This window comes from Chenopodium quinoa, unplaced genomic scaffold, assembly GCF_001683475.1.
Source record: "Chenopodium quinoa cultivar QQ74 unplaced genomic scaffold, ASM168347v1, whole genome shotgun sequence".
Classification (NCBI taxonomy): Eukaryota; Viridiplantae; Streptophyta; class Magnoliopsida; order Caryophyllales; family Amaranthaceae; genus Chenopodium; species Chenopodium quinoa.
Genome location: NW_018742204.1, coordinates 12,245,013 through 12,298,521, shown reverse-complemented (window position 1 = coordinate 12,298,521; position 53,509 = coordinate 12,245,013). Strand labels below are relative to the sequence as shown.

At 38.2% G+C, this 53,509-nt stretch overlaps 7 protein-coding genes across 7 annotated transcripts; 3 read left to right on the top strand and 4 right to left on the bottom strand.

Moving 5' to 3' along the window:
* Nucleotides 1–3,125: 3,125 nt before the first annotated feature.
* Nucleotides 3,126–3,887, top strand: LOC110727763. The gene has a single exon (XM_021907371.1). It carries the CDS (start codon nucleotides 3,126–3,128, stop codon nucleotides 3,885–3,887), a length of 762 nt encoding a protein of 253 aa, XP_021763063.1.
* A 6,209-nt stretch (nucleotides 3,888–10,096) lies between these two features.
* On the bottom strand, nucleotides 10,097–23,439 carry LOC110718686 (nicotinamide adenine dinucleotide transporter 1, chloroplastic-like). Its single transcript, XM_021897575.1, has 9 exons — nucleotides 22,823–23,439; nucleotides 22,567–22,665; nucleotides 20,573–20,679; nucleotides 14,778–14,826; nucleotides 14,564–14,676; nucleotides 12,529–12,623; nucleotides 11,166–11,254; nucleotides 10,985–11,079; nucleotides 10,097–10,898 (listed from the first exon to the last, which is right to left on the bottom strand). The coding sequence occupies exons 1-9, from the start codon at nucleotides 22,902–22,904 to the stop codon at nucleotides 10,512–10,514; spliced, it is 1,116 nt and encodes a 371-aa protein (XP_021753267.1). The 5' UTR covers nucleotides 22,905–23,439; the 3' UTR covers nucleotides 10,097–10,511.
* A 6,089-nt stretch (nucleotides 23,440–29,528) lies between these two features.
* LOC110727596 lies at nucleotides 29,529–30,734 on the bottom strand. The gene has a single exon (XM_021907204.1). It carries the CDS (start codon nucleotides 30,732–30,734, stop codon nucleotides 29,529–29,531), a length of 1,206 nt encoding a protein of 401 aa, XP_021762896.1.
* Nucleotides 30,735–31,826: 1,092 nt separating this feature from the next.
* On the bottom strand, nucleotides 31,827–33,755 carry LOC110727411. The gene has a single exon (XM_021907001.1). It carries the CDS (start codon nucleotides 33,753–33,755, stop codon nucleotides 31,827–31,829), a length of 1,929 nt encoding a protein of 642 aa, XP_021762693.1.
* A 3,544-nt stretch (nucleotides 33,756–37,299) lies between these two features.
* LOC110718676 (putative F-box protein At1g65770) lies at nucleotides 37,300–38,799 on the bottom strand. Its single transcript, XM_021897563.1, has one exon. It carries the CDS (start codon nucleotides 38,695–38,697, stop codon nucleotides 37,540–37,542), a length of 1,158 nt encoding a protein of 385 aa, XP_021753255.1. The 5' UTR covers nucleotides 38,698–38,799; the 3' UTR covers nucleotides 37,300–37,539.
* A 1,245-nt stretch (nucleotides 38,800–40,044) lies between these two features.
* On the top strand, nucleotides 40,045–41,184 carry LOC110727328 (putative F-box protein At1g65770). Its single transcript, XM_021906922.1, has one exon. The coding sequence runs from the start codon at nucleotides 40,045–40,047 to the stop codon at nucleotides 41,182–41,184; it is 1,140 nt and encodes a 379-aa protein (XP_021762614.1).
* Nucleotides 40,137–46,709, top strand: LOC110718667. The gene is made up of 2 exons (XM_021897552.1): nucleotides 40,137–40,211; nucleotides 44,962–46,709. Exon 2 carries the CDS (start codon nucleotides 45,078–45,080, stop codon nucleotides 46,032–46,034), a length of 957 nt encoding a protein of 318 aa, XP_021753244.1. The 5' UTR covers nucleotides 40,137–40,211; nucleotides 44,962–45,077; the 3' UTR covers nucleotides 46,035–46,709.
* The last annotated feature ends 6,800 nt before the right edge of the window (nucleotides 46,710–53,509 follow it).

Below are 53,509 nucleotides of genomic sequence, written 5' to 3'. Positions count from 1 at the left end.
TTGGTCACTCAAACTTCCCACATTTATTTTTGGATGAAATTAAATTATTGTCCTCAAAATTTTAAAACAGTAGTTAAAGTTATACGATTAATAATAAATGGGTATCACACAAAGTTAGCCAAACAAAACATAGAAAGTTAATTCATGGGAAATTCAATTTCTTATATACCAAACACAATTTTAGAATTTCATAGGCAATAAAATTTCTCATACGTTGTAACTACCTATAGCCATTTAATTCTCCAATGCAGCCAAACGAGGCCTTAGCTTAGACATATCAAAGAGGTTCATTTCATATGAGTTGAGTGGAAAATTACAATAGTTGGTATTGATACGTTAAAAAAATAATAAAAAAAAAAAGTAACAATCACAATTATTGAAATTTTAGTGAATGAAACATACTCATTAAATGAAAGATGAGAAATGAGAGAGAGCAAAACATCTAAAAAAAAAAAAAGAAATCTCAATGGTCATTAATATTTTTAATTTCTCAATGGTAAACACTAAAATATCGAATTATCTTTAATAATCTATAATTTGTAGAACTAATATAGTGCTAACATTAGTTAAGCATTTTAAGGAAATACTCCCTCTGTCCCTTATGGCCAATTTGAAGTATCAAAATAATAGTCTCATTTGCTTTTTTTTCAAGTATTATTAATATTAGTTTTTTTACCCAAATTCCCTCCAATTTGCAACTATATTTGTGCAACTTTAACTTTTCCATGTAAATTTTGTTTTTCAATATACTTTTATTACTTTTTCTCTCTACTTTTTTTGCATACCTAATGTTAATTTAACTTTCCAATGTACTTTAACTACACCCTTCGTCCCTTCATTAAAAGTCTATTTCTATTATTTATTACTCACATAATAAAGAGAAATAGACTTCTAATAAACGGACAGAGTAAGTAGTTATTACTTATGTTTATTAATTCCCGTGAAAATTGTCCATCAAGGCCTATTATTAAGGGACGGATAGAGTATTAACTTTGATTACTGTTTTAAAAGGGAGAAAAAAGTGATGCCTAAAATACCCCTATTTAAAAAAAAAAAAAAAAAAAAAAAAAAAAAAAAACCACAACTCACTTCTTCCCCCTTCCCCTAACCCAGCCCCTGCTTACCCACGACCCCGATGTCGCCGTCACCCCCACCGGTCATTTCTTCTCTCTCTTTTCACAGCGCCAGTGTCTCTATCACCACCTTGACCACCACCCTTCCGCCTAGTTGAAACCACCACCCAATTCCCCTGCTCCCGGCCAAAATCCTAACAAACCCATCAGCTGAAACCGATGCAAAAACCATAACAATACTCGAAATTTTTATATCCATTAAAAAGAGATTTGAGCTCAACATAGTTGGAATTTGAATTTATGTGCAAGATTCGAAGGTCATCGGAGGAAGTAGCGAGATAATCGGGTTTGGAGCAACCGAGTTGAACGACGATGCAATTTTTGGAGTGTTCAAGGAGGAAGACAATTGCGAGATGGTTTCGAGTAAGGGGTTGTGGGTTTCGGGTTAGCCAGTTTTAGTCAGTAGGGGGTTGAACGGAAAATGGAGTGGAAAGGGAGGGGAATGGGGAGAGGAAGGTGGCTAGGGGAGGGAGATTAGGTGGTTGGGTCGCGCGACAGAGGAAGGGGATTGGGTGGTTAAGATCGGCGGACGGCACCGATGAGGGTTGTTTTAAGGGATTTCATAGGAGAGGAAAGGAGATCAGTGGTTCATAAGGAGGAGAGACGCCACAAGGGGATGGAGAAGGAGAGTCGGCGACGGAGGAGCTGAGGGTGGCCTGGGCACGGCCGGGTGCGGGAGGCAAGGTGGTTGGGGCTGGGGGAGTGGCTGGGGCTATTGGTGGTTTTTTTTTTTTAAAAAATATTTTAAATAATTTAATTATTAAAAAAAAAATTGATTCTCATAATCTCACCTTTTACCGGTTCGCTGTTAATAATCCCACTTTTGGATTATTATTTAATAATCCCACCTAGGAAATCTTCTTCTATTGGCTCCTTTTGACCGATAAATTGAACATTAGGAGGGATATTATGAAAGGGAGACACCTTTTGGCCTCGGGATCAAGAATTGGGATTGGGGATGGTAAATCCACCTCTCTTTGGTTCCACCATTGGGTCGGGGATAAGCCCTTATATCTTTATTTGGATAATGATGTTCCCCCTTCAAAAGCTTATTGGTTTGTTTGTGATATAATTAGAAATGGTGATTGGTTTTTGGATGGTATTAAGCATGTCATTCCTGAGTTCATTGTTGAGTTAATCTTAGCTACGCCCCTCTCTAAGCGGGGTAATATGGAAGATTATATCACTTGGACCCTTTCAAGCGATGGTGCTTTTAATATCAAATCTGCTTATCATCATTTAATTAAGAATAGTGTTTCCGTGTCTTCTTTCTGTCAGTCTTGGAATGGAATTTGGAAAATAGGTGCTCCTTCAAAGTATAAAATGCTCTTGTGGAATTGTATGCATACCATTCTTCCTGTGGCCCAAAAAATTTCAGTTTTCCTCCCCTTCGTGAGTCCCATGTGTGCTAGATGTGATATGTATGAAGAGTCTCATATTCATCTTTTTAGAGATTGTATTTCTTATCATATTCTTTGGAATGATATTTGCTCTAAAATACATTTGCCTAACAATTTCAATTTTTAGAAATTTATGAATCTTGAATGGGTGGATTGGTTGAATTACAATCTGAATTTTGATGGAAAATGGTCTTTGCTATTGCCTTTTGGCATTTGTGGAGAAATAGGAACATCACTGTTTTTGAGAAGAAAATGTATCATGCTCATGCTATCTTTGCTCGGTTTTTCAATGATTACCATTGTACTAACATGATTATGCAGTGATAGATATTATATTTATGATAATATTTGTAGCAGATTAGGATATATTAAATGTATATTTTGTATGCTTATCGTAACGAGGATTCCTAATGTAATTAGGCCTAGCGTTGTAAACTCTATATATTTTGATCAATGGTACACACTCCAGATTGAGGAGTTTTCCCGAAATCTAACATGGTATCACAGCTTAGGTTTCAATCCTAGGAATTTTTTTTTTTCACCGCTTCCGTACTTTCTTCTTCTTTAGCAGCAACAACACCGCTCTACTTCCATGGCCAAATACGTGGAAACCCCGCCACCTCCTCCACCTCCGGCCAATGAATTTCACCCTGCCCTTACAGTTAACAACATTAAGAATGCTATTCCCCTAATTCTCAATTATGAGAATGTGCAGTACTCTAATTGGGTTGAATTATTTGAAAATCATGCTTGTGCTTACAATGTTCTTGATCACATCGACTTAAAGACGCCTCGACCTTCTGATATTTCGGACCCCTTATGGACAAGACTTGATGCCATTGTCAAACAATGGATTTATGGGACTATTTCCGTCGATCTTTTAACAACGATCTTATCACTGAAGGCCACAACACAGCAAATATGGGATCGCATCAAGGAAATCTTTCAAGACAATAAAAGCACAAGAGCGGTGTACCTTGAAAATCAATTCAATGCTATTCATGTTGAAAGTTTTCCCAATGTTACTGCTTATTGCCAACAATTGAAAAGCATCTCCGATCAACTTGCGAATGTAGATCAACCAGTTTCAGATCAGAAACTTGTCCTTCGATTGGTGGCCGGATTGTCAAAATCCGATTACGATACAGTGGCAACCATGATTGCGCAAACCGACCCACTACCGTCTTTTAATAATGCCTGTTCTCGTCTCCTCCTTGAAAAGACACGCCGGAACACCGAGTCTACTCCGGCGCCATCATCGTTTGTTGCACAACAACAGGTTTCGAGTTCTTCTGATTCGGCTCAGCAACAACAACAATCAACCACCGCCGGCAAGGGTGGCGGCGGCGCATGACGGGGACGTAGCAGCGGGGGAAAGGGCCGAGGCAAAGGCCGAGGCCGCGGTGGTCAGGGCCGTGGCAACTCCCCTGGCCAGCAGCAGCAGGGGACGAGTTCTCAGCCGTCTCAACAAAATTGGCAGCCACAACAGCAGGCCAATTCACATGGGCAACAGTGGGCCTCTCAACCTTCTTGGCCCAGTCCTCCTTATTGGCCACAAGGGTGGGCCATCCCACCAGCCCCTTTTCCAACTAATGGGCAGTACCAACCAAGGCCTATTTATGGCCGTGGGTCACCTCAGCAAGCTTATACAGCAGGGCCTCCCTCTTACGGGCCTCCTATGACTCCCACGGAGTTTGGCAGTGCGTACTCCTCGATGAACTTCACACCACCGGACAACGGTTGGTATATGGACTCCGGTGCGACATCTCACATGACCAACAATGCCGGTACACTTCTTCCCCTTTTTAATTTAAGCACTAATAATCATATTTTAGTAGGTAATGGTCATCGCATTCCAATTACTGGTTATGGTCACACAACCCTCCCTAATAATTCCCTAACCTTAAAAAATGTTCTACTTGCACCTCAAATTATTAAGAACCTTATTTCAGTGCGAAAATTTACTTTTGATAATTCGGTGTCTATAGAATTTGACCCTAATGGTTTTTCTGTGAAGGATCTTCGAACGGGGAGGGTAATAATGAGATGCAATAGCACCGGGGAGCTTTATCCAGTCACCTCAAGTCCACCAAGCACATGTCTAGCCACTACTCTCACAGCAGTCACCCCGTGGCATGATCGTTTAGGACATCCCGGGGCTTCTTCTTTAAGTTTTCTTAGGAGCAACAATTTCATCTCTTGTAATAAGGAGCATGACTCCACTTTTTGCAATTCATGTCAATTAGGGAAACATGTTAGGCTACCCTTTTATGATTCAAATAATAATACCTTTTCTACTTTTGACATTATTCATGCCGATTTATGGACATCTCCCATTCGGAGCATTAATGGACATAAATATTATTTAGTTCTTCTTGATGATTTCACTCATTATGTGTGGGCCATACCTTTAGCTCATAAATCTCAAGCCTACCAATCCTTTCTTCATTTTAGACAATATGTGCAAACTCAATTTGAACGTCCTGTTAAATCCTTCCAAAACGATCACGGTCGCGAATTTGACAACGACCCATTCAAAAAAATTTGCCTAGACAATGGTATGGTTTTTAGATTCTCTTGTCCACACACATCTTCTCAAAATGGGAAGGCCGAACGTATGATTCGGACCATAAATAATGTCAACCGCACTCTTTTATTCCATGCCTCATTGCCCCCTTCCTACTGGTCACACGCTCTAGAGACGGCCACTTATCTTCTTAATATTTTGCCCACTAAATCTCTAAAGCATATGACTCCGGATCAGGCTTTGTTTCATAAAAACCCATCCTATGACCACTTACGGGTTTTTGGATGCCTTTGTTTCCCTAATCTTTCTGCTACAGCTCCTCATAAGCTTGCTCCTAGATCTACTCCTTGTGTTTTTTTGGGATATCCCTCTAATCATCGTGGTTATAAATGTCTTGACATTAAAACTCGTAAAGTAATAATTTCTCGCCACGTTACCTTTGATGAGTCCACGTTCCCTTTTAAAAACTTGGAGTATTACACACTTAAAGACTATGAGTTTTTGGGCTTTGATGACACGTCTCCACTACTCACACACCACTACCTGCAACATTACTCTTCACAAACTCATAACCAAGCTGGCCCAAATGCAGGTAGCCCAGTTCGTGTACCCATCCCACAAAACTCCCCTACCCGCACCCCACCTAGGCCCCAGCTGACTTGCGGCCCACATAATCTCTCACCAGCCCACCTGCACACTCCTGGCAGCACCTCTACCAACCCGACCCAACCCTCCACACCTGCCAGCAACCCAATTTCGCCAGCCCAACCTTATACACCACCACCTTTGCGTGGAATTCAACCTCTACAGCCCACACGGCCACTGCCACCTTCCCCTAGAGTTACCCGTAGCCAACGAGGAATTTTTAAGCCCAACCCAAAGTATTGTAACCTCACAGTTCCATCTTTGGGTCCACCTCTTCAAAAATCACCCCTTCCAAAGTCTTATAAACAAGCTTTAAATGACCATAATTGGAATGCGGCGATGAATGATGAGTACAGTGCTTTAATTAAAACTGGGACATGGGAATTGGTGCCTAGGCCTACGGGGGTGAATATTGTTAATTGTATGTGGCTATTTAAGCATAAATACAAGTCTAATGGTGACCTTGAGAGGCACAAAACTCGTCTTGTATGTGATGGCAGGTCGCAGGAAGTTGGTGTGGATTGTGATGAGACTTTCAGTCCGGTAGTTAAACCGGCCACGATTCGTACTGTTCTCAGTTTAGCTTTGGCTAAAAAGTGGTCGATACATCAACTAGATGTCAAAAATGCCTTTTTACATGGTGATTTGCAGGAAACTGTTTATATGCATCAACCTCCGGGCTTTGTCGATCGGAGGGCTCCTACTCATGTTTGTCGGCTCCACAGGGCTCTCTATGGTTTGAAACAAGCTCCCAGAGCTTGGTACCAACGCTTTGCAAATTTTCTTGTCAAATTGGGTTTTGTCATTTCCAAGAGTGACAACTCTCTGTTTACTTTCCGGCAGGGTGATGATATGGCATATTTGCTCTTATATGTTGATGATATTATTTTAGCTACCTCATCTGACAGGTTGCGTACAGGAATTATTTCTCAGTTGCAAACTGAGTTTCCTATGTCTGACTTGGGTCCTTTGAGTTATTTTTTGGGTATTGCGGTGACCCGCAAACCCTCTTATATGCTACTTTCGCAGGAAAAGTATGCACAGGAGATTTTAGAGCATGCAGGTATGGCCTCTTGTAAGCCTGCAGCTACTCCAGTTGACACTAAGTCCAAACTTAGTGCAGATGCAGGGCCACCTTTTCGGGATCCTACATTGTATCGCAGTTTAGCAGGTGCTCTTCAGTATCTCACTTTCACCAGGCCAGATATTTCTTATGCGGTACAACAGGTGTGTCTATTTATGCATGATCCCCGGGAACCTCATTATGAGGCTTTGAAACGCATTCTGCGTTATGTTCAGGGTACCATTGATCACGACTTACATTTATATTCTACTGCTTCCCATCGATTGATTACTTACACTGACGCTGACTGGGGAGGTTGTCCCGATACCCGGCGTTCTACCTCGGGCTATTGTTGTTTCCTTGGGGACAACCTCGTGTCCTGGTCATCTAAGCGTCAGCATACTTTGTCTAAGTCGAGTGCAGAAGCAAAATATCGAGGCGTCGCAAATGTTGTCTCTGAGGCATGTTGGCTTCGTAATTTATTACTTGAGTTACATTGTCCTCTACGGCAGGCTACTATTGTTTATTGTGATAATGTCAGTGCTATCTACCTTTCTGGCAACCCAGTACAACACCAACGCACCAAACATGTGGAGATGAATATTCATTTTGTTCGAGAAAAGGTTGCTTTGGGGGAAGTACGGGTTCTGCATGTTCCTACTAGATATCACTTCGCGGACATTTTCACTAAAGGCCTCCCACGAGATTTATTTCTGGAATTTAGGTCCAGTCTTAGCGTACGTCCTCCTCCCGCTACGACTGCGGGGGTGTGATAGATATTATATTTAGGATAATATTTGTCGCAGATTAGGATATATTAAATGTATATTTTGTATGCTTATCGTAACGAGGATTCCTAATGTAATTAGGCCTAGCGTTGTAAACTCTATATATTTTGATCAATGGTACACACTCCAGATTGAGGAGTTTTCCCGAAATCTAACATGCAGGATAAAGAGAAACGAATTGTTATATCCTCTAGCTCTGAGACTAATCTTCATGAAGCTGATGCTGAGAGCTTCCCTGCTGGCAATGCTGATCCTGCTGCTACTATTATTGCTGCTAATGATGTCTCTGCTACTGCTTGCTCTAAGGGCAGTACTTTGGATAAAGGAAAGGGAGTAGTTAGCTTCTCTTTAGCTAATTCTTCTGTTACTATCTCTACTTCTTCTACTGCTAAAAAGAGTTTTGCTGCTTGTGTTTGCTCTTTGGTTGGAACTAATCCTTCTGGTGGTTCTATTCCTAGAGCTCCTTTTCTCACCCTCAGATCTGGTCCTCCCTCGAGTGCTGAAGCTCTGCTTTGGATTCCCCCTCCTCCTAGCTACAAAAGAATCCACACTGATGGATCTTGGAGAAGAATTAATGTGGCTGCGGGTGGGTGTGTTATTCGAAATGAGGATGGTTCTTGGTATCTTGGTTTTTCAACCAAATACAACGCTCTCACTGCTCTTGCAGCTGAGCTTTATGTTGTGAAGGATGCGCTTGCTATGGCTGAAACTTTCAAAGTTAAAAAGGTGGAGCTCTACACTGACTGTCTCTCTATCAAAGTCATGCTTGATACAATGAATTTTAATGCTCACCATCAGTTGGCTGCCACCATTAATGATATAGCCATAAGCATTAATAATCTTGAAGATGTGGAGGTGGTGCACATCAGAAGGGATCTTAATATCATAGCCCATAAGCTTGCTGAATTTGGGAATGATATGAGCATAGGACATAAAACTTACTTCTCTGTCCTTGAAAGCGTCAAGGATCTGTATGAAAGGGAGTTGGGGCCTCTTGCTGCTGCGGCTGTTATCAAAGTTCTCCAACCTCTTCTTTTTTTCATGTCATCTCATCTACGTTCTAGGTTGGAGTATCTTATGTAATAGGATTATTTTCTTTCAGTTTGCTTTTTCAATCTCTAGTTTCAGTTTGCTGTTGTGCTTTGTTTGGGCTACCTACATCTATTTTCTTTGTAATATTTCTGATGTAAGGATATCCTTTTATTAATATATTTCCCCTTCTTATGTTAAAAAAAGATAAATTGAACATTAGGTAAATTCTTTCTTTTTTTTTAATTTTAGTGACACATGTCACTAAATAATTGGTCAGAAAGAAAAAGTAAAAAAAAAATCCTTGCCAACCCTTAACGACTACCTTAACCCCCCCCCCCCCCAAACCTCTAGCAGCCCCTCTTCCCCATCCACATCGTCGGAACCCTATCCCCATCGCCAGAACCCGCATCCCCACCACCGAAACGCCAAAACCCTGAATTAAGGAAAAAAAAGTAAAAATCTTCAAGAGCGGAAGAGATGGCTTGGGTAGGAGTTTCGGCGGTTATAGGGGCTTATCGGCGGTTTTTGGCGATGAGAGGACGTTTTTGGCGTTTTTCAAGGTGGTGGTTATATATGGTGGTTTCAGGGTTGGGAATTGGATTAGGGGTGATTTCGGGGGTGCCTTTTAATCGGCTAGTTGGGGGGGGGGGGGTCTGGCCATTTTCGGGGTTTTAGGGTGGTGGCCAGTCGGATTTTGGTGGGACTAGGGTGAGGGTTTGGGTTTCACGGTGGGTAGGGGTGGCTGGTGGTTATTTTTCTTTTCCTTTTTTAGTTTTAATTTTTTTTGTACTAATTTTTTCAACTAATTACAAAATAACACGAGGCATATTAACTTCTCAAATTCGGTTACCAACAAGTTAGAGACAGAAGAAGATCCACTATAAAGGTTGGATTATTAAATCATAATTCAAAGCCGGGATTGTTAACATCGAAATGGACAAAAGTGGGATTATTAAAATCAATTGTCTTAAAAAATACAAGAAACAAATCATGGTTAATATATGATTAAATTGATCAACTAATGTCACCATTGAATTGATAACGGTAATACATGAGTACCAGATATAATAGAAATTTTTACTATTTACCAAAGAGAAAATTTAAAAACATTTGAGCACCATTGAGAATTACTCAAATAAAAAAAATTAAAATAAAAAAGATTTTTTTTTTAAAAAAAAAGTAAGTTTAATTTTAGTGAAACGGGGGAAGTATTTTAAATACTAGTAACAAGAATATTCTAAACAAAAAATGAATGTAGGAAGATTATTAGTGAACAAAGGGAGCACATAAATCAGCAAAGAATAAGAAATTCGCAATTTCTAGCATAACATTCAAAACAATTGTTAATAAAATTTTGCAGCATTCACAACAAAGAAAGAATGTAAACATGTACAATTTGAAATGTTGCATAAACAATTTTATGCAATTAGCCGCAAATGCACAACTGTACAAGCACAATAAACAGATATACATGAATCTTGAAAAAGAGGGGAAAAGGAAACAAGTAATAGAGAGAGCAGAAGAAACAGTGCCGATGGCACGCGAACACTTAAAAGTTTAAGCCGAGCAATATGTTACAATGGTTCTCTATGTTAGAGATATTAGGGGAATCCATGTTCCCAATATCTCTTACACTATGATTTCGTCATCATCAATACTCAGGCCTCAGGGAACTTGCCTGGATTCCGTGACCTATGCGTCAGTCAGAACCAAGTACAAGAATAAACTCAATCAGGGTTTCCCTGCCAGCAGAATAACAGAAGTCACCCAAGAGAATATTCTCATCACCAAATTGGAAATTAATTGCTTTCATTGTTCCTCAACTTCACTATTAACTGTTTTACTTTCTGTACGCACTAAAGTTTTCAATTAATGAAAACTGTTTCTTTCCTGCATTACAGACTTGCAACTATCAATCTATCACTATCTCGCCGTCAACTGGTCCTTACTCACAGGGATTGACGGTGCTCTACTATCAGGTTGGTCCTGTGTGTGCTCAGAACCAGAGCCATTCTCTTCTTCACCCTTCACACTACATTGAGGCTTGCTATGATCATCAATAATAGATTGGCTTATTGGGGTCTTTGTTGCAGGATTTACTAGCTGCGTCAAAAACCTAAGAATCATCTCATAACTTGTAAATGTAATGACAGCATTTGGGACTGTTCTCATTAGGTTAGTTGCACATCCACGGTAAAATCCAGCCAGACCTTCAGCTAGGAAAACCTTACGGACACAATCAACAACCCCAGAGTAATGAACTTCACGATTACGAACTTGCCCTTGCTCCTGAAGCCTAGATCGGACAACCTGATAAAGCTAAAAAAATTAAGGCAAAAGCCAAAAAGTAATTTGCTAAAGTGCAAAAAATGTAAGGACTGCGATCAGAAACAAACCTCATGGGGATAAGTCAACATCGAAGCTACTATCTTTGACGATGAAGAAGCTATTGCAACATCCCCTGTACTAAGCTTGTCAACAGTTGTGTTTTCTGCAAATCAAACAGTGCCAAGTTGAGCAGAACAGTGAGCACTTTAATAAAAGGAATATGGTAAGGATGAGAAGTTTTTGTAATACCCCTGGTCGCCAAATAGAACTTGATTCTTTCATATGCAGGAAACTGAATGGCGACATGACTTATCCCTGCCAATGAAGGCAAAAGCCCACTGTTCAAACCAATTACTCATCAGTATCAAGAGGTAAAAATAACAAAATTTCCAAATATTTCAGTGTCGATCAATTATAAAAACAGTACAATAAAAAACTTGTTCTACAATTCACCAAATTAACCAACTTCCAAAAACAAATTTCACACATTTCACCAGTTTCAATTGATACAGCACTGAACATTTTTAGCTGATGGAACAAAGCTCATAGAACAAATTGAACTAAATTAATCAGAAATACATAGGCCATCCTAACCAGATACCAGACAAAGATAACTGTAAAGGCAATATCATCATCCCCAATATATGAACAGAAAAAACAATGCTTAAACTTAGCTACCCTCCATCCATACATAATGATCCCATTTCATAAGTTTACGCATCAACAATATTCAATGCTTTAACTAATATCCTATTTAAGCTGGGACGACCAGATGGCTGCACCTAATCTCTGCGATAACAGAGAAGATGTTTATAATAACCTTATGACCCAAAATGCAATAAACGTTACTTCAATAAATAAAGTAACTTTATAATCCAAAATGAAACAACCGTTTACTCCAGATAAATAAGAGTAAAGCAATCAGTCATGTTGATGCAGTCCAATGTAGCATTAGTACAGGCACATGCTACAAAAACCAAAGAACACTGACTTTTTAATTGTTTTGCAAATGGACAAAAAACCAATACAAAGGTCAATAGACTATTATTCTTTATAATGAAAAAAAATGAATTGTGTTAACAGCTAAAAGAGGACAAGCTACAGATGAACAAAATCTCTTTGAAACTCCTCAACTGAGGAACACTTAAAAGCACCAAACTCCTTAGCCCAAAGTGACACTAAAGAAGTGACTTTGTCCCACCACAAGTCAGAGGACAAAGAAAGTCAAGAAAAGATCTGGGAGTTTCGCTCCAACCACACACCTCATAAATATCATGAAAGCTTTGTGAGTTTGTGCCTATGAATTCTACTGGTTACGTGATTCATATTTCAGTTTAAACTTTACATGTTATACTGCCACTGAAACAAGTTTTTTGCAATTTTATAGTGAAGCCAGCATGTGGAAAAGAAGATTAGTGGGTAGGAAGTAGTAGATAGGTAAAAGAATTTGTTGTGAAAACATGCATGAAAAGAAAAAAGCCAATCATGATAATCACTCTCCACATAAAACTGAGGACTGTTTTGAGACACGAAAGATGGAATGTAAAAATTATTTGAGATGAGACATAAGAAACTAAGTAGAATATTGCTTCAATTATTCTATATATTTTACCTGTACAACCCTCGAATTCCTTCTTCACGCGTAATCCTTGATAAGGCAGAAAGTATGCTTTTATATGGAATTACATCTTTCCTCATTCCCTGCGTCTGAAATTCACGAAGCTTAATGATCAATCATAAATTCATAATAGGTCCCACCAAAATGAATATATTAATCGGAGTTTTCTGAAAGACTGAAACAATAAATGTATCAGTACTTGATCACATGTAGATTGCAAGCTTTAAAACAAGTGGCAAACAATTACCCATTGAACTCAATAAACTTATAAATTAGTATTTACCCTATGTCAAAGAATCTAGTTTTAATTTTCAATCATCAACGGGAGGAAAAAAATAAAATAAATTAAAACCCAAACTTGATAACTAATGATTTGTTCACTCAAACGTAGATTTTATTTGACAAATTCTACTTTGAAAAAGCTCTTTCTGACCACCCAACAAAAATTGTTACAGAAATGCTATCATCATTCAAGAAAAACAACAATCTTTTGAACAATAATTCAAAAATAAAAATCAAACAGGCATAGTTGGAATACATTCACATAATCATAGGAATATCTGCGTTCATAGTTGGAACTTGGAAGACATTCACATAACCCAAATCACGTCTTCTTACACAGTGTTAAATTTTTTAAAGAAGATAGAAATTATAAATGATATAAAAGGGCCCTACTTAGTTCAAAATAGATGAAGCATGAATGTTTACTCACATGATACAAATCTCAAGTCTGTATACACAGAATGAGTATTTACCTAGTTATTAAATGTTTACACTTACTATGCATTATATTCACAATACTTCTTAATGAGATCTCAAAATCTAATAAATACCCACTTTGACATGATAGATTTTCACACCCAACACCAATCACTACCAGCACTGGTCTAGAGCACAGCACATACAATAAATTCTTCCCACAAATATTTTCAATCTAACATAACATTAATACTATGAAGCTATTTGTTGAATACATAGTACTCCCTCCGTCCTACACTGATAGACTAAATTTCTATTTTGGAATGTCCCAAAATAATAGGTCACTTTTTATGTCTAGTAAAGTACAAGTATGGACTATCCTGTATTACTCCAACTTTCTCTTTTCGATTTAATATGTAGTATCATGATAAGATGAGTTATCAACAATTGTACAAATCAGCAAGAATGATTAGGATTTCGAGTGAATACCTTAAGAATGATCTCTAACCAAATGTGGCCAACTAAAGTGGGATTGAGGGAGTATATTTTAAATAGGTTAAAATTACTTTTCATCTAAGCATATGCCACTATCCAAAACATACTTAGCATTATATTGGGAATATGTAATTCCCCTCCCTCATATTCCCAAATAATGCAACTCTCTTACAAAATCTGGCACCACCTGTTTTTTGAGAGAAAGGAGCAATTGTCGTAAAATATGCAATAATTGCTCCTCTTCGCAACCATAACGCCGACATCAAACTAACTTCGGCACTTAATATTTTTGAAATTTTTACTCCTTCCACCCCGTAATGTTTGCTAGGTGTTTCCATTTGGTTGGTTCTAAAAGGCTAATATCCACATTAATTGATTGTCCACATGTAAATTTATAATTAATGCAAGTTTGAAGGTATTTTGGTATCAAGGAAGAATAGTTTACTCTGTAATTTCCGAACTAATGCAACCAAAATTGATATCAAGGAAGAATAGTTTACTTATGTGAGAATACTTTCGTCTGCTTCAAATTTTAAAAGCATGTTTACATGATCTTGTACGTTTTACGAATTTATTAAAAAAATAATTGTTGTCCCAAGGGACAGGTTTGTAAGGAATTTCAGCCAATACAAATCAATATCAGCATTTTTAGATTGCCAAACCAATATCGAAATTGTAAGGAATCATCATGTTTCAGCTTTCACCTAATACGATCAAAGGTCAAAAGTTAAGCAACAAAATTTCCATACAGAAGTCAATGGGGGCGACCATGTGCTTAGTGCACTGACCAAGTTCAGAACACATAGCATTCAATAAGACCAAACATCATACTTACTTGGAGTCGGGTCTTCACTACCCACAGGGGATTAGCTGCGACAGCTGTAGCAGCTCCAGCACCAGCAGCAGCAACCATATTTCTACCAATTGTAAGCTGACCATTACCATGCTCTATGTAAATGGAAACAATTTCAGTCATAAGAAACCATAAACAACATAAAGTGAGTACAAATACTTGTAATTAATTCTATAAGAAGTGTCAATGCACCAACCATCTGTTTGGAGTAAACCTTTAAGGTGCTCATAAACAGCAAAGTATACCTACATATGAAATGAACAAATATGTCATTCAAAAAAAATTGAGGTGTGTATATAGAGCATGTATCTCCACATAGAGCCACGAAAAAATAGAAATGGAGGCATTAACACGGACAGTGCATATATATGCCAGAATAAAAAAATAAAAAAATTTAAAAATAAAAAATAAAAAATAAAATTGGATGCAATAAACATACTCTTTAGATATTAGATAGAGAACTTTAACTAATATAGCATGAAATCTGATTAATTACCAGTTTTATCAAGCAAATTACATAAAGGCCAATAACTTACGTATAGATAACTGTTGCGAAGGAAAGAGCAAAATAAAAATCAGTTTAATGTACAACGATACTGATCTCATATATAAGGAAAAGAGACTTGAGATCCAAATAAAACAAAAAAATAATAATCACAACTTAAACTAAGAAATATTGCTAATTGTAACATGCAAGTTAACTTTTTAAAAAAATGTTAGGCTACTAAATTACTGTCAATGAACCAATTTCAACAGATTTTAGTACATAACATCCATTTAGAATCCTCATGCCCTGATTTTATTTGGAAACTCAGGGTAGTATGATGTGATGCTATGACAATGTCCATAGATTTTACCATCACAGAAAGCAACAAAGCTCTTAACATCAATCCATGGACATTCCTTCAAACAAAATTTCAACTCGTATCACTTAATTGTGGTGCTAACTCCATCAATGACCTGATGAAGTACCACATGTGCTATAAGGGTGGAAATTGAGTTCAGAGAATTAAACAATAAAGTTAATGCAATAGCATTTTTTCCAAAAGACTGTCTTTGAAATCCACAAGTGACATCCATACTTTATGCCATAGGATTGCGGGTTATTAAAAGAGTTGGAGCCGTGTGAGAAGCACACAAATGGCATGATGGGAGGAGTAACACATTCTTTCTCCATTTTCTCGAGTTTTAATATATGAACTGATAACCAAGGAAAATATAGCAGTTTTAAAAAGGAAAAGGTAATCCCAGCCCCATGTTGACTGAAGGTCCGACAAGGAACGTAGCAAAGGTGATTAGAACTTAAAAAAAAGACGTGAAAAGAAAGTGAGCAGAACATAGGAAAACGGAGGGAGTGCAATAGAACAGCCACCGTCTCCCTCATTCTATAAAATAATCTTTAAAAAAAAATTGAAGAATAAGATGAAAAAGAATAAATAACGGAAATCACGTATGTGCCATTAATGTCTAGATATATTGACACATTGCAAAGCCAATCAACTGAGCTACATAAAACAAAAGCTCTCATATTGTCCTTTTCCCCAAAATTTACGGTTAGCGAGAATGGTATTGTTAGTGCAATTATCACTCACTTACAACCATGCCCAGAAGAGATATGCACGTGAGTGCACAAAACACACCTAAAGCCTAAAACACGATACACACATTAAGAATGAACTTCAAAATATGCTAATAACTTCCAAAAATGTACCAGATTATTTCTGTGAATGCATAACTGCAGATGAGGGGACAAACAATATGCATATATCTCCTCAAGTACATGAATTGGGGCACCCATGCTTGTTTAGGAATCAACTTTGATCCCTTATTGCCTAACTCGCTAATCCACCCAACCCAAATAAATTAAGCTTGGCATCATTGTGGTTTTCTATTTTTTGGTTTTTTGTTTTTCAAAATCATATGATATATGTCATATAATAAATCAAAAATTAGTCAAACGTATTAAGATCATGATAATTTTGAAAATTGACAACAGAAAATTAAAAACACCTTTTTTTTGTTTCCTGTTTTTAGTTTTTTGATTGTGAAAAAAAAAAAAAAAAAAAACGATGCCAAACAAACCCTAAGCAATTTGGTGCATGGTACTAGTGCATTTTGATTGTTAACTTTTCTCATTATACATCGATAAAAACAAGTTTGTCAAATTTAAATAAAACAAAATATGATAAACATTTTATGAGCTTTTATGACTAAATAAAATATGTAAGAGATATGGAGGGAGCATCTTTCATTAAGCATTTCCACAACAATATGGGAAATGAGGTTTTTGCATCCAACAATCAACAATTACCATTAAATACAGCTTGCTCTTAGATTTAATTTTTTATCCAAAGAATTGTTCTATAAAATGGATAGAAAAACCGACGTCATGTACAATGTAATTGATTCTACTAACAAGTTGGATGTTAAAAAAATCGTACCAAGTATTTTTCATTTCAAACACTTGACCAAATAGGAATGTAGATATTTGGAGGCACTGTATAAAAACGCTCAAAAGCACAAAAACTCCGCAACCCCGAGCCTAGAGATAAAGAGACATTGAAACAGGGTTACTATAGGCCAATGACAACCGTGTAAAACTTTGTCACATCGCTTGACATGAGCCACAGTGATTGAGAGTAGTACCAAGATGGGTGACATCATGGGAAATCCTCATGTTGGTTCATGTAGCCTACCTCACTTATGGAATTAAGGCATTCAAACAGAAGACATAGAAGAGCACAAAGGCATTTCGAAGTTCCATAGAAGTGCCTTAGTGCACTTCGGTGTCCCTCGTTGAAGTGAGGTGCGTATAATAAACAATTTTTAAAAAAATTGTGGAAAAGATGTAGTGCGACATAGAGGTGTGCCTTGATGCATCTTAGCTACGGTTCATCAAAATCACTACGACTAGACCACAAAAGGTCGTGACCCCAAATGCCCTCAAATGCCTAGGCGCGCTTTTTCATACATTGTTTGGAGAAAAATTGGAGTCATGGATATTGAGGATAAGATAAAGGAGAATTGATTATGATGATTTGGGTATGTGAGACATCGATCGGAAGATGCACCAATAAGGAAAATGACGGGTTAAGGAGATGGAGATCTTAAGCGTAGTCGGAAAATACCAAAGATGACTTGGGTGAAAGGACTGATGTAGCAATAGATAAAAGTGAATGGAGGACGATATTTATTGTTTTAACACTAGATGACCAATAAAAGTCTTATATGGAAATTTTAAATCTTAAGATCCATATCATTCAATATAGCTAGGGCAAATCAACTCCATAAAATACCTATGGATTTGATTCTTCTTCTTCTTTGTTTAAAATAATAATTGGATTTGATCCAACTTTCATTTCAAAAAGCTCAAAGATAATTATCTTTAAAATCTTGAATTTGAAACAATCACCTAATTGTTCACTAAGTAATTTTTTATATAGAGAACTTTTTAAATTGTTCTCAAAGAAGACTAAAAAAAGACGATAACATCAATTTTGCTGAATTTCCCCCATTTAGGTAACTATCATAATCCCCACTGCCTTAGCCCACAAAGAAGTTACATAAGCTTTTTTACTAATATCTTGCAAATTAGAGCTTCTCACCATGAAAAGTCAAGTGAATGTAACGCTGCTTAGGATTTACTTTATATACTTGAATTACCAATTACCAATTAATATATATATATATATATATATATATATATATCTTCCCTCTGGATTATACCTCATAGATTAAAGATAAGTTTGGGGCCTTGTGATATAATCCATTCCCACAATTCTGTTTGCCATTTCAATAAGCTACAATTTCAACTTCAATTCTAATAAAACCACCTAATCAGTATTCTTCAAAACCCATCCAAATTTGTCTCCGTTATTTATTAATCCCCTTTCCTACAATTCTTGGTATTTCTAAGGTCGTGTCCAAATTACATTATCTGCTAAGAAATTTAACAAATGGAGATGGTGCTTTAAAAATTAACATAGTTACATTTTGGGTAATAAATAGCTAACAACCGGAAAAAATGAGTCATAAAGAAATTCTATAGGTCCCATATCTACAAGAAGACAAAGATAACATTTCCACATATATTCACTTTATTTTGTCTTACAATACTTACTGACATCACTTTAAGTTGATCTTAAGAGCCCGTCAAAAAAAAAAAAAAAAAAAAAAAAAAAAAAATCTGAAGAGTAGTCCATATTCCAGAAACAAGCAGGACTTCATCGCTGCTATCTGTTTTATGATCGATTATAAGAGCATCATAGAACCCTAAGAAAACCTAGCTACACATGCAAATTTCTTTACACATACATATAAAAATGTACATAAAATGATAAAGCCCTACTTTCCGGTTTCTCCCACTAAAAAAGGTCCTGTTCTCCACCTGACTTTACTAGACTGGAATCAATTTTGACAGATAATAACTGACTGTTACTGATCCCAACTTATTTTTACTAATTGAAAATAATTATAACTGATTCACTAATACACTTTGTTATAGAAAGTTACTGACCAAAACTGATTTTTACTAAACTTCCACTGAATATATTACTTCCTCCATTTTTTTCTAGTTGGGCCGTACTTTACCCTTATTATCCTACATTTACCCCCACCTAATTTTGAGAGGATAGGAGTACTGTTGTATTTTTCCTTCTTTTTTATCAAATCTCCTTACTATGTGTGTCAAACAAGTGCTACAACTAATAAAGAACGGAAGAAGTTTTTTATAAGAAGAGAAAAAGCCTAAAGAGATCCTATGCCGCAGCAAGCAATTGGCATATATTGGTAAATTATAAATCTTCTGGTGCGAAAAGGCAAATGGAGTATTCAGATATATAATATTGAAGTCCACTAACAGGAAAAAGATACAGAGAATCGGTGCGCAACAAACGTTGTTCAAGATATTCATTATTTTCTATTGCAAATGAATTACCAAAATGTATGATTTGCTTGATGAAGTTAACTAAACTTTACGCATATATTCAGATCAAAACAAAATTATTTTCAATTTATAAATTAATTTTTTTTTTTTATAACTAAGCAGAAAACAGTAGTACAAAAACAGAAGTCAAATTTCCCTCAAAACAGCAAAAAACAACTTACATATTAGCACAATTCCACAGAATTTCCCCACTAAATTTAAAGTCCTCCCCTGCCTTAGCCCACAAAGAAGGTAAATAAATTGTTCTATCCTACAACAAAGCATTAGTTGAAGTGGTGCATTCTGTTCTAATCACAAAGCGAACTTGCAGTATATACAGAAAATAGGCTCCTCCAAATATCAATTGCCATTTCACAACGAAGACAGACATGTGAGCAGGGCTCACTATTAGCATGACTCGAAATGCATACATCCTGCGAAATAGCCATTCCTGGTCTTCTCAAAAGGCATTAGATCATATCATTGATGTTGACCAAGGTCCATATTAAGAGGAACACTAGCCTTACAAACAACCTATAAAACTAGGAAAGGGGGTGCCTAGGAATAGACAAACCAAAAACTATTGCAAGTAAAACATAATAGTTGATCCCTGATTACATTTTCTGCCCAACAACTCCCGAGTTACCAACTAAGAAGTCCAATTTCCATGAAGTTTAATTTGTAAACTGCTAAGACACCGGTAAGTAATCACAACCACATCTTACACAAATGCAACCAAGAACTCACTTCAATGTTCAGACTGCCCATGTACAAAATTCACAAGAAAGGAAAGAAATGATTACTATGGGATGCCAAAAAAAATGAAAGAAAGAAAAAGAAAAGAAAAGGAGACAACTTTCTAATTCACATGTTAAATTATATCACTGAATCAAGTGACCAAACAATAAAGAAATTAAAAATTAACCAGCTTCAATAAAAGAACAAAAAAAACACTTTTTTCACAAGAACCTCAGGAACATTGTCTAGAGAGTGGGAAGTGAACAAAAGTATACAGACAATTAAAATTGTTTCATTCAAAATCCTAAGTCAACTAAACTTAAGCATACCGCCCAATTTGGAAGTAAAGCAAAAATTGTTGGAGAAAGCCCACGGTACATGCCACGAAACCCTTCCTTTTTAACAATGTCTTGAAGGCTTGTAATGATAATGCTACCTGCTTCACATATAATTTGACTTTATTAGAATAAAAAATCAAAAGTGAAGGGAAAAACAGTAATACACCAGCAGCATACTAAAAACAAAAACAAATAAGAGTGAACAAGAGTTGATCTTTTCACAGCAGGTGATCTGGTTCAGGTTCACAGAGATATAGTCAGAAGTAGGAATCATTTGTGTGATTTGACCCTCCAACTCATACCAGAAATTTACATTTACTAAATGAAGCCCATGCAGCCATGTTTATAAGAAGAATAAAATGACTTTAGCCCAACGAATCATGTTAGGGTACCAGCTGTATAAAATATTTAAAACATGTTTGATTTAAATCCCTTCGCTCTTTCAATAAAACAAAAATGAATTGCATTGTCAAAATAAGCTCATTTCACCAGCAAATGAATGTTAACGGATCGAAATCACAGTTCATGAGAACCAGATCAAGTGTTTAACTCAGAATCTCAGCAGATATTGGCAGAACCTAGAGGTCAAAGCTCCTGAAAGAAGCACTTAGATTTTCAATTATGTTGCTGTAACCAGAAAAAGGCAAAATTTTGCAGCATAATTAGTTGATTAATCTAGGTCATGGAGATTCTGTGTAGACAATCGAGCAAAAAACCATCGCCAAAAAGCAATTGAATAGCTGCTGGATGAATTATCAGGGTGTTCACTATTCTCCACTCTAAGATGGATTTGAAGACGGGTTATCATCAAATTCAAACAAGGGCAGGGGATGAAGTCAAGACAATCATCTTTACACATAAGGGTATCATGAGTTTGTGGTCGTGCCGATACCTTCCAAGAATCCAAGATGATAAATAGGACTTGATCAACTGAATCCTAAAAGATGCCACAATCATCAATTGCAATAATTACCAGTCGGATTGTTTGTGCTATCAGTTAAAAACTGTTCTGCTATCTAGAACAACAAAATAGCTGAAACCCAAAAACATCATTCTTCCAAACCCCCAAAGTCACTTCACCATCTCTACCTTCTATGACATCAATCAATAATGAATTACTTTTTTAACTTTTGCATTACTTGCAAAGCAATTTAGTGTCCAGTCATCTCAATGCTCTCTCATATATCTTTATGTTGGTGATACTACTCAAATAAAAAATAAAAAATTCTCAAAAAAATATCAAGCAATTTTAAATTTGAATTATGGCATCGTATAATAGTTAAGCATCCACCGTATCCATGACATCCTTCTTCCAAAATAATTTATCATACAAAAAGCATTTAGGAAAAAAAAAAAAAGCTCTAATGAATTTATGATATTGAGCACATCAATCAGATTCAATTAGCATAACATTCATAGCTAGCCAATAACTTCTCAATCATTTTAATATAACAGAAAAAAAAAATTCCACAATTAAGTAACTTGAGTTCTTCAACTAGGCTCACATATGACTTATATCCTCCCATGCTCAAAACTTTTGAATTTTAAGTTAAACATGACTCAAAAAATAAATAAAAATTTTCCATTGTATCCATGATGTACCCATGACGTCCTTCTTTCAAATCAATTTCTCAAACAACAAGCTTTTATAAAACAATGGTCTCATGAATTAACATCACCAAGGAAAAATACCATTCAAACCCTCCACCCTATCATGCTTGAAATAACCAATTTGATTAGAATCAAAATCGACAGATGAGCAAGACGGAAAATACAAACTATCCAAACTCGTCCATTTGATCCTTCTTTAAAATCAATTTTTCATACAACATACCTTAAAAAAATTGAAAACACAAAATTTTGATCTTATGAACTTGACCACTTAACAACATTGCGTCATTGCCCTTACTCAATTTTTAGCAATTACATTTACATAAACCACATTTAACAAAAATAAAAAGAATCAAACAAGTAAATTCAATCACCTTTGTAAGCAGAAGTAGAAGAAGTGACAGGACGGCCATGAACTTGCAATCTTGTCTTAATTACATCCAATGGACACACAAATGTTGCAGCAATTCCACCTACACTTTCACAACTACTCATATCAACCTTTACACCATCAAAATTTCATTAAAAAACATCAATTTAACACCAATAAAATACAAAAACCTAATCAATCAATTCAATTAACATGCAAAAAATGTAAAATTAAAAAATGGAGGAATTAAAATAAAGAACCTGCAGCGGCACCAGCGGCGGCGTCACAAAAAATGTTCTTGCTGCCACCACCACTCTCCGACGACGGTCCACCGCCAGTCATATCAAACAACCAAATTCAACAAATTTAACAAAAAAAATGAAATGGGTATTGGAAAAAAGTATTATTTATATAGCAAGAATCAAAGAATACTTGAAAAAAGAAGAGAGAGAAAGAGGCATTTGGCGGGGTTAAGACGGTGCAAAGTGGAGAAAAAAATATTAAATTTGTATTTAATTTTTGGAAGAATAAGGGAAATTGATTAGGAAATGAGAGATTTGGGGAATCAGGGGTGAAAAATAATGTGAGAATTCCAAATTATCTGGGTTTTCTTCCTTTTTTCTGTTGAATCAAATCCCAAGAATGCTTACGTTTTTTCTGTTTCAATGAATTAAAGAATGGGGTTGAAGGGTTGAATTTGTTGAAATGTTCAGTGTGTTTTTCGTGTTTCCTGGGTTAACGTTAAAATAATGTGATGATGAAGAAGAATTAATGACAGATTAATTATTTAAACTTAGGCTTATAAATTGCATTAAATTATAATCACGATTATTTCATTACATAGGATAAGATTGAGGATTGAGTTGAGCAATATAATAGGGATAGAATCAAAGAAGGGAGTTTGATTGTACAATGACTTTATAACTTTTTGTAGCATGTAAAAATGGAAATGTACTTTATTGTACTTTGACACTTTGTGCAGTACTTAGTGATATATACTACGGAGTAGTATTTAAAGTTGGAAATGGGATAAAATTGACATACTTGTACTGTAATGACTAATGAAGCATTGAGAATTCTTCAAATTATAATCTTGAGTTATTGACCCTTACTTTACTTCAATACAATGCAGAACTTATACGAATGCATTTGTGTTATGGTTGTTGTAAAGATCATTATTGCTTGTGTGTTTTTTTTTTTTTGAAGGATGATAACATCATAGTTAATGCAGGCCTTAAACATTTCATACTCCCACTGTCGAACTAGAACACACAAGTGACACAACCACCGTTACAATTTAACACCTCCTACTTAGATACATAGTACATTAGTACTTCATATTAGACTTCAAAACTTAGTATTGACAAGAATACAAGATATATGTAATTATCTTGGTGATCCCGAAAATTCTAAAGTATTTCAAAAACTAGGTCACCCAATTGCACTCTAAATTGAGCAACATTACAAGATACATGACATCAGAATACAATAGACAAGTCCCTACACGAAAATAGGATGCATACTTTGAATGACGTTGTACAAAAGTGGTAGGAATTTCAAAACTAGTAACTTTAACTAGCTAAACTGCCCGTATCTTGTTGTGAACATAGCATTATCACGGGAAAGATGTCAAGATGAAATAGCAAAGGGCCAATTCATATCTGGGGAGAACAAACCGAAATACACGACCAATAAATCGTTTGATCGCCTCTCCTAAATTGTGAGATTCCGGCTTAGGATCCAAAGTATCAATAAAGTATATGCAATTACCTTGGCAATCCGGGAAATCCTTAACACTAACCGAAACACAGACCTCTTTTCCTAGCACAAAAACTCGATCCTCTAACGATTTCACAACAATCTTCATCCAACTTATACACCTTCATATCCACGATACGACGACGATCATTAACCCCCGGCTCCGAATACAATGCTGGTTGCCCTCCTGCTACCACCTCCTCCTCCATGTAATGATCAACAATATAAAACTGCCCTTCAAAGACAACTAAATTTTTGAATTGTCCATTTCCATATAGCGGAGGTGAATATTGAATAAGATTCCTGTTTATGCTAATTTTTGTTAAGTAGGATTGAATATCAAAATCTAGGCTACGGATCAACTAAGCAAAATCAAAAGTAAAACAAGACGAGAAAGGGAATAAATGACACGAGGAATTGGTGATGCGGAAAACCCAATGAAGGTAAAAACCGCGGGTAGAATGAGGATCTACCAAACTTTCACTATGCAAAAGATAATAATCAGGGATTACAATAAGGATCGTAGTATGTATATTGCTAGATGGAATTGCCCTTTGCTCACGGTTTCTTTGCCTCTTATATAGACGATTGCTAGGTTAATTTCCAGTCGTTGCAAGGAGATAGAATCGTGCCCATGATTTTCGGACTTTAGTTGCTGAAAATGTTCTTCTTCTGTTTTGAATTCGAACAGACTGATCTGGCTAAGCTTGGACTAAGCCTTCACTTATCTCTTCCTAGAAAATAGGGAGTTGTTACTTGAGTTCGTCTTCCGTCAATGCTGATGATGCGTCGTCGAGCTTGCGCCTTCGTCAAGAGGATTCTTCGTCATTGACTTCATTTGACTATCGTTGACCAACCTGTAGATTTATACCCATAACAATTTGCCCCTCTAATTGCTAAAACGTGGATAACCATACACTTTTGGCAATTACTTTAAAAAATAAAAATGCAAAATAAAACTAAAAATAAACAAAAATTAAAAAAACTAATAACCGTAGAAAATTCAAATTATTTGGGGGGGCGTTTTCGTCCTTTATTACGCACGTTCTTCAGGGGAGTTACTCCACTTCTCCCATTCTCTTACTCTAACCGTCACTTCATCCTTTAATTACTGCAACACGCTTCGCGCTTCCCCAAACTTCTACTCCATTCTACTCTTCTCTCTTCGCTTTCTCTTTCTCTTGTGAAATTTTTCCGGCGGTTTGGTGACAGTGTGCAGCGGCGATTTTGAAATTCCGACATCCTCAATTACCAGGTAATTCACTTAATTTCTCTTTGAATTAATCAATTTAAGCACGATGTCAAACAAAATTCCCAAAATTAGAACTAGGTTTTCTATTCGAGTTGTTGAAAAAAGAGGAACGATTGTTTCACAGCAAAAATCAAAGTCTCAGTCTAAGTCGCTGATGGCTCCGAACATGACGAGTGATTTCGTCAAGATGGCGGGCTTCCCTGGCACTACTTTTGCCTACATTCCGGGGCCTGGCCAAACGGTGGAGGATTGTCCCGAAGATTTCGTTGTTTTCTTTAGATATCTTTTTGCGGAGACAACGATTAAATTTCCTTTCCCGCTCTTGGTTCATTCTTTCTTTGAAGTTTTGGGCATCAGTCCTGGACAGCTGATGCCTTCTGGTTGGAGGATATTGTCGGTAATAGTGGAGTTGACCAAAGATTGGGAGGATCCCTTTACTTTGGAAGATTTGGCGGTAGGATATGAGATTAAGATGGCTGAAAGTGGTTTCGTCAGTTTATGCAAAAAAGGAAGTCGGTTGGTTTTGAATACTGATGTTAATGACAGGGGTTAGAAGAAGTGGTTTCTCTTTGTTAAGAGGGTGTCGTTGGGTAATGACGGACTGTGGTTGACGGCAGGATGGCCGATGAAGGGTAAGTATTTTCATGGTATTCTTGTTCCTCTAGCTTAATTTTGGCTAAATGGTTTGATCTTTTCTCTAATTATGCATAACTGGACTTGGGCTTTCTTGAGTCATCGGAGACCTCTTCGTCAAAGGTAAAAGAATTCCTTGCCATCAGTCCTTCAGCAAGAACGTTTGTGAGAAAGAAGAAGTCGACGGGCGATCAAGCGGGGCAAGGGCAGAGTACTCCAGTGAGCACATCAAAACAAGCAGAAGACTCCGAAGAGACAATGTCAACTCGTAAGTTTTTATTTATTGTAGTGAGATTTTCGTTGCTTCGTCATTATGTCGTTGATTTGGGGTTTACCATGTCTAATGCTTTGTCAAAGTTGGCTTCTCAAGGCGTTCGTCGAGGTCGGAGCTTAACTCAGCAAAAAGACGATTTGCAAATGAGGAGGAAGTGTGGCTTGAACCCCCAAGAGAAACGACCGTCGGAGGTGGCGGAGAAAGCGGAGCCCGTTCAGACTCCGGCGACTCAGAGGACCGTCGACGAGTTCGGCACTATTACCTTATCTCCGTCCCCTCCGCGCAAGCAGCAGAAGGTTGACGACGAACCAACTGTCCCTGACATCTTGGCGTGTTTCCCTGGAGATTTCTTAGACCTTTGAAAGGACGACCGTCGCTCTCTCTTTCCTGGCTTGAACCAGCTGTTATTTCCAGGATCGAGGGAACACCTGGCTGGTACCACTGCCATGGATTTGGCTTCTGAGGCGGCTACGGCTCATTTATACGTAAGTTTTTACTAAGTACGATTTTTGCCTATTGGGGTTAAATTTTTGGGTTTATGATTTGTATCGTGTTTGATCAGTGTCTGCAAAATTCCTTGGTGTTGAGGGAGAGGGTGATCGACCTGGCTAAGGAGATGAAGAGGTTGGACAGTGCAGCCAAGAATAGTGAAGCTCAACGCAAGACTGCGGTTAATGTTTTCCATCTAACTAAGAAGGACTTGGATGAAGCGTCGAGGAAGGTGGACGACCTTGAAAAACAACTGAAGGCTCAATTAGAGGACATGGATAAAGAGCGTCAAAAGTTTCAGGACCAGCTAAAGGAGCAGGCTAAGCAGTTGGAAGATAAAGTTGGGGTAATTGCGACTAAGGACGAAGCTTTAACAAAAGTGCAAGAGGAGCTAGCGTCGGCGCAAAAGGAGTTGGACGACGCGCTTGATGACTATGCTGAATTGGATATTAAGGTGAAGACGAAGCTAATGAAGCAGTTCCTGGATGGAAAGGTTTCGGAGTGGCGTCCTCAGGAGGTGATTGATCGTTTTCTGGCCAACGACGGAACCCTCGACGAGTTGGAAGAGGATGTTGCGGTGGTGTCGACTGCGGATTCAGGTCCTGGCCCCTCTGTCACAATTGCTTCATCTGTTGCTGCAGCTGATGTCCAACTTCCCGTCACTGGAGATCAGCCTATCGACGACCAACCTGCGTTTGCTGTCGACCAATCTGTCGGGGGTGCCGAGGAGTTGCAGGTCGAGGTCGTTGATGACAATGCCCGCGCTGATGAGATCGTCAAGGAGGTCGTTGATGGGCTCTCCGCTGACGGAACTAATGCTTAAAGGTCGTCGTCTGTGATGGTTCAAACTTTTGCTTTGTATGCTTTTAAACAATCATTTGCTTTTGCTTTGTATTTTGGTTTGATGACTTGTGCTTTTGTACTTTTGTTCCACTTGAGGGCAAGTGGTTCTTTGACAGTTCGCTTTGTTTTATATGCTAAGTATTCCTTTGCTTTTCGTCATTTGCTTAAGTTGCGATCTGTAGACGTAAGGCAAAACACAATATAAAGTTTATAAAAAATTTGTTTGTTAAAGATGATATGACATGTCAAAAAGGATTTGTAATTTCAAAAAACTCCAACTCTTATTAAATTTAGGATAATATGTTAAACAAGGGAAGATGCTTAAATACAAAAATATGTTGTAGCTACACAGTATGCTTCGTCGAAGACTTTGTGATTTTAGGCCTATCGTTGCATTGTTTGCCAATGCCCCTTGTGTCCCAGCGTCGACGCTGAACCCTGAAGACTGGTTCATGGTTCAGGTGTCGGGTGTTTGGCGTCAGACGCTAAGGTCAGGTTTGCCCCGGGCTTCGTCGTGCTTCGATTGTCGCTTGAATGACAGCTTTACTCACCTTTTTAAAGGATGTCAGTGTAGATGACGTCTGTCGTCGTTTGCCTTTTGCTGTTGGGTTAAGGCTAGATTTTTCTTTTCCTTTAGTCATATGCCTCGTCGATCGATGTACTGCAAAACTAACATGGTTAAAGTACCGTTGGCCGTTGGCACGGCCAACGACCCTCCGATGCTTAAGTCAGTACACTTAGTCGTAAATGGAAACTTTAAACAAATGAAAAAAGCTGAGAGTTTTATTAGAACATTACCGTTTTGTCGACGAACGCTTTTGATTCTGAGATGAGTTGCCTTCCAACTTCTTAGAACGGGGTTACCTTGCAGGTCGGTTAGTCGGTAAGCGCCGTTGCCGATGACTTGGGTAATTTCGTATGGTCCTTCCCATGGGGGAACAAGCTTTCCGTCGGCCGGATTCTTTGTATTCTGGAACGCTTTCCTTAGTACCCAGTCTCCTAGTTGAAATGTCTTGGCCTTGACGTTTTTGTTGAAGCTTCTTGCGACGATTTGTTGTTGTGCTGCCATTCTGATTAACGCTGTCTCTCTTAATTCTTCAATTGCGTCTAAGTTGTCTTCCATTTCCTCTTGATTTCTTTCCTCCGTCATGAGACCGAATCTTGACGTCGGGAAATCGACTTCAACTGGGAGAACGGCTTCGCACCCATAGACAAGGGAGAAGGGCGTCTGCCCCGTCACTTCTCTTGGCGTCGTCCGATTGGCCCACAGGACTGCTAGGAGCTCGTCGGCCCATTTGCCTTTTGCTGCTTTTAGTCTCTTCTTGATGGCTTCCATGACGACTTTGTTGCTGGACTCGGCCTGCCCATTGGCTTGTGGGTACCTTGGTGTCGACGTCCTCAACTCTATGCGAAACTTCTGCAAAATGTTAGTCCATATGAATGTAATGACCTCCTTGCCCGTCACCTGTTTCAAAGCAACTGCCTCAATCCATTTAGAAAAATAATCGGTTAGTGCTAACATATAGACTCTTTGTCCAGGTGCTGCGGGTAGCTTCCCGACGATGTCCATTCCCCACCTCATGAAGGGCCATGGAGATAGTGTCTGGTGGAGGGGCTCTGACGGCTTATGGACGGTATTGGCGAACCGTTGACAGCTGTCGCATTTGGTCACGTATTGTACTGCGTCTTCATGAAGCGTTGGCCAAAAATATCCTTGTCATTTTGCGATTTTGGCTAATCTTCTCCCCCCGACGTGACTACTGCATATCCCATCGTGCAAGTGGCTAAAGATGGATTGTTGTTCATGTTTTTGGATGCATCTTTGGGATAACCCCGACGCTGATTTGTGGAACAGGACTCCGTCAATGATGTGGTATCCGGAGGCTTTGTATTTAAGTTTTCGTGATTCTGCCTTGTCATTTAGAAGGATGTCTTTGGTCAAGTAGTCTATGATGGGTTTGGTCCAGTCGTCGTCATTATTGATGTCGTCGACTAGTAGGATTTCTTTGAAGGATACAAATGGCTTTTGCAAATGGACTAAGGGGATGTTTGTGAAAGTGGTCTTTTTGAGGGCGGAGGCTAGGTTTGCCAGTGCGTCGGCTTGGGCATTTTGATTTCTTGGGATTTGCGAGATGGTGAAAGGTTCGAAATGTTTGGCTTTTTCTTTGGCTATGTCGAGGTATGCTGTCATTTCGGAATCTTTTGCTGCGAAGTCACCTGTTATCTGGCTGACGACGAGGAGGGAGTCACTGTATACATCCAAGGCTGTGGCACCTAAGTCTTTTGCGACTGCCATTCCTGCAATCAAAGCTTCATACTCTGCTTCATTGTTAGTTGCTTTAAAATCACAAGATATAGACCTTACTATCATGTCCCCTTGTGGTGACTTAAGCACCATTCCCAGGCCAGCTCCTCGTTGGTTGGACGAGCCATCGACGAACAAGATCCACTTGCTTTCGCTCCGCACGTTGTTGATTTCCTCTACCTCTTTGTCAGCTATGGCCTGTAAGTCGGGGTTGAAGTCAGCCACAAAATCTGCCAGGGCTTGGGATTTTATTGCTTTTCTGGGTTGGTACTCGATGTCCATCGTGCTCAAGGAAATGCTCCACTTGCCCAGACATCCTGTCAGATCTGGTTTTCTTAAAACAGACTTAAGCGGATAATTAGTCATCACCACTACGTGGTGGGTTTCAAAATAATGCCTTAGCTTTTTAACAGCAGTGATTAAAGCGAGGGATAATTTTTCTAGGGACGTATATCTTACCTCGGCTGGGAGTAGGGTTTTACTTACATAGTAAACCGGGAGCTGCCCAGCTTCGTCGTCTTCTCTCGTCAGGACTGCGCTGACAGCCACAGCGCTGACGGCGATATAAAGCTGCAAAGGTTCGTTAGTTTTGGGTTTCGACAGGAGGGGTGGCGTCATTAGGTATTTCTTTAAATCTTACAGAGCTTTCTCATGATCGTCAGTCCATTCAAAACCTTTATTTTTTCTCAAAACTTTGTAAAATAGATGACATTTATCTGACGATCGAGAGATGAAGCGATTTAATGCTGCCACTCGTCCTGTTAATTTCTGGGTTTCTTTAACATTTTGGGGGGATTGAATATTTATTAGGGCTCTGAATTGGTCACGGCTAGCCTCAATTCCCCTTTGTGTTACTACGTAGCCCAAAAATTTTCCAGCAGACACCCCAAACGAGCATTTAGTAGGGTTAAGTTTCATACCATATTTTCGCAATACCTCAAAGGTCTGACGGAGGTGATCGACGTGGTCCTTCGACTTCTTAGATTTCACCAGCATATCGTCGATGTATACCTCCATTGTATCTCTTAGCTGGTCTTTGAACATCCTGTTGACTAACCTCTGGTACGTCGAACCTGCATTTTTTAGTCCGAATGGCATGACTTTATAGCAATATATACCTTTGTCGGTCATGAATGCCGTCTTCTCCTGATCGTCGGGATGCATTAGGATCTGGTTGTATCCGGAGTAGGCGTCCATGAATGTTAAGAGCTCGTGACCTGCCGTCGCGTCTACCATGGCGTCGATGTGCGGGAGCGGGAACGGATCTTTAGGGCATGCTTTGTTGAGATCGGTGAAGTCGATGCACACTCTCCATTTGCCGTTCTTTTTAATGACGACGACAACATTTGCGAGCCAATCTGGATACTTAACTTCTCTTATCTTTCCAGTGTCGATCAGCTGCTGCACTTCGTCGTTGATGATTTTATTCCGCTCCGGAGCAAACTTCCGACGCTTCTGCTTGACGGGCTTATGATTTGGGTCGACGTTCAGCTTATGCGAGATGATGCTCGGGTCTATACCAGTCATGTCCTTGTGAGACCAGGCGAAACAATCTTTGTTCTCTTGGAGAAAGGCTAGGATGGAATTTTTGAGTTCAGGTGTTAAGTTGGCTCCGACACAGACGGTTTGATCTGGCTTTTTGGGATCTAAAGGTATCTCGTCAATTTCGAGGTCTTTGGGATTGTCTGGTGTCGGGCCATGCTGTAATTGCTATGCGGTTCTCATGATTGGTTTAAGGATTGTTTTGTAGCAGTGTTTGGCTTCACGGGGTTCTCCTTTAATTTCTTGGACTCCCCAGGGGGTGGGAAATTTGATTGATTGGTGGTAGGTGGAAGGAATGACTTTCAATCGGTGGATCCAGGGTCGTCCTAGTATGGCATTATAGGCTGACGGGCAATCAACGATGTTGAATTTGGTTTGAGGGTTTAGGCCTCCTGCATAGGTTGGAAGGGTTATATCTCCGAGAGTTGACATGCTTTCTCCACTGAAACCGACTAGAGTCGTCGACCTTCTGGTGATGTCCCTATCTTTCAACCCCATGTCTTCCATGGCTCTTCTGAACAGGACATTTGCGGAGCTTCCTCCATCGACCAGCACCCTTCGAAGCAGACAATTCCCGACGACCAAAGAAATTACCAAAGAGTCCTCATGCTCTCTATTGATGTTGTTGACGTCGTCATCATCGAAGGTAATTGACATTGCCTCCAGCTTCTTTTCCAGGGGGTCTCTGATTTCTTCCGGGACATCTGCATTATCTATCATCGACTTTGCGATTCTTTTTGCTGCAGAATAGGTTAGCCCACAAATATCGGAACCACCAGTGATAACATTAACTATTACCTTGGGTACAGGAGGCTTCAGAGGTCCGGCTGTCGTTGCTTCTGGCTGATGGCGACTTGCGTCATTGCTTTTCTTTTTCCCTAATAGATGCTTGAGGTTGCCTCTCTTCAACTGGAAGGCGACCTCTCTTCGCAGGGCATAGCAGTCTTCCGGCTTATGGCTATGATCGCTATGAAACTCGCACCATTTGCTCATATCTTTCTCCGACTCTGGCTTGTTGCTCTTCGGCGGCCAGCACACTTTACTTCCCAGGGGCTCCAACTCTTTTACCACTACTACGATATTCACGTCGAAGCCATACTCCGATATTTCGGGGTATTGCGAGGCGTCGAGGATATCTTCGACCTGCACGGCATTAACAGAGCGTGATCTACCTGATGCCTCGTAAGGCTGATGTCGCCATGATCCCCTTGGGTTTCTTGGGGCCTTCCGATCGGTCGAACTTCTGGAACTCGGGTAGGAGCTGCGATTGGCGATATCCTCGTCGAAGCGCATTTGAGCCACGGCTCTGGTCTGCACCTCTTCAAATGTTGAGCAGGGATACTTGACCATATCTTTGTACAGGTCCGAGTCCGTATGCAATCCGCGGAGGAAGGCTTCAATGGCAGTCCTATTGTCGACATTTTTGATTGAGACTTTCTCCTTGTTGAATCGAGACCAATAAGTTCTGATGGTCTCCTTGGGACCTTGGACGATCCGATATAGATCGCTCGTCTTCTTGTCGAACTGCCTGCTACTTTCAAAATGGGAATAGAATTTGTTAACTAACATAGCAAAACTAGTTATACTACCTGGTTCAAGTTTGCCGAGCCACTTGAGGGCGGGGCCTGTCAGCGTCGCGCCAAACGATTTGCACATGCATGTCTCCCAGCACTCGAACGGGATCGAAGCTTGCCACATCCGCTGCTTGTAGTACTCGACATGCTGCTCGGGACAGGTTGTTCCATCATATAGCGATGTGAACGTCGGGAGCGACAACCTTCTAGGAATCCGGGCCAAGGCCAGCTCGTCGCAAAAGGGGGTCGCTGCGAATCCATCTGGAGCTTCTCGCTGAACGGGGATCGGCACGCCGGGCATCTTCTTCATCATCGACAGCACCCTGGAGTTCTGCTTTTCTAAGGCAGTCAACCTTTGGAGCAGGATTTCCGTTTGGTCCGGCCGTGGGTTGCCTTGGTCGTCTCCTGAAGTCCGAATAATCTTTTGCCTGGCATTCCTGATTGGAGGATCCAAATTCATATCTCCGTCACTGGACTCGGTATCAGTGTCATGTGGAGATTCAATGACATCCAGCGGCGGCATCCTGGGGATCAGATCTAACTGCCTTGGCTGGCGACGACGATTGCTCTAGGCGGACTCCAATTGCTGACTGAGAGTAGCTGCATCAGATTCTGACGCTTCCTTTTCCTTGCTGAGACGCTCGTTGGATTCCCTAGCTGCTTCGAGGTCAGCTTGAATTATCTCATAAGCAGCTTTTAGCTGTTCTGGGGTCATTTCGTCAGCCGACATATTGAAGGGTTAACGGGGGGTTTTTAGATTTTACCTAGTTGTAGCCCCACGGTGGGTGCCAAATTGTTTATGCTAATTTTTGTTAAGTGGGATTGAATATCAAAATCTAGGCTACGGATCAACTAAGAAAAATCAAAAGTAAAACAAGATGAGAAAGGGAATAAATAACACGAGGAATTGGTGACGCGGAAAACCCAATGAAGGTAAAAACCGCGGGTAGAATGAGGATCTACCAAACTTTCACTATGCAAAAGATAATAATCAGGGATTACAATAAGGATCGTAGTATGTATATTGCTAGATGGAACTGTCCTTTGCTGACGGTTGCTTTGCCTCTTATATAGACGATTGCTAGGTTAATTTCTAGTCGTTGCAAGGAGATAGAATCGTGCCCATGATTTTCAGACTTTAGTTGCTGAAAATGTTCTTCTTCTGTTTTGAATTCGAACGGACTGATCTGGCTAAGCTTGGACTAAGTCTTCACTTATCTCTTCCTAGAAAATAGGGAGTTGTTACTTGAGTTCGTCTTCCGTCAATGCTGATGATGCGTCGTCGAGCTTGCGCCTTCGTCAAGAGGAGTCTTCGTCATTGACTTCATTTGACTCTCGTTGACTGACCTTTGTAGATTTATACCCATAACAATTCCTACATTTATCAATCCAATACACAGTTCCAAATTATTAATCACATAAAATTGATTCTTATATCATCATAGTAATTTTGAGATCTTTTATAAAAACGGCTAGTTTGATAAAAGTATTTACCAGAACGGCTAATTATAAAATTTAATTCCCAAAATAGCTAGTTTATTAACTTGAAAGTAATTTAATCTATTTCTTATTTTTCTTTGAACTTGTTTGGTTCACTTTATTTTTTTATTATTATTTTTATTTTTTTTGGTTTTTCTTAATTTTCAAAAAGATTTTTTAAGTTGGAAAATTTAAGAAATGTACAAAATTACGGAGTATGCAAACATTGGCAAAATTCTAATTTTGATAAAATAAAAGAGGCCTAATTTTTCTTCTAGATCATATTAATCACAAAATTTTGAAATTTCAAGTAGTAATGTTCTATCAAGACTATAGCAAATTATACCACGATAAGGGAAATTACGTATTATTCATCTTTTCTGGAGCAAATAAAAGGATTCTATGGCCAACAGTTTTATAACTCTAGTTATTTATAATCAAGACTTGATTGTTCGTACTTGCTTTCTAAATTTTAGGCTTTTATCTTATTCTAAGACATATTTTCTCCCTGTAAATGCATTCGAAACTTTGGGCTTTTAGACCTTAATATATTTCTATCTTTACTTTTTTTTTTTTTTTTTTTTTTTTTTTTTTTTTTTTTAATTTGTCGATTGGAAGTTTGGATCATTTTTTTTGAGTGATTGTTTATTTTGTGTAAATTTTTTAAAAATTGAGAATTGTTGCAAACATATTATGTTGAATGTTCTTGTTCAAATTAATGGGATATTTTAAACTATGCCATTAGATTTCCCATAGAAAAACAAAATTCCAATTTTTTTTTTAAAAAAAAAAAACCAAAATTTAAAAAAAATGTATTTTTTTAATAAAAAAAAAAACTCATAATATGAACCAAACCGGTACAAAGGAATGTAAGAAATAGATAATTTCCTTCTAAGTTAATAAATTAGCTACTTTGGGAATTAAAATTTATAATTAGCCATTTTGGTAAATACTTTTGTAAAATTAGTCATTTTGATAAAAGATCCGTAATTTTCTTGATTACCCAAATCAGTCCATTCTTCAACCCCAAATTCCCTAAACCTCAATTTCCCTAAATCAAACAATGCCAACAATCCTAAATCATAAAACAAGACTACTTTCTTGAGTTTCTTTGTATCTGCTAAATGATAACCTCTTTCGATTTCAATCAACTGAAAGTCAAGTTAGTTAGTCGTCTTACGAGAATAAAAGTAGTTACCCTGAAATTGTCTTGGGAAATCAGAGAGTGGATTGACGAGCTTTAGGCTATGTTTGGATAACAAAAAATGGAAGGAAAGGAAGGGAAGGGAAAGGGAGGAGACAAGCTTCCTTGTTTGGATAATATGTTGGGGGAGGGAAGGGGAGGAAGGGATCCATTTTCCCTCCTCCTTTAATAAAGACCATCCCTTCAAAATTGGAGAGATTTAAAGGGAGAATGGAGCTCATTATTTCCTCCACTTTCCCTTCCTTCCCCTTCCTCTTATTTCCCTCCCTTCCATTTCCCTTCTAATTTGTTATCCAAACATAGCATTAATGTGCCACGAATATATTCAACCACCTTCACCAAGACGGCGGCTCCACTGGTGTGGTGTTGGAGGCGGTAGATTGTGACGGGAACAGGGATGGAAGTGGCCGGTCGTGGCTGCCAAATAGTTTTAAGAGATTTTAAATTGTGACGGTTGGGGAGAGAAACGGCAGAGCGCCATGAGGTGGAGACGGCTTCGAATTGGAAAATGTCGATGCGAGATTGAAGGTGTTTTGCTATGATTTTGAGGATTTTATTTGGGAGATCTTCCCATGTTTTACTGATTGTTCATTGAAGATATTATGGTTTTAGAATTTAGAGTGAGATGAATTTGGAAATCATCCATGCCATAATTTATACGGAGTAACTATTAATAACAGCTAAAAAGTAAAGAATTACAACAGTGGTAATAGAGGTAAAGAAATGTGCAAAGGGAGGAGGTAGCTAGCAATTTTGGGAGCAAAGGTTACACATATGTATGACAATGGGTCGGATTCAGATCGGATTATGCAAAATCCGACTCTGACCCTACAAACTGTCGAATTTTTTTATTTGCCTCCGCCTCCGACTCTAAGAATCCGACTTAAATTTCCATCATCCGACTCCATGTAAATCCGATTCCGACGCTGACTCCGACTCTGACTTAAATTTCCTTCATCCATGCCAATCCGACTCCGACTCCGACTCCGACTCTGACTCCGACTTTGACTTTAAAAGTAATTTTGACCCAATTACCAATAACAATCAATATATAATCAACTTTAAAGACTAATAAATTCATAAATTGAATGATAAAAAATATGTAAGTACATGAAAAATTAGGAGTCGGATCGAATAAGTCTGATTCTAAGTAGACTCCAACTCCGACCCTCCTTTGACTCGGAGTTAGATTTTTTAAACGGGGTCGAATTCGGATAATTATTTCTCGGATTCGGTTCAGATTGTTTTTTTCGGATCGAATCGGATTAGGTGCGAATTCGGACTAGATTGTCATCCCTAGCTACACATACGTAGCCATTGACAATCACTTCTAGCCTCTAGGCTTTTTAAGAAAGGAATTTAATAAAACTATGAAAGTTTCAAATTTTAGAATTTGAAACTCAAATCCAAATCCAAAATTACAAGCTCTTTGTTTTGTAACAATTGCAACAATAGATGATACACAAAATTTACAAGGTACGGAGTACATAACATTAAAATACAAGAGACAAATTCAAAATAAAATGAGTACGGAATGCATACTTGAAAAACAATACTAAAGTGATAGGAATCTCAGAACTTGTAACTTAAAACAACCAAATTGCCCCATGTTGAGAAACAACAATTACACAGCAATATTATCACGGGAAGATGAAATAGCCAAGGGCCAATTCATATGAGGAGAGAACTTCTTATAGGCAGGGAGACACTCGACCGCCCTTACACTCCCATTGTCAAACCGAAATACACGACCAACAAATCGTTTGACGGTCTCTCCTAAAGTTTGAAATTCCGTCTTAGTATCCGAAGCATCAACAAAGTATATGCAATTCCCTTGGCAACCCGGGAAATCCTTAACACTAACCGAAACACAAACTTCTTTACCTAGCACGAAAACTCGATCCTCTAACGATTTCACATCAACCCAAGTACCCCATTCTTCATCCAGCTTATACACCTTCATATCCACTGTCCGACAACGGCCTCGTACACCCAGCTCCTCAAACATAGCCGCTTGCATTCGTGCTGCATCCTCCTCCATATAAGAATCAACAACATAAAACTGCCCTTCAGATACAACTAGATTTTTCAGGTGTCCAAATCCACAAAGTGGAGGTGAATATTGAACAAGATTCCTACATTTATCAATCCAATACACAATCCCCAAATTATTAATCACATAAAATTGATTGTTATAACTCATAACATCATCATAACAATCCCCTTCATTACCCAAATTCGTCCATTCTTCATCCCCAAATCCCCAGAAACTTAATAGGCTTAAACCCCCCAAATCAAACAATGCCAAAATTCCAAAATCATAAAACAAAACCACTTTCTTCACATAAAAATTCGTGGGAATTGAATCAAATATCAAACGAGAACCTCTATGTAACTCAATCAACCGAAAATCTACCAAGTTAATCGTCCTGCAAACACTACTATTACCCTTAAATGTTTTGGTCGAGAGCGGGTTGAGGAGCTGTAATTCGCCGGATATTGATTCAACCACCTTCATCAAGACGGCGGTGCCGCCGGAGTAGTGTTCGAGGCGGCAGATTGTGACGGGAGATAAGACGGCGGTGGCCGTAAACGGCGGCGGAAGAGTGAGGGATGATTGAGTTTGACGATAGGAGAGTGGAACGATGGATCGCCATGAAGTGGAGATGGCGCGAAATCGGAAGACGTCGATGCGAGATTGAAGGTGTTTTGCAATGATTTCGAGGATTTCGTTTGGGAGATCCTCCCATTTGTTACCGATTATGTTGGAGGAGTTGCTCATTTCTATGTTTAGCTTTGTTTTTTGAGAGAGATTAATTGGGATAATGGCTAACCAATGGATCTAGTACCAATTACTCCATGGCATATTGCATAATTATAGATTAGAGAAGTCAGCGAGTCAACGATCGTGTATAGTACTATAGTTCACGGCTACATGACCACATAAATTAGTACTCCGTAGTTGTTTTAGTGTTTTACTAGTATTGGTTTTTTACTTTTTGGCTATTAATCACGTACAATGTACTTTCTTTTTTTTCTTTTTTTTTTTAGTACTTTTTTTTTTTACCGTGTCTAAAATGCATCTTAAAATAATTATATCTCTATTTTCTTGTGTGTACAAATTATTAAAATTTGAAATATACAATAAGATATTTGTAATAAAATCTCACATATCTATATTATCTTTTATAAATCAATGACAATTATAATCATAAAAGTTTAAAAGTTTGATTATTAATTTAGCAATGGGGCGAAAATTCAAAGAAGAAGGGAGTAATATGTAGTACTCTGTATAAATGTATAATGCACATCCTTAGTTTTATTTATTTTTGGTGCAATTAGTTTTATTTTATTTGATACATAGCACAATGTATATATAATTTTTTTCGGTAGGTTTGTCTATGCTAGATGTATCCCTTACTCACTCACTCACCTAATAATCCTATTCGAAAGTAACCCGATTTAGATTTTAGCTTGTATAAAAAAAAAATATTTAACATAGAATAAAATCGTACTAGACCGACCTAATCCGACACAACTAGATCCGAATCACATGAATTGATATCTCTATCCATGTTTTACATTGATTATCAAACATTTTAACCTTAATTCATTAAATTATTGGGACATTACTGTTACATTATTTCATGTATGTACTGGCTTTTCACTTTGTATTCATTTGATTAAAATTGATTAAGTATTTGATAAATTCAATTGATTTTGTAGATGTTGTATCACTATTGGTTCAATTGATTATGTAATGTATTGAATTTACGCTAATCTGAACGAATACTTACATTCAAAAATTGGTTCAATTGATTATGTAATATTATTGAATTTACGCTAATCTGAACGAATACTTACATTCAAAATGGAAAAGATGAAAAAGGATAATTTAGTTAATAATAAGCCCAATTATCTCTATTATTCCTAAGCCCAAACAAATTCCAAGCAACAAATAAAAGCCCATAAAGGTTCATCATTTAGCTCTATAAATACAAGTCCCCCCTTTCGATTTTCTCATCTCCAATTCAAAAAAACCAACCGTAGAAACTAGATAGTGTCACCACCTCAAACAATTGCCACCATTACCAAAACCAAAATACATGCCAAATACCACAAACCCTCAATGCCGAAAACCACCATAAACAACCACCGCAAAATCAACCGTTGCAATTCCACCAACAACGCAAGAAACTGGGCAGATCTTCCAACAGAATTACTCGAAAAAATTGGAGAACATCTCAATTCTCGAATCGACGTTTTCCGTTTCAGAGCTGTTTGTTCTTCATGGAGGTCCGCCATTTCTCTCTCTCCTTCTTCGTATATCAATGATTTCACATTTCCTTTCATTGTTTGTCGTCTTGAACATAATCGTCGTAGTTGTTTGGTTAAGCTTATTGAAACCACCCAAGGTGGGTTCAAGGTGTTGAACCCTTTAACTATTCCTAAAGCAGAGTTCATTTGTGGTAAGAGTCTGAATTTGTTGGATTGTCGGTTGATTGAATTGGGGGAAGGTTTGCATTTTGATTCGAGTATTGATTATGGTGAATTGAATGTGAAGAAAGCTGTTTTGTTTCGTGGGGTTGGGATTGTTGCTATTTATGATTATGTGAAATTAGGGTTTAGGGTTTTTTGGGATGATAATTGGACCAATTTAAGTAAAAATCCGAAAATTCTGTATACTGATATAGTATTATGTCAGGGTGAAGTTTATGTGATGGACAAAAATGGGAATGTGTATTGGATTGATAAGTCTATGAATGTTGTTAAATATTTGCCCCGGCTTAATTCGTCGGGGCAGCAGAAGAACTTAGTTGAATCTGAAGGGCAATTGTATGTTGTTGAAACATATAGTCGTTTGTGGACGGAATTTGATGAATTTGGAGAGCTTATTGATAGTGGAACTGAGAAGGTAGATATGAAGGTATATAAGTTGGATGACAAATGGGGGATTTGGGTTCAGGTTACTTCGTTGAATGATCGAGTTTTTGTTCTAGGAGAAGATGTTTGTTTCTCTGTTTCGATTAATGATTTCCCCAGTTGTGAGGGAAATTGCATATATTTCATTGATCGTTTATCTGCTAGGGATGCAGCGTTTTCACATAGGCTTGTGAGATATTATGATGCTAAAATCGGGTACTATGTCCCTCGTGTCTTTAAATTGGATGATCGCGTCATGAGAGATGTTCAAGTGTCGTCACCTAGCCTCAAGCGATTGTTCTCCCTTCCCAAGGATTGTTTTTGCTCAACCCTATCCTCACCCTAATACCCTGCATCGTATGTACGAGTGTTATATTTTCCTTTTGTTTCGTTGAACTGATACGGAATTTCGGTGTTTCTGTATCCATCTAGAGAGAATCTGCTGCTTTTTGGCATGAGTATTGCTGCTGGATACTTGAGCTCTCTAGAAGAAATTGTAACTCGATCTGGCGTAGTGATCTTGGTGAAATGAAGACCTTCAACAATCGAGGTTTGGTCATATAGGAAATTAGTTTGTTATTTATACAGTCTAATCTAGTGAATGTATATAGATTGAATGAAAGGGAGAAAAACTTATGCAACTTTGTGTATTATTTGTGAGACATAAAAATTCCAAAGTTGCATATACTCCCTCTGTTTTAATAAGTGTCCCACTTTGATCAAACACGCATGCCGAGATACGACTTTGACTATTAATTTATCTAATTATATGTTAATTAAATCATAGGAAAATTGATATTATGAAAGTATACATTATAACAAATCCAACAATGTATTATTTTTTTGGTGTTTAGATAGCCATAATGGTGGGGGTGAGAATCGATCCCAGGATTTCCCGAAATCGGGAGGGAAGCTCGAACCACTTGAGCTATCCCTCACTCTCACAATGTATTATACAATAACATTTGTTTTTTATATATTAGTAAATTAATAAAGTCAAAATCATTATGTAAATAATGCAAAAAGTCAAATTGTAACACTTATTAAAACACGGAATGAGTAACCATTAACGGAGGTAGTACTTTCTTTATTTTTTTTAAGTGTTACACTTGTCAAATGCGGCTGTGTTATTTTAATTGTCACATTTTTTTCTTTTAGGAAAAAGCTGAATTAAATATTATATCTCATAAATGGAGTAATAAAGCAAAACAAAACAAATAATCGAATTAGATTTTACGTATGGAAAACAAATTGTTTTTTGTAGGGAATGTATGGAAAACAATTTCTTTTTGGGAACATATGAAAAACAATTTTTTTAGGGAACGTATGGAAAACAATTAGTAATACATAAAAGGAAAATTTGCTAAAAATAACGTCATCATTCACCGATTTTCCAAGAATAGAACGACCTTTTGATTATTGCAATATAACACCACCTTTCATATGCATTTGCCAAAAATGAAACAAAAAACCGGTCACTTATTTTACAGGTAACCCTGGGACACGTGTCCCAGTATGATTTGTAAGTTTTTTTTATTTTTTATTTTTGATTTTTTTTAAAAAAGCTAAAAACTAAAAAAAACCCCTCTTCCCACACCCTTGCACCGGCATCCACCACCCCCACCAAGACCACCCACCTGAAACCATCATCTTCTCAACCCCCTTCCCAATTTCAGGCACCCTCCCTTTCCTGAACCATTTTCTGACACCCCCTTCCTTCCTGACCCTGTTTTCGGCACCCCTTCCTTCGCGACCCCATTTCCGGCACCCCCTCCACTTTTCGGCAACCTCCTCCCCTTCCCGACCCCTTTGCAGCACCCCCCCTCTTTCTCGAACTTCAGGAAACAAATCTGATCTTCAATCAATCCTGGGGTTTGATGGGGGGTGGTGATTTGGGAAAGAAAAACCACCACAAGAATTTGGGGTTAAAGTTTCGGGTGGTGATTCAAGGGGGGAAGGGGGTGGAGATGGTTGTTGGAAGGGCGCAATTGGTTCGTCGGAATAGTGGAGGTGGTTTGGCGTCGACCGGTGGGGAGAGGAGCGTTTTCGAGAGGAGGGAGGAGGGTTTTTGAGGTGAATGAGGAGGGTTTTAGGACGGGAGGAAGGTGGTTCACTGGTAGGAGCTGGTGGTCGGGGTCTGGGTTAGGTGGGGTGCCGCCGACGCCGGGTAGGGTGCTGGGGCTGTGGCCGCTGGCGATTATGGGGAGGCCCAACGGTGGGGGTGGCTGCCAAGGAGGGAGGTTTTTTTTTTTTTTTTTATTTTTAAGTTTCGGTTTTTTTTTATTATTATTTTATAAAATATTAAGTATTGCTTTTTTAATTTTTATTTTAAGGTTTTATTATTTTTTTTTTAAAAAATCTTAAAAAATTGACTAATGACATTGTGACACGTGTCACTAGTAACCTTTTTGACAGGTTACGTTTCATTTTTGGCATATGTGTGTCAAAGGTCGTTTTATTTTGGAATAATCTAAAGGTCGTTCTATTCTTGGAAGACCGGTGAAATGTACTGTTATTTTTAGCAAATTTTCCTACATAAAATGTTTTAAAATAGATATTAATGGGAAATATTATTTTAAATGTAATTAGTTTAACTTCAATGTATATTATCAGTTTATGAAACTTTATGCAAGTAAATTTTTTTGACTAATGCATAATTAAAGATATAAATTGTCGAACTTCATAAACAATAAAAAAATTAAAACAGAAACTAAAGAAGTATAATTTAAGGGTACAATCCTAATAAAATTTAGTGAATAGCTTAACAATAGTGGAATTTGTTATATACATCCGTGTGTACCTTACACCCAACTAATTCAAAGTTAATTTTTACTCTTCATTTGATGATTAAATAAAAAAAATCATCAAAAATGAGAACAAAATACTTATAGGTATACGTACACCCGGGTGTATATAACATTCTCTAAGAATAGTGAAGGAAACATTAACATGTGGCTTAGGGATATAAATTTGGTATTAATATTATTCTACAAAACATTTTTCCCAATTCTCTTTTACCACATCTAGCATATTTTTATTAAGGTAACATAATTGGCTTATATATATTAAAAATTTTTAGGGCCCAATATAAAACAAAAAAACTAGAATAATTGGGCTATAGTTCATTGTTCCCCAACAATTTAAAAATCATGTGTGGATGAAATCAATTGTTATTATGTGCACGTGCACCTAGAACATGCCAAGTAAAAGCCTAGGGTTAAGTCTAGGCGCATAGCAACTATGGATTTTGGGGCATATAGGATGGCAATTTTGCAATTTGTTGGAACTTTCTAACATGCAAGTGGGCCATCCTCATTGCGGGGTGAATGATGTGTAACGGGGAGTGAAAAAAGAAGCGGGAAAACTATTTACTCTATCACTGTAAAGCAAAAGTCAGTAAGCATGTCTGAAAAAAAAAATGGAAGGTCTTCAATGGCGATAATGTAGCTCAACAAAGCAATTTTCTTTGTCAAATGTGAACTCCTAAGTGCAGCAGTGGATTAGTAGAATGAGTAACCGGCTAGTAGATATTTTGGGCGTCAGAAGCAATTCAGGAAGATGGAGAAGACGGGCATGGTTGCGCAAAGGAGCTGAGATTCGACTCTGAGATGGTTAGTTATGGTTTGTTTCTTTGCTTTGTGGGTTGTTTGTTCGCTTATGAGGTAATCAACTAAAGCAATTGTGGAGTTTAAAAATTAAAGCTTGGGTAAGAGGAGGTTAGGGTTTATGTTGAGTTTTTGTAATTTAGTAATTATGTTGGTTAATTGGTAGGGGTGGGTAATCTATTATTGAGTAATTATTGTATTTATTGTCCAAATTGTGATTGTTATGTGGGTAAGTTTGTTATTTAATTTTTATCGTTGTTTTTGTTGTTGTTGTTGTTCTTTATAATTGATGATAGGCTAATGTAGGTGAATTAATAGGATAATGTTGGTAATAATTTATTTTAATTGATGATAGTGATGACATTTGTTCTATAATTTTGGCTTTAGGTGTTGTGTGATCTTCGAATTTGGGCAGAATGCATGTTATGACGTTTTTGTTTGGTATTTTGTGTTGTTATGTTGTTGTTTGGTTCTATAATGAGTCAGTTGAATGAGTTGTGGATGTATATGTGTTGTAGGTTGGTCCATTTGGAGAAGATAGTGAGGATGTGAGGATGATGGAGAGGATGATGTAAATGTTTATGATGAGGGGGTAGAGAGTGGGGATGGTTTTACAGAAGAGGAGGAGGATGAAATGGGAGAAGGAGATGATGGAGGAAATGGGGGGTCAGATTATGAGGAGGTACTTGGTGAAAACGATGTTCATGGTGAAGGGGCAGAGGGAGGAGCTTCTTCATTCGTAACACCAAAGAAGGGTAGGGAAATGGTGCAAACAGTTTTCGGTGTGGAAGAGGAAATACCACCCCCAACTTTGGGCATGGTATTTGATAATTGGGATGAGTTAGATACTTATTTCTGGAGCTATGCTAGGCAAAAGGGGTTTGACATAGTTAGGGCTGCTTCTGGATGGGTGAAGGTAAAGGTGAAGAAGGAATTAGGTAGTGGGAACTGTTGTAAGCAGCAGCGGAATGCTAAGTGGACCTGTGATTGCTATGGAAGACCTTCTAGGAAGCGTAAAGTTGATCCACTGAAGGAAGGCTTGATTCAAGATGAGGAGACAATTACATATAGGAAAACCAAAAAGTGTGGATGTCTTGTGGAGTTGTATGCTAGTGTGAATGCAGAAGGGAATCGGGTTGTTCGTAGGCTAAAGTTGGAGCACACTGGTCACAAAGTTACACCGGGAAAGTCCAAGGATGTTTCCATGTACAAGAAGCACACTTTGGTTGTTAACAATAAGCACTTGGTGAAACAGGTGGTTTCAGCGAAGAAGTCGAGGGTGAAGGTTTCCCAGTTGTACGGATGTTTTGCTAGGGAACAGAATGGGGTGGATAAGATGACATTTACTCAAAAAGACTTGACGAATGCAGTGGTTGAGGAGGAAAAAAAGAGACTGGAACTTACTGAGGGTGATGCAAATGGGATGATTGAGTACTTTAACAAAATGAGTGCAGAAAATCAATTTTTTTTTTTCATCTTTGTAGGTTTGGGAAGGATGGTTCATGACAGGATGTTGTATGGGTTGATGCGAGGAGTAGAGCTGCGTATGAGGAGTTTGGCGATGTTGTATGTTTTGATAGTACTTACTTGACTAACAAATTTCATTTACCCTTTGCTGTATTTCTTGGTGTGAACCACCACGAACAGAGTATATTGTTTGGTTGTGCATTGATCTCTCGAGAGACCGCAAAAACGTACGAGTGGGTGATGAGGACATGGCTGCATTGTATGGGCGGTAAAGCCCCTACATCGATTCTGACAGATCAAGGTCTGGCAATTAGGAATGCTGTTCATTCTACTATGACCGACACTTGCCATAGGTGGTGCATATGGCACATCCTTCAGAAGTTTGGTAGGTATGTGAAGCATGATGAGTACGAAGATGTAAAGGATGACTTTGAGAGCCTAATATACGGTTGTTTAGATGCTGATGAATTTGAAGGTCGATGGTGTGATGCAGTTGATCATTACAAACTACAGGACAACAGTTGGCTAGAGGGTTAGTTTATTACACTTCGTAAAGGTTTATAATTTATGTTGTTTGAGTAATCTTATGATTTTGTGTTCCCATTTTTAGGGTCTGTGTAGTTGATGATCTTAATATTTGAGTAAGTGCTTGTTCTTGATGAAATATATGGATTGGTGTGAGTAGTTTGGATGGTCTGCTGTTGTGCATTATCGGCAGTAAGCACCAAATGTTAAATTTACGTATCACTGAGAAGTATAATTGTACCAGTGGTATTATTTTTATACCATTATGAATAATGTGTAGCAATGTTAATTTGTTATACCGACTTTAACATATTTTTGTCCCACGGTTAAATATTTTGTACCACTATCAATTTTGAGACCTGACTGTGTCAATTAATTGTACCACTGTAAGTAGTACTTGCAGGTAGCAGAAGCATTTGTTTCCCTATGTTGTTAATATTTGTGTGTGGCTAAGTTATTAGTACTAAAGTTGTTTATTGTGGAAAACTAATAATTGCAGTTATTTCAAATAAGGCTTTATGAGGAAAGCGTTATGTGGATTCCCGCGTATTTGAAACATTTATTCTGGGCCGGGATGAAAACGACGCAACATTATGAGAGTTTCAATCATTTCTTTAAAGGGTATGTTGACATGAATACGACGTTGTCTGATTTTGTGATTCGGTGTTGTGATGCTATGCAAGTAAGGGCCGAGGCCGAAAGAATGGCAGAATCGAACACACAACGGTATGTGAGGCCTTTAGTGACTGATTTCCCGGCCGAGGTGTTGTTTCAAAAGTGCTATACGGATGCGAAATTCAAAGAAGTTCAGGGACAGTGCAAGAAGATGTTATATGTTCGTTGCCTAGATCAATATGAAATCGGTTCTAATGAAATCGAGTTTGTCATTGAGGATCGTATTTTGATCAAGCCTAAACATGCAAAGAAGGAGTCCGTGACAAAGATTCGTAGATGCTACCGGGTTATATATAATACCAGTACTTATGAAGTTGCATGTGACTGTAAACACTTTGAGTGTCACGGAATCATTTGTTGCCATATGATTCTTGTTTATGATCTTAGTTTCTGAGAAGTATATACTTCGTCGTTGGAGGAAGGATGTACAACGGAAACACACACGGGTAAAAGTTGCTTACCATGATCCATTGACAACTGATGAGGTGAGGAATTATCACAATCTTATGGGAACGTATGAACCGATTTGCTTTAAGGCTTCCACTTGTAAGGAGGCAGTGCAGGCTGTGACAGAAATGTTGCAGCTAATGGATTTGAGAGTTGATGAAGTTGTTGCTATAGTTGCCAAAAGGCAAGTTGTAGGAGAGAATGAGAACGGTCCTGGTGAGGATGAAGGTGTGCATGGAGTTTTCCGTACGCCCTCTTCTGTGGCGCAAAACAACTGAGGGGACAAACACACCATTCACAGTGGCATCGGGAATCCGTAACAACAATACACCAGTTAGTGGAATCCACGGAAGCTACGAAGGATCTGCTCCAGGTAGGATTAAGGATCCACCCTTACCCAAGAAGAAGGCACATCGTACTACTAATGTTAGATATCCGTCGTGCATTGAAAAGAAAGGAAAACAAAAGGCTGCTAATAAGGCGAAAAATGATACTAGGAAGCAAGCTGCTCAGACCCCGACCAGCATATCTTTATGTACAAGTGAGTATATACGATCTGTAAGGGGAATATAATTGAGGAATTTGGATGGTTCGTTAGGATACTTTACTACGGTTAGGGGAGGACACTCTGGCGGAGTGTTTGCTTCTCTCCTTGGCTTGACTCCTGGTGCATCAGGATCCAATCACAATTGATCTATTCTGTTCAAACTATTGATAAGTATAATTTTTGCGATGTTTAGTGACAATGGTTCAATTTCCTTCACTATACTTACGCACAATTGACATAATTTTTGTTTAAAATGTACCAATTGGTACAATTTGAGCAGAACTAGTAGCGTTTAAAATGTATCATTGACATGTGTTATGATTGTATAATTGGTACATATGATCTTTCCAAATGTACCACTGTTAAACATTCTACATGGCACAATTTTTGTCGCTAAAAAGTACCAATTAGTTGTTCCAAGGGTACTACTGTTAACGAATGGTATTAATATATACAAAATAGGCTAAGAAAGATAACATGATTTAAAAATATTGTTAAATCACAATGTCCATAATAAATAAGAATGATATTGTTCAAAACAAGCAAAACATAAACACATTACCAACATATTCAGTATTAGCTTACTTAAACTAGTTAAACGATCAAACAATCTAATCAAACATCAAACTGAACTCCAACCAACTTAACTTCCATCAGTTGAGTTTTTCAATGGTTGAAGTTGAGTGACCATATTCACCGGATTGCTGGCAGAAACCTCTGGAGACCAACGATCACGGACATGGTACGGTGCATGGGGAATGAAGTCTTTGGGGCTTTCGGGGCTCCTCTCTCTTATCTGCCTCACCCTCCACCTGGGCCTGTTTGGGGCACCGACCTCCACCGGCGCCTGCACTCCTCCCCCACTTGCTCCACCAGCATCTGTTGGCCCCTGTCCAACAACAATTGACCCTTGTCAAGCAACGGTTGCCCCCTGTCCTGTAACAGTTGGCCCCTATCCAGAACCCTTGTTCGTAGCCACTGTCTTGGCCACCTTGGTGGGTCTCTTCCTAGCCCCTAATCGAAGAGGAGTTTGTTTGACGCTTGCGCTCTGTGCGGCGTTGCCCTATGGCTTTTGTTTCTGAAAGTTAGCAATGTCTTTAGAAACATCATTCAACTGACCTTGCAGGCCCTTGCACATGGACAGATGGTCGTTTAATTTCTCTTTTAACATCTTCTCTTTGAACTGAAGGAATTCTAACTCTGAGTATTTCGGTTTTTCTGTGTCTGATTGTACCATTTCCTGTTTACCCTTGTTTTGTTTCACCATTTTTGGTGTTATATAAAGGAAAAACAAAATGGCATAAGAGAAGGTACAAATTATGAAAATGGAGAGCAAGAGGAATGATAAAGATGAAGATTTACAGAATATCGAAGTCATATATATAGAGTGGGAGGAGGTAGTTATTTGATCATGGGATGTGTCATAACCGCTCCTATTCCCTCATTCAGTTTCCCTTTGTCTTTGCGCCAATTGATGTGAGGAATTCAAAAAAGTACCATTTATTGTACCCAAATATGTAGATGGCACTTACGTGATGTAGTAATGTTCCACTGTGAAAATATATTTTGAACACCTTTGAATAAATTCTTTCGTGATAAAACGACCAAACTTGACGGTTTTTTTTAAAACCAATTTTGTTCTAACGGACGGTTTTTTTTACCATAAAAATTGTATTAAAATTTTCACCATAATGTATCCTTTAGTTAACATTTTTTCTTAAATACTCGTATCTCTAATTGGCTTATTTTGAACAAACAAACTTTATTTGCGGACATTTTTAATAACCATCTCTTAAATTAAGTAGAATTTTGTTTCCAAGATCCATGTACTCCGTATATATTACCAGTTCACCACAAAACATACCTACGTATGACATAATCTAAATAAGAACATGTGCATCAAATGGTCCATAATGATAGTTTGATATAACAAGGAATAGGGATTAAGGTTTAATGAAATATGTTGTACTATTTGTTTAGCGTAATTGTACCACTGCGTAACCAAAGGGTGATTATAGAGTTGTAAAACGTTCCATTAACGAGGCCACAGTCTAGGGTACTCAACGTGCAAGGTAGTAACCTTAACGTGATTGGTTTAATTAGGAAGAAACGATTGCTAACATCATTGGTTCCATTAACGATGGTGAACAATGTTTAAAGTAGAAACGACATAGTAAAAACGCATTTTATTTTATTAATATATAAAACGGTGAATTACAAACACGATAACATGACATGACCAAACGCTTACATAGAAAACTGCACTACTTCAACTCGCATTCACTTTCCTTCAAAGTCGCTTCATTTTCCTTCAGGTACTTCTCCAGGGCTAGATGTTCAGCCTTCTGTTTCACACAACACTTTTCAGAATCGTATGCAACACCATGGGAATGTTGAAGAAGAGAGGTGTAAGTGTAATACTTAACCTTTTTCCCAAGGCAGATGGGGCACCTCATCCCCCGGGTAGACTTACGGACCTTAGTCGTCCCATCAGTAAAGCTTGGTATGGTTTTTCGGAGCATTCCTCAAGCTCCGAATCACTGTACACGATTTCATCACTTGAACTCGACATAGCTTTTTTTAGTTTTTCCTTGTGTGAAGCTCCGAGTAATTGTGGCTCTTCACTTAGTTCATGTTGTGTATTTATAAGCGGGTGAGTGTGGTGTGTTCTGAAAAATAGTTAATTCCAAGGTCCAAATACATTGACTCGATTCATCGTTTGTACCAATGTGTGGATTTCTGTTGCAAAGTGAAAGTCAGAATACGTTGAACGGTACATCATAGTTTTTTTTGGAATTCAGCTGTTCACACAGAACTGGTATTTAATAAGTGGTAAAATGTACTACCAGATTCACATTGTACACCAAACGAGATAGTATTATGTTCATACTGATTTTGACTAATTAATTCATAACTACATACTTTTGTAATTCCGAAGTTGATTACGACCTTTCCTGAGGCGAATTTGCAAAGTCGTTGCGACTCACAATGTTGATTAGGCCTTAATTAAGTTGAATGTTAGGATAACGTATTAAGAAACTCAGCGGTACAACTTCTGTGTTACTATGAACTCAACCATTTTTTAAAATTTCAACGTTATTGAGTTGTTTAATCTTCTTCCATCATTTGTCTACACGTTTGCACTCTGAGTAATCTGCTGACCTCATATGCTGAGTGTCAGTGGAGTGAGTTGTCACATCAAGTTGAGTGTTACATCAAGTTCAACGTCGTATCTTATGTACCATCCAACACAAGATGGTACATAATTTATTCAAGTTTGTACCAAAAAGAGTATGATGGTACACTTATCGGTCACAGGGTGTCTTCAAACACCAACACAAGTATGGACACTCAATTAATAGATAATGAAAGTCAAGCTACATGTATGGACAACCATTTGGACTTTTATAATGTAGGTATTAATAATGTAGTCATAATACGCAACATTATCTCTTATACATAAGTCACTTTGTTGAGTAAGTTTATATGAGTAATGTATATAGTCTGTGTACTTGTGTAGGTTGTATTCAGAATAGTTCTTGTGTGTTATAGTTATTGTTACATACGTACAACTGATAAACCAAATATGCACCGTGTGGAGTAACATGTGTCTTGCGTGTGGCATATACATTTTAAAGCAATGCAACCGCAACTAGTTAGCCTCCCTTTTCCATTCAAGTGTATGCCTTGACAATTAGGGTACCATTAAGACAAGTAGGGTACCATTGTAATAAAAGTGGTACGTTAGACCAGTATAATTTTATCATTGAGACGGTAGTGGCTATTACTGTGGTTACAGTGGTATCAGTACCCAAAGGATTTGTGCCATTGAGTGTCCTTCAAAATAGCATAAAACACATGCAATGAGTAATTAGTTAATAAAACCTACATGTATTAACACTAGTTATTGAACTTAATAACTACGTAGTAAGCAAAACAATTACACTTACCATTAATTAGTTTTCATAGCATTGGAAGTGTTTTGTCATGAACCAATGTAACTAAATAATGTCCATCTGTTGTCGGTGTATGAGTCAAATTTCTATTGGTCCGTTCTTACTTTTATGTTCTCACCCGTGACTCGTGTATGGGTAGAGTACGTAATCAAATTCGACACAACTTTGTTGTGGTAGATGCTTGCATGTGTATAACACCTAATCAAATTCAAATTCACATATAGTTGGACTTCACATTTGCCTAGCTCACCTTTTTTTCACAATGACACATATGAAGACCGTTCAGTGGTACAATTAAACGAAGTTATTTCGTCAGTGGCATATATATACCATTGTCTTTGAATAAGTTCTTCTTTTGACAAGACAGCTCCTGACCTAGTGCTGTAAATGTCGTAGCCTACTATAGTAGGATTACCACGGTAACATGGTAAATTGTCAAATTTTAATTTTCAAAATTAAAATTTCCCCCCAATAAAACTAGATCTATTCTTCTTTTAACTTAACTCACCCTCACTCACCTCAATTTGCTCCAATTTGCTAAGTACATCATCTTCATCATCATTGCTCTCAATCCTATTCCAACCCTGTGTTGACATATTTGAGTTTTCTTCACAACAATGGAGAATTTTCATCTACTGCCCGTTTCCTTTGTTCATGTTGTACCGCACCCACACTTTCCAATAATGTACTTCCAGAAATCGGAGCGGGAATTCAATGAATTAAACTTAAATGTTGTGAATTATTTCAAGACAATTGACCACTTAGTAACCGGTTCTTTCCACCCTATCCAAAACTTGAGGGCACATCTTCAGGGAATGTGTTCCTCAACTCAATTCATGGTTCTCGAAGACGGCAACCCTGTTCTTGGCCATTTACCCCTTTTAGAGGATTTAGTGGGCTGCTACAATGAAGGAGCAGTTGTAATGATATTGTGGCTGCTCCAAGCCTTCTATTCCTCTTGTCGTTGCGCATGATACCCACCGCATTGGCTGAAGCAATTGATTTGGAGCCCGTTCTCAACATATTTGAGGTACCCACATATGCCTTCCCTATGATGTGGCGAAATATATTTGTCAGGTCATACACAGATACACTCCATGTATTGAAGGTCGTCGATGGACATACCCAGATGAGGCTCAATATATCGGGGTGCACGATTAAGCCCAAGGTCCACCAAATTCTCCCTATCCGAAAAAGATACCATCGTGTTAGTTACACAGGAGAGTATGTGGCCTCAAGCAGTAGCCAGCAGACTACCATACAAATTGGCTCGTTCGGTTTGTGTTGGAATGCCAGAGGATGCACAAGGCCTTCATTTGTTCGTAACTTCACAACCCTTCAGAAGCATTTTAATCCAATTTTAGTAATCATATTGGAAGCTCGTGTAGGCAACCACTACGCAAAGAACGGGCTGTTGGCTGATCTCCCAGGTGACTATGAAGTCGAGGC

Excerpts from the sequence above, each read along its gene's own strand:
- LOC110718686 (XM_021897575.1), bottom strand. The coding sequence starts at position 22,904 with ATGACTGGCGGTGGACCGTCGTCGGAGAGTGGTGGTGGCAGCAAGAAC. Across the intron at positions 14,827-20,572 it reads CTTTACTTCCAAATTGGGCG|GTATACTTTGCTGTTTATGA; the intron begins GTATGCTTAAGT and ends TTTCATATGTAG. Across the intron at positions 12,624-14,563 it reads TAGTGAAGACCCGACTCCAA|ACGCAGGGAATGAGGAAAGA; the intron begins GTAAGTATGATG and ends CGTGAATTTCAG.
- LOC110727411 (XM_021907001.1), bottom strand. The coding sequence starts at position 33,755 with ATGCCGCCGCTGGATGTCATTGAATCTCCACATGACACTGATACCGAG.
- LOC110727763 (XM_021907371.1), top strand. The coding sequence starts at position 3,126 with ATGGCCAAATACGTGGAAACCCCGCCACCTCCTCCACCTCCGGCCAAT.
- LOC110727328 (XM_021906922.1), top strand. The coding sequence starts at position 40,045 with ATGCCGAAAACCACCATAAACAACCACCGCAAAATCAACCGTTGCAAT.
- LOC110718667 (XM_021897552.1), top strand. The coding sequence starts at position 45,078 with ATGGGAGAAGGAGATGATGGAGGAAATGGGGGGTCAGATTATGAGGAG.
- LOC110718676 (XM_021897563.1), bottom strand. The coding sequence starts at position 38,697 with ATGAGCAACTCCTCCAACATAATCGGTAACAAATGGGAGGATCTCCCA.
- LOC110727596 (XM_021907204.1), bottom strand. The coding sequence starts at position 30,734 with ATGACGCCACCCCTCCTGTCGAAACCCAAAACTAACGAACCTTTGCAG.